The sequence below is a fragment of the Pseudopodoces humilis genome, chromosome 1 (genome assembly GCF_049639895.1).
Source record: "Pseudopodoces humilis isolate 2021_Gansu_Grassland_sample_001 chromosome 1, ASM4963989v1, whole genome shotgun sequence".
NCBI lineage: Eukaryota > Metazoa > Chordata > Aves > Passeriformes > Paridae > Pseudopodoces > Pseudopodoces humilis.
The window spans coordinates 65786290-65847237 of NC_142200.1; the positions used below are offsets into that span (position 1 = coordinate 65786290).

The 60948-nt window shown below is 38.7% G+C and overlaps 2 protein-coding genes across 6 annotated transcripts; one reads left to right on the forward strand and one right to left on the reverse strand.

The window, feature by feature from the left end:
- Positions 1-7944: 7944 nt before the first annotated feature.
- RMP24 (ribonuclease MRP subunit p24) lies at positions 7945-12908 on the forward strand. Of its 3 annotated transcripts, XM_014256794.2 has the most exons (5): positions 7945-8072; positions 8157-8179; positions 8951-9150; positions 12106-12314; positions 12694-12908. In XM_014256794.2, the coding sequence occupies exons 1-5, from the start codon at positions 7999-8001 to the stop codon at positions 12845-12847; spliced, it is 660 nt and encodes a 219-aa protein (XP_014112269.1). In that variant the 5' UTR covers positions 7945-7998; the 3' UTR covers positions 12848-12908. The 3 variants fall into 3 exon arrangements, with proteins under 3 accessions (XP_014112269.1, XP_087922724.1, XP_014112268.1); XM_088066598.1 differs by lacking the exon at positions 8157-8179 and having other exon boundaries at positions 7986-8072; XM_014256793.2 differs by lacking the exons at positions 7945-8072; positions 8157-8179 and adding an exon at positions 8186-8535.
- Positions 12909-15175: 2267 nt separating this feature from the next.
- Positions 15176-59030, reverse strand: RPRD1A (regulation of nuclear pre-mRNA domain containing 1A). Of its 3 annotated transcripts, none has more exons than XM_005527826.3 (7): positions 58731-59030; positions 49274-49403; positions 48497-48603; positions 48322-48416; positions 47271-47397; positions 46997-47172; positions 15176-19785 (listed from the first exon to the last, which is right to left on the reverse strand). In XM_005527826.3, exons 1-7 carry the CDS (start codon positions 58879-58881, stop codon positions 19636-19638), a joined length of 936 nt encoding a protein of 311 aa, XP_005527883.1. In that variant the 5' UTR covers positions 58882-59030; the 3' UTR covers positions 15176-19635. The 3 variants fall into 3 exon arrangements, with proteins under 3 accessions (XP_005527883.1, XP_014112277.1, XP_014112278.1); XM_014256802.2 differs by lacking the exon at positions 15176-19785 and adding an exon at positions 44051-44132 and having other exon boundaries at positions 58731-59029; XM_014256803.2 differs by lacking the exon at positions 15176-19785 and adding an exon at positions 44062-44120 and having other exon boundaries at positions 58731-59029.
- Positions 59031-60948: the final 1918 nt, after the last annotated feature.

A 60948-nucleotide genomic window follows, 5' to 3' on the forward strand; every position in this document is an offset into this window, starting at 1 on the left:
GATGACAGTGGAACAAACATCTCAATAGCTGCACAGAAAGGCCAATGCACAAATGTGCTATACTTAACATATGGAAGAAGTCTGAAGCCTTAAAAACCACTTAATGAGAAAGCTGTGGATATCAACAGCAGAAGGAAAAATCTAAAATGGGAGCCAGAAGCCTATATCCTACCATGCTAATTTATATTGTTAGAGAGGAAAGTACATGGCAATGTTAGCTATGCTGAGGATTTTGAAAAGTTGCATTTATTTTTGGTTTTCTTTCAAAAATGGTGTTTCAATGAATATGCATCATGCTGGGTTTGTGGCACTGGTAGTGTGTCGATCACCATGGTACCTGAGCACTCAAGCCAATGATTAACCAGTGGAGCAAATGAAACAGAAGCTGAGAGCCAAAAAGTACTGTGACAAGCTCTTCATAGACCTTATGGATGCCACAGCATCTCTGTCTAGACTTCTAGTCTTTCAGGCTTTCCTCTGCCTATCTTCCCTGCTCATAGGATAACCAGATCTTTTTTCCAAACAGTGCTAAGGGATACAGAGATCTCAGACTGGCTTAGGAGAAAGGGGGAGATAAAAAAACCCCAACCAACAAACCCAAAAAACCAATACACAAATATTTTCATCAGGAAAACATTGCTTAAGCACACAGTAAGGGAAAAATAAAATTATTTTCATTTCCATAAATTGATTATGAATTGACAAACTTAGTTATGTCTGCCCTGCTATCAACTTAATCCTTAAAATTATTGTTCTGAAGAAGAAAAACAAGACTTTGCTCACTAAGGAAATTACCTTTCAAGGGACTGATGCAGACCATACTTGAACACCACTAGCTTTATTTAATAGTAATGAAAATAATACATAAAAACATATGGCTATGTGCCTTCTTGAAAAAGATCAGAGATTGCATCAGCCCCTCTCCACACTGCAAATAAGCAACAAATTAACACAACTCTCGTGATGTTTGTTTAACATACGTGCATACAACTAGTGTGAGTTTTTGTGGGTTGGGACCCTTAAGCAGAAGCCTCTGGATTTCAGAAAAAGAAATCTGATGAATCATCTATCCCTAGCTGTTTTGTTTTCTGGTCAAAGTCTCTGAGGGGCACAGGAAAGTTGAGGGCCTTGCATGCAGGCCAACTTGACAAAGGCTAAATCCTTTCAGTACTGGGGAATTGTGCAGCTATAATACAACCCTCACTGAAGAAGTTTCCTGGTTTCCATCAGTAATCAAGAAAATGATGCTGCATTCTAATTAAATTGGTGTCACGTGGAGTTTTCCCTCTTTACTGTAGCTACTTCACACTTAGAAGGTAGTTACATCCAGTTTATCCTTCAAAAGAGGAGTAGGCTTTGGGGACAAGGCCCCATTACCAGCAATGAAAACCCAAGTGCTCACATCCTAGTGCAGTTACAATATGTTGCGTTACTACTGTGCCCCAGCAGCAGCGGCAGCAGTTTTGAAGCAGATACGAAGCACTGCACCACCCACCTATATTTGACTGTGAAACTCTGGATTAAAGCTCACTCTAAAGCATCGGCCTGATTCTGTTACCTCTCCCGTGTCCAAATTATATCCATCACTGTCATCGCTAAAGATTCAGATCCTCTGCGCACTTCATCGGCATTATAATCGAAGCTAATGAAAGACATGTTTGTTTAGCTGTTGTAAATGGCTTTGAAGATCTTGGTTTCAGCCAGGGTGATGAATTAAGGATCTCAGCTGGGCAAACAGTGTAATTTTGAATGAATTTAGCTAAAATGGATTACTGAGAAAGCAATATGGATTTTTCAAATTCATATTATTCCACATACTTAAGCAGTAAATATTTCACCCCTTCTTACCATCTGAGTCACCAGGCATAGAACTGGAAGAATCAGCAATGATACCAGCTTCTCATACATAAAACCAACTTAGGATATTATAAACAGGTGTGAAAAGCCACTTTACGACTGCAGCAGGGAGTACAGCCCTCAGAAAGTTTATCCCTCAGCTGACTACATTTCTGCCTGATATCAATTCTGCAAAGCAGCCTGTACATGGTAATTAAAGCATTTTATGACAAAACTCAGAAACCAACAACTGCAAAGAACTATTCCGTAGCAGAGTAATTTATTAGAAGTACCTGGCTTTTATTTTCCCTGGTACATTTTCAAATGAATTAAAATAATAACTTAAGGGGAAAAAAAAAATTATCTTTAAATAGTGGTGGATTTCTTTTTTCTCTCCCAGGTAATTTAGAGTCAGGAGGAATCTAAAATAACAGCATGATTGTTGAAAATTACAGGGTAAAGTTGGAAACCTCTAGAGGTCATCTAGTCCGGCCTCACTCATGCTCAAACCAGTGCCACCTTAGAACAGATAATTCCAAATTAAAAGGGAAAGGAAATAATTTAAAGGAAAAAGAAAAAAAAATGAAGCCTTTCTCTATTCCCTTTTGCACCAGAAGGAAAACTAATGCAAGGGAATATGTTCTTGAAACATATAGTTCTTTTGTGTTGTTTGTAAGTAAATATGACCAACCTGGCAAAATAGATTAAAGCTGCCACCTTTGTTTGACCTAGTTCCGTTTCTGCCTTGACGCAGGTAACATTTAGCATAATGTATGGCAAACTCTGACTCAATTGCCAGCTCTGCTCTGCCACACTGCTGGCCAGAAAAGGCTGGGAATGCTGCATGTTCAGCTCCACTGAAAAGGAAAACGGTCCATATCATTCATTAGCAGCCTGCTCCAAGCTAATTAAGGAACAGAGCCGACAGCTGCTGAAGAGGGTTCCACCCCATCTTTTCCCGGGAAAGCAAGGTCTCTGGGGCAGGGCCTGGACTCCACAGAAAAGAAGAATAGGGTGGGGGAACCTTACAAGATCTCAGTGAAACCCAGATGACTCATCAGAAAGTAAAACGTTTCTATTTTGGCAAGAGGCTGAAATAGCAGCCCTGGGTTGTGCTGCAGCAATAAATGACCCTAAGTGCCCGGGACAAACTCCTGTGCACACTGATATTCCTAACAGCAGGGGCTATTTCACATCTCATTAAGCAAAGGGGTTTACATGACAATTAACACATTAATTAGCAGCATCTTTTTCACAGGTGAAAATTTGGCTTGAGATTTCAGCATTTTTAGACAACTGTTCTGTGAGCGAAATTTAAGGAATAGTGTATTATGCCTCAAGGTGAGTAGGACTTACGGGTTGAACTGGCCTAGCAGTATGTTTGTGTACTGAAGGACACTGCAGCCTGGCGATGGCCAGTCCCATAACTTGCATGGAGGGAGGGCCTCCTTGTACAATCTGCACTCTGCCATTCAAAGCCCAGCCCTTGGCATGGGCAAGGGGCCAGGCTGGCCACTTCATGAGCTGACCATAAACAAGCCTAATGAACCACAAAGTCACACAGGGACAAAGCAAGGCCTGGACTTCAAGGAGCAGTAGCTCCCATTCCTTAGCCCTAGCTGCTGACCTGTGCGGCTCTGCACTACAAAAACCCCATTGACTGTATTTGTAGAGACATAACACCAAAAAGCAACCCTGATAATTTCACTGAAAATAGGTATCAGCTATAAGAGAATGTTTTCTGCCGTAGAGCTTCACATCTTAGATACAGAGTTAATAATGTCTACCGGAGGCCACTTTAAAGAAGAGTTGGCACTATTAAGCTGTGTGAATATTTCTCTCTGAGGTTTTTGTTCAGTACATCATCTTTAATTTCTATTATCTTTTGAGAGAATGGATTTACAAGCATACAGGAAGACGTAGAGTACTGGAAATTTGATGAAAGGAAGGAAAAATTGGAAACTGGAACTTGAAGTTTGCAAGATCAGGTGGATTCTGACAGTCATTGGGTCCATTCCATATCAGATGGATGTTGCCAACCCACAGGAAATAGTGGCATGCATTGTATATGTTATTTTTCACCTCCCTCAGGTACAAACTGCAAGGAAGCTGTGTTCTAAATGTATAAACTAACAAAAAACCACACTAATCTTTTATATGTTTTGGCACTCAAAGCATAGGTAAATCACTGTGTCATAGCCTAACCTATCATATCACTTACAAAATAAATCCAGGCTCAGGAGGAACACCAGACCACTTGTCCTTTAATTAGGTTTTAAAAGCTGATGGTTTCAGAATATGATTTATTTCTTTTATTTATCAGCCTGCCTTCTTTCAAATGGGTACTGTCTGACTGACCTCTAGGTACCCTTGCATTTGCTCTGTGATATCCCCAGAATGTCAATGCTTTGATTCTTCATCTTTCATTTCCCAAACATTTCTTATTGGTCACTTCTGGTAGCGGTGGCAGCTGAAGTGGAAGTTTATCCTCTGATAATCAGTACTGCTTTAATGGTTCCCAGCATCCTGAGGATATTTTCCAAGTGTTATGGTGACACCAGCTGAGATCTTGGCAATAGAAAAGTGTTTAACATGTTTATTTTCTAACTTAGTCTCTTGTGGGTTTTTTTGCTTTCCCAACCCTCTGCCACCCCCTTGATTTCTATGGCTTAACGCTTTTTGTTATTACTATATTCTTAGTTTTCCCTTCTCAATATCTTTCTGATTAAAAAGCCTTTGAAAAACCTGAGGGCATTCCCACTATGCATCCAAAAATCTCTTAATAAATTTCTCCAAGCCTCCAAGTCAGATTTGTCTAAAAACGGAGCAAAAATCCCCTCTAAAAGGAGGAACAATAGTCACATCTTTGCTATATATTTCTCTGTAAACTAGAGTCTAGGAACTATAGCATAGAAACCTTGTAAAACGATGAGCACGTTTCAAACAGTTCTAATACAAAATATGACACATAAAACAGATCACTGGTTTTAGCATGTCTCCAAAATAATATATGCTTGGAAATGCTTATCCTTGTAGCATCACTATCCTCTTTTTTTCCTGTGAGAAAACGAATCTTGCAGAAGCATGCCTGAAAAAGCAAAATTCTCATATAATTTCAATCACTCAGTTTGTTCATGACTTTTATACAGCTGACTGAACATTTATTATCTCACGTGAAATAGAAGCTGTGAGTTTGCTCACCTTTGTCACCTGCAGGATCTTTGAAATGCCTCCTCTTCTGTTTCTTCCAAAGAGTATGTTTCCGCATCTCCCAGTCATCCCCGAGTCCACTGAACATGCAGACATCAATAAGTTCTGGCTAAGTTATCCTACGTAACTCTGAAGAAAAAAGGAGAGACTTGCAGATGCTGCAGAAGGTCTTCTTTACTCTCTTGATAAATTTTGTTTTCTTGGTGGTCTGTCACAGTCAGGTCTCCGGTAGTAAACTGAACAACCTATCCTCCTGGCTCTTCTTTTCTTCTTTTTCTTTTCTGTAAACACATAATCAGGGCTTCAAATCCTTTAGGCATCACAAACTGTATTTCTCTATTGCCCTCTACTGACTGCTGGCTCACGCCGCCTTCCCGGAGAAGTGGCGAGCAACAGATCCGCGGTACGCGCTTCTCGCCGCCCTCCCCCGGATCGATAATGATACACGATGACCAAAAGTCAACACAAATCATTCTATTTTTTCCTTTGTTACAAAACACCAGGCAAGATTTACAGCCTATTGGCCAGCCGTGGTAGCTACAAAACGCTACACAACAGAATCAGGAAGCAGTTCGCAACATGGCTCTGCTAACGTGGGCTTTTTTTTTTTTTTTGGTGAACAAAAGCCAGGAAAAAGTAGAGACGAACGCGTTCTGCCTTGAAATGCGGATGAATTCATCGCACTGATGCCACAAATACTGTCTCGGGGATCTGAGAGCTGTCTGATTTTAAGAGTTTGTCCTGCCAGCACTGGATGCACAGAAATACTGCCTCTTGATGGGAGTTCTGCAGGAAGGGGCTGGTAGAGAGCCATGAATTTGAGGCCACGGATATTGGCCATTTCCCCTTTGTCTCTAGTGCTTTAGCACATTCAGCAGCACACCTAACATGGGAAAGCCTCGTGTGACAGGACCCGGGACGAGGCACATCACCCTGTGTGCGGATGGGACCGGGAGTGGCTGTTTGCCCTGCTTCTTGGACAAAGATGATCTATAAAGCAAAGAGAATCCAGCAAACTAAGATAAAAAAGGAATGGCCCAGTGTTGTCTCAGGAGCAGAAGTAAAAAAAAAAAAAAAAAAAGTGTATAAGCATTTCAGGCAGACTGGAAGAGACTGAGGGAGAAAAAAAGCAGGGATATAGAGTGTAAGAGTGAAGTTGGGGGGGGTGAATATAAATGAATCCTTTGCATTGTGTTAATCACTGCTTAATAAGTATAGCACATGCTGGTTAATCAGGTCACTCAGGCACTTGTTCTCACAAGAAAAAGTTAATCCACAGTGCTGGTGCAGATGCTCTGGCCCACCTGCACCACTCCAGGGGCAGGGAGGAGTCAGGTCCCAGCTCCAGGCAAAAGAAGAAATCCCTAGCACATTTCCCTTTATCTAGGCAGAAGCTGGGAAAGAACGTAGCTTTATCTTGCCTTGCCATTCTTCCTCCACAACCAACTTCCCTAGGGAACAAACATGCTTAAAAAATTATAAACACAGACCCATCCCTAAAAAAAAGTGTTGGAATTATTTTTGCTTACTTGTGTTCATAAAGTACTTTCATTTTCCCCCTCCAATATTAATAAATGGGAATTTCATTTGCCAAAAAATCTTTTGACTGAGAACACTGGTTGTGTTTTGAATAGATATTGTGACATCCCTGCTCTTCAACTCAAAAAATGTAGTTCACTCAAAAGTCAGGCTCAAGAAAGCCAGCAACATGGCAACAAAAATGCAGTATTGAAAGGTTAATTGAAAGAATTAGTTTCATTAAAAAAGAGTCAGCAGAGGCCCTAATTGTACCTATTATGAGCATTTCATTAACAAGTCCAGATTTATTGACTGTGCAGTAAAGCTCTCTTAAAGGAAGCCTTGAAATTCCTTTTTTCCCTTGCTTTTCTATCCCTAAAGCCCTTGGCTACTCCATGTCAGAAAAAAAGGAAATAATTATATTTATTCAAATTCCTTGATAAAATATTGAAGCCTGCTCAGCTGAATACCTCTCCTAAATGAACACCATTACCAATATATCACAGGATAAAAACGTCTAGCCAATGAACAGGGTCAAGGGAATTAATAAAACACACATCAAATGGTGAAATGCTGAGCGTTTCGTTTTGGGGCTTTTTTGGGGGGGCTGGGGGCTGCTGGATTTGGGGTTTTTGTTTGTTTTGTTTGGTTGGGTTTTTTTATTTGGGTTTTGGGAATTTTTTTTGTTTGTTTGGGGTTTTGGTGGTGGTTGTTTTGTTTTTTAATGGGAGTACATTTGCAGAGTGATAAAGCAAAGTCCACAGTCGCCAAAATCCACTGAAAAGACACCTCAAATAGAGAGGGTGAGAGATGAAGTTCAGCACTGCCGAGCATCAGGCAGATTTCTGGAGCTGCTGGTACAGATCTTTCATCTGACAGATGACCCTAACAGAGGGGTTTGGAATTGTTCTTTTTTCCACAGAATCATAATACTGTGATTAAAGGGACCTCTGCAAATCACCCAGTCCAGCCCCCACTACCAGGGTCCCGTGGAGCAGGTGACACAAGAATGCATCCAGGTGGGTTTGGAATATCAGCAGGGGAGATTCCATGACCTCTCAGGGCCAGCCTAAGTGCTCTGCCGCCCTCTAGGGAAAACAGCTCTTCCTCACGTTTTTTTTTCCCGCACGGCAGAAGTTTCCTTTCCTACGGGAAAACTTTTCACAGGGCCGGGGACAGAAGCGGCTCCCCGAAGCGGCAGTCGCTCTGCGAGCGGGCCCGGGGCGGGCTCGGCTCCCCAGCCCCAGGCCCGCAGGCGCGGCCCGCCGCCCTCCAGCGCCAGCCCCGGCCCTGCCCCTCGCCCGGAGCCCGCCCCAGCCCGGTACCCTGGTGCTGCGGCCGCGGTGCCGCCGGGGCGCAGCCAAGCGCTGCACATCGCCCGCCTTCCCTTCCCTTCCCTTCCTTTCCTTTCCGGCGGGGCGGGCGGCCGGCGCCATGGGACGGCGGCTGCTGCGGGCGGCGGCGGAGCGGCTGGCGGGGGCCTGCCCGGGCCAGGCGCGATTCCTGCTGTAAGGGATCGCGGCGGGGAGGGGACGGGCGGTGGGAGAGCCCGGCGGTGACGCGCCCTGACGCTTTCCCTCTCTCCCGCGCAGGTGGATGCTCCGCAACTCCCGAGGCGAGTGAGGGGCCCCGGGCTCAGGCGGTGGAGCCGGGGCCGGAGGAAGGGGCTCCGGAGCCCGGCGTGCTCCAGCCGAGGCTCCTGCCGTGGGAGAGCAGCGCGCGGAGGCTGCGGAAGGACAGGAGCGTGGGAATGAATGGCGGCTCGCCCTCTCCCTCCGTTTCCCCCGTGCCCCTGCACTGCCCCCGCAGGGCTGTGTTTCGGGGCTGCCGGCAGCAGTGGCGGGCTCGTCAGGAAGCAGGAAGCAGGCACCTCCCCCGAGGTGTTCCTCGGGGACTTAGGGAGAGGCGCCCGAGTCCGGCTCCGGCAGCAGGAGCTAATGAGGCAGATGGCAGGAGCGAGCCTCTTATTGGGTCTGAAATTTATCTCAAAGCGTTTCTTCTTTTTAGCCTGAGGTCGTGTCGTCTTCTCTCACTTAAAATGGGCAAAGAGCTTTACAAAGCTTTGGTGTCCCTGATCTCTTAGAAGATTTTGCTTACATGGAGCTCTTTGCAGAATTGTGAGCCTCCGTTGCTAAAGGTTTTTAGCAAGGAATTGCATTTTTCCAAGAAAATCTACACTTACATATTGTCTAAACTTGTGCGATGCATTAACTTGGTCTGAATTGTGCCCAGCTGAGCACATTCTGGTGCTCAGTTTCCTCTTGTGTTCTAGTGCTATCTTAAACACAAAAACATGTACTTAGGTAATGTTAAAATTGAAATATGCCATTTTAAAGTTTGCTTATAAAACATAGTTATTCATCCTTTTGCCTTTATTTATCTGTAGCTAGCGAACGTGGATTGGAAAGGATATGTCCTTACTGCTTCCAGTTCCTGGTTCCTGACAGCTACCGGGTGCGCCTCAAACCAAAGATGAAAGTGACTCCACAGATACAGAAAGTTCTAAAACGAGAGGCAAAGAATCATAAACTTAACATGAAACAGACAAAGCTTTTGAGAAAGTACAGGGAGTCAAGAAGCATTCTGGTAAGGATATTTACTTGAAACTGATAAGTACATGATATTTCCCTAAATTTCATGTTCCTATTTCAGTGGCCTGAAAGAGAAAGTACAAGAATCTTTCTCAAAAGAGGAGCCCACACATTTCTTTTTTGCAAGCATAAGACTCTTCCTTTCTTTTTGACATAATTTCTATGCATAAACGACATTTTTAAAATCTACCTTCCACAATAGCTAGATCATGAACATGAATTACAAGACCAGTAAGCTTTTCTCTCCAAAAAAATCTTTGTGACCCCACATGTTAAAGGAGCTACACAAACATCTCATTTACTGCCTTTGTTTATCAGTTGCTAAGCAAATACGCAAATATGTTTTGACACAAGCTTTACTTCATGTATTTCACTAGCCTCTCATGGCTACATCAGATTATTATTACTATCAGTATTAATAGAATTTTTATACATTTGTCTGAATGTTACTGTTTATAGGAAGTCTTTCAAAACTAAACCACAGGGGGAATTCCAACAAGATGATGTTTTTCTTGAGGCTTCAGCAATTTTTTCTTAAAGTACTCAGGAATATGACATTTAATAACTATTGGAAGAATAACAGTGTACATTTAATCTAGTATTGCCAAGGTATGTACCATTTTTAAAACAGATTATCTGAGTGGTTGTTAGTATAAATGAGACAGGACCCTATTGTGTCCAGGAGTTGCTGGCACACTTGGCATTTTCTTGGATGAGAGTCTTGTGGTTTCAGGAGTAAATTTTGTGAAACCAAAAACTATTAAAAGAGTCAATAAAAAAAATTTAAACTCTGAAAATATCACCAAGGTTCTTGGCTGTCAGAGCAAAATACGATGCTTCATAAAGGTGCTCTCCCCAAATTGTAGTTCACAGTTGAGCTTCAGAAAGGACATCTGAAAAGGTTCTTCCCGAGAGGGTGGTTGGGCACTGGAACAGGCTCCCCAGGGAAGGGATCACAGCACCAAGGCTGACAAGAGATCAACAAGCCTTGGGACAACACTCTCAGGCATATGGTGTGATTCTTGGCATGTCCTGTGCTGGGCCAGGAGCTGGAATTTGATGATGCTTGTGGGTCCGTTCCAACTCAAGATGTTCTGTGATTCTGCAAGCTGAAATCTTTGCTTCATTTTTCTGGGATCACAAATGTTGAGGGTACATTAGAGAACTGTCTCTTTAAGGAACTGGTGAACAGAGCTGTGTCCTATGAGATGATGATGGGCTTTTAGACTTACTGTGTAGCTGGGGAGTGTTTGTAGGGATACACTGTGCATTTATATGAGTAGTTTAAAATTCAGTTTAAATAGGTCTAGTTTAAACTCTGGGTTTGATCTTGGTATGTAATTACAGTTTGCTGTACTTGTTTTCCACTCAGTTTGAATTTGTCCTGTGGATTATGATTTAAGTGTTTCTTAAGTCTTCAAAATGCTGTCAGCAACTGGCAGCTTTCAAAATTAGCAATGTTGATCCCTGTAATCTAATACCTGAGACTTCCAGTGTGAAGTTTCTTTCCAGTTTCTAATACTGAAAATTCCAGTGTGGTTGGAAATTAAAGCAAGCAACAGTGTGACAGGTTGAACCAATGAGAACTTTTTTATCAAGTAGAACTTGATTTTAGATTTCTTGTGCCATAAAAAGGTATATAACATAGGGACTGTTACAGGGATTTATAGAAATTTTGGAGGTAACTGCTAATTTCAGGGAATGCAAATTAGCTGTGAAGTGCTATGATTAATCCAGTAATTCCTGCATTGTAAAGTGGTCACCTCCGTTTATATTCCACACAGTTTTAAGTCACCATAAGATGATGAATTTGTTTCACACCTGAATTTCATTTAGAAGAACTAAAAATACATCAGTACCTGAGCACTACAATAGTTAATGCTGTTTCTGTTGGGTTTTTTTTTTTAGTTTGTTAGGCTGACAAAATATAATGTCTAGAGAATGCCAAAACACAACTAAAAATGTTCCATTTCAGCATCCTTAAATGTAATTTTTACTAAACAGTCTGAATTTAAATTTACACCCTTGGAAATGAAGAATGATTTGGTGTAGATGTTTTCAAAACTGCTTAGACATTTCTGTGACAGTTTTTTGAGTATGTTATTTTTAACCAGAAGCCTCACATAACTGTTTTTCTCTCAGTCTAATTGGTGCCTCAGAAAGTTGTCTGGCTGTGTTACTCTCATATCTCTTAGTATGAGTAGTTGCCATGGCAGTAAGGGATATCAGGAATGCACGACAGTTTCTCTGACTGGGTGACATGATTGGTTCTGATGCACCTCTCAGCTTGGTGTGCTGCTCAAGTTCCCTGCAGCCTAGAGGTACACAGAGAGAAGATAAAATGCCCTTTGTTTAGAACATCCTCCTTATTATAGGAAGTACTTTTGCCCTAATACAAAGCCTTTTCTTTGTTCACTAAGACTTGCTGTTTTTAGTAAAATGTGTGACTGAGTTTGAGAGTTTGGTAGTTTAAATATTTTATCCCATCTCTGAAAAGTGTGCAATATAACTTCATTGGGGGTAGAATGTGCTAATGACTTTAGCCAAATACCTAATGTATAGGAGTACTTCAGTATACTTAAAAGTATCTTGTACACTCAAAATATGATTTGCCCAGTTCAGGTGCTGTTTCATCTGTTTTGACAGAGTTGTTCCCTGTATTTCACTGTACAACATTACATTCAGCAGTATGGGTCTCCTGAAATTAGTTTGTAGGGAATTGGAGTAATTTCTAGATAAACCCAAAGGGTGTGTTTGGCTTAATAAGCCCACATTAAAATACGAGTTATAAAGTATGTGTTACTTTTTAGTATCTCATTTTTAATTAAGCAAATACTTAATTTGTGTCATGGTATTTGGACAACAGTTTGGATAATTCTTCTAATGGCTTTATAATATAAAAGTGGAAAGACTGAAAGGCAGCTTGATATTTCCTTTCTTCTCTCCATAGCTGGTTACTTGCAAATCCTGCAACAAAACAATAAGACATTATGGTAAAAGCAGGGATTTTCTGGCAACCAAAACAAAAAATTGTGGCACTCCAGGTATCAAATCTAACCTGAAGACACCAGATACAAAAATTCAGTCTGCAAAGAAAATGACACCTGTAAGCTGTAGTAGGTTGGGATCTAAAGGGAACACTCCCTCATCACTTTCCAGGTACGTGTTTCTTTAAAGCAGCTCTTTGCCAAGTAGAGTGTATTACATCTTGTTTGATTTTAATAGTTTCAATAACTTAGTGTATTTCTCAGTTAGTATGGTTGAGGAGATCAATTTTAACTTTCCAACCTTTAAAATCAAAGATTCTCATAAAAAGCCACTGTGTGCAAAGAATGCCCAGTTACATTTGTGTCATTAATGCAAAATGTCTGTCCTAAAATTTGCATGACAAACACTTCTGACTGCTCACTTGCATGTAAAAATACACTATTTCTCTTGGATATTTTTCACTCAAATTATATATGTGTGCTTTCAGAGTTACTTTATGTTAATTCTGATTTCTCCCCTTTTCAAGAAATTTGAATCTTTTGTTTTTCAGGGCACATGAATCTGGACAGGCAGCAACCAACTCTGCTTCGAAGACTCCCCGCAACTCCAAATTTCACTTTTCTAAGCTAAAACGGATGCTTGACCTAGAAGAAAAAGAGAAAAGCCAGAAGGCAGATTTCAAAACCTTCTTGACTTTACTTTAGTTATATATTATTTCAAAGTAATAAAGATTACAGCAATAAACGTTGCTCCAGTTTTAGTAAATCACCAAAGTGATTTCTTTAAAACTCAAGCTGACATCCTGTACATTGTGAAAGCACAGACCATATATTTTAGAAGGGACCTCTGTTTGTAAGGGGAGTGATTGTTTGCCAGAGGGAGATGAGAAGATAGCCAATTTAATATGCTTGGGAATCTTAAACATGTTTTGCAGTTTCTAATGCCCCAAGAATTAAAAGCCAGGATTTATCCTTTGAGGAAGCTGATGATGGTCCCACCAGGACCATTTGATTGTCAAGATTAAAGATTTTCAATTTATGTTTGGCACAGAGCTGAGAGAGGATAGTATAAAGTCACTGTTCAGGACTGAGGTCCCACAGAATCTGCAGTGATAGACCTGCTCATGGTGCTTCACATTTCCCCCCTGAGAAATAGCGCCTATTAGTTAAAAGTATTTATTTTCTTGGATTTAAAGGTCTGTATTTTTCTTTTGCTAGTCAAATGAATAGTTTAAGTGCCTTCAGACTCAGTGAATACTGCTTAAGAAATAGGACCAGCAAATAACTTTGTGAGCTGGGAACAGTCCAGGCCAGGGGAGAATAGTTTGTTGTAAACTGTACCGAAGAGTCTCAGAGATTGGCATGTAACCTTTTTGTATCTCCTGTACACTTGCACAATAACTGAAGGGTTCACTGCTCTTTGTATCTTATGTATGTGTAGGATAAAATGAACTGCCATTCTTTAATCAAAATACAAACCTTGGAGTGTTGCCTTTTCCAGTGTAGAACTTGGCATTAATTCACCGGTTGCTGTACTTAAAATCCAGTCTCTGGAAAAATACTTCGTTTGATGGAAAATGTGCATTGCACAAAAGTATTTGAAAATACAAATTTCACAATAAAAAGTCAACACATTAGGTACTGCTGTGCTTCCCATGAGACAAGTGTGAGACCAGCACAGGCATCTGCTGTGTTTCAAGGTGCCAACATTAATGTGTTTGTTAGATCAAAGCACGTTTCCCCATTGTCCCTGTTCACAGTGCTTCTTGCACAACTTGCGGTCTTAAGAGTGCATTCCTTTTGGATAAAACTACAAGCAGGGGATAAAAGACATGAAGGGGAGAACACAACCAGTGTGCAGAGAAAGCTAATGGAAGATCTATCCACAGCATCACAGGAGAGAGCTTGTCTAAACTACGCAATTCCAAAAATGTTTTGTGCGTGGTAGGCACTGAGCTACAGGCATTCTGCAAACCAAGCGTGTTACCTTTGCAGCATACTGTTAACAGAGATAGAGCCTTGTCATGCTCCAAATAACATTTTTTTCTTTGGAATTACCCGAGTTGTCAGACATGTCCAGATGTGGTGTTTAAGGGGGTTGTTACTGTGAGCTATTAGACTTTATTCTAGGAACACAGGGAAAAAAGTCATTCAGTACATGCCTTTTCTTGCTTTACAAGTGTGCTTCAATATGCTGGGTAGAAATAATCTCCAAAGCTTTTATATTATTCCTAAGCCTTTAAGAGAGTCTTTTTTCTGTTAACTGGACTTGCACAGAATTGGTGTAGTGAAAGGCAGACACACATGTATAAAAATATATCTATACATAATATATATAGGCATATACATACATACCCACACATCAGACTTACATGCAGACATATATTACACACATATATGTATGTCATGCACTCCTCCCTTCAGGACACATTACCTTCATGTACTTGATGGAACACTGAAGGCTGTTGGCTGTGAGAGACTTGCTGAGCTCCCCTCCAAGCCACTGCCAGGCCACATTACTGGCTTGTGTTTGAAGAGCTGGAAGAACCATTTGAGAGAGGAAAAATGCCTTCACTGATTTCAGAGAGGGCAGAACTTCAGCCAGACTTTGTAAAGCAAGAGCAAGAAGGTCTCCGTTAAGCATACAGCCCTGCAGAGGCATTTGATGAGAGAGTGAGAGTTATTTCGCAGCTCACACAAATTCTATACCATGGGCCATGGTATGCTTATCGCTGGCAGTACTTGTGTCATACCACATTGAAAACGTTACAAAAGTGTGTCTTAAAATAACCAGCTCAACTAAATTGACAGTTCTAGAGACAGGACCTCAGACCCTTTAATGCACTGCGTCCTCACTGAAAACTCACACAAAAGACAGGGAGTAATAAACCTGAAATTAGTATCAAACCTTTCCTCAGCATCATCACTGAGATGAGATCTTGGCTGACTCCTGAGTAGAGGGAGCAGTTTACATTAAAGCCATTTCCCACCGTGAGACTGACAAGGCAAGCAATGAACAATAATTTTCAAAGATGTTTTTACAATGTTTTATTAAATATGAAAGAGCGTACATACAGGTGTTACTCTGAGGACATAAATTACACAAGGATTACAGGTTCTGTCAGAAAAGCACAATAATGAAACATCTTTACATTTCAAACTTTTCTTGTTAACTTTTAACAAGTCTATTTCTGTTGCAAACAAGTAATGAGTGCTATTGAACTTTTGCAAATTCCCACAAAAACATCATGCTTAGTAGGATACTTTAACTATTGTAAATATGAAATCAGAATTAGATTCCTAAATAACACGATGGAAGAGATTTACTACTTAATCAAGATAAATGACACACTGAAATAGGAGCCGAGACAAAATTGGTCATTCATTAGAAAAAAATTCCACTTCAGACACTATGTTTGAGTCTGCTTTCTTTACTTGCAGGAAAAATCACTGTGATTAAATGTAATGAGCAGAACTGACCTAAATATTTGTAAATGTAACCATCAAATTTTAGACGTGCTGATTTTCCACTGAAAAAACCCCACACCCACAGATCTATTTCCTTACGTTTCAAAAGGCTCTTCTGCAGAGGGCCAACCAAGCCTATGTATGATTTCCACATCCTCCATGGTCATCTGCACTGCTGGCTACTGCATCCTACATAAGTGTTTAGGGTCATCATTAAAGCACCAGACTGAGTTACCACTGACTTGAGAGCAGCACTAGCCTGTGCAAGTCCTAACACAATGGTTTTTTAAACCTCAGGTAAACAGGAATGTAATTTCATCATAATGAAAGCTCTTAATTTGACACTTGGAAGACTACTCGGATAATATACGTAATAAGCATGTGGTTTGGGTTGTTTTGCTAGGGATTAACAGAGGCGTTTTAATATATTAATACAAACATTAACAGAGTGAATCAGACGAGCTAATATTACTGCAGGCTGCAGTCTAATTTCCAAAAGAAGTCATGAAACATAATTTCTAAGAATAGTCAGTTTCGTAACTAAGGACTTCACATTTATTTTTAAAACCACAAAAGTGGGGTAGTATTCCTGATATCTTTCAAAACATTCTGCAAATAACACAGCTTGAGCCTGCAAATGCTAGAATATACAAGCAGTCCCAGTGACCTCCAAGGTAAGCATTCTCATATAGCAAAGTGCTGGAGGAATCTCTTTGCTTTTTTTCAGAGAATGCTTAATAAAAGTGCAATATAGTGAAGCAAGTAATCTACTTATTATGCCTTTATTATCAGATGAAAAATATTCAGATATTTTATAATTGTGCCTTTTGTAGGGCAGGCATTCTGGTTTGCCTAGAGCCAGACGATGTTAGAAGAGGTAGGCAGGGTATGCCCACACATTTTCCTTCTCAGGATCGCAAAACCCCAAAGCAGTTCTCTGGCACAATCCCACCTACAGATAAAACATTGTGCTGCCCAGCCTCACAGTTATTTCTGTTTTGACGGAAGCTGCCATGTTGTTTGCTCCACCTTTCCACCCCAGCATGTTCTCCCATTTGCCTCCTCAGCACCCTACCTTTCCCCACCCAGCCTCTTTTCTTCCTGAGATATCAGAAGTACGTACATTAAGCTTTGGAACCTGAGAATTTGGAGGTATTTTTTGACACTACAGGGCTGCATCTGTACTGTACCATGCTTCTCCTGCTACTATTACAATTACAATATAATCTCCTAACTACTTGATACCTGATGCCATTCCCATGTAAATAAAAAAAAAAAAGCTCAGCGTACCATTCAGCCATTAACATATGACACTTGCTCTAAGAGTGATCTTTGCCTTTCACAAGTCCTCTTTTCCAAACTAATGTTGAGGGATCATTTCCAAAACTCCAGCTATGAAAAACTCCTTGAAGTAAATAATTTCACAGTAAAGTAAATATATCCAGAAAATAACACTCTCTCAAAATTAAAACTTATATACATCAAGAAAAAGTTGAGGTTTTTTCCTCATTCTTTTATCAGTTCTACATTACCTGATAGATAAGCAGTGTTATCAGTAGGAGTTATGAATAGGAAAAACAAATCCAGTGAAGTAAGTGTCATGTCTTTTTTAAAACCTTTGAGAGATCAAGAAGATTCAGCAGTCAACTTTATTATTATAACTAATTTCAATTCAGGCAGCAAAAGACTGTTTAAGCCTAATTCCCTATGATTCTGAGTATCCAAGATAGATCTTTCAGTGCAGTCTAATAAGCCTTGTCACTGCACTTATAATCACCTCTGGGCACAAATTAAATTTTCTATGGATGGAAATTAACCATGAACTCACTATTTATGCTTCTTGTTTTAGGATTTGTTTTAGAATTCTTAACAGATTAAGACGGTTTAATATTTACCACAAATTTGGTGCTATTCTTTAGCAAAACTGAGCTTTTAATGCAACTGCAATGCACATACATGTGTGTAAGAATTTATGTGATGAGCTTAACGTACTAGAACAGAAATATTTAAAACATTAAAATTGTATCAGAACATTTTCTTATCAAGAATCTACACTGAAAAGATGTCAATAAGTGTTATTTAATTTTGCATACTACACTTAAACTAAAGAAACAAAATCCTCTGGATTCAATATAGTCAGCTTTTTTTTTCCTATGGAATGGAAAATTGACTCTCAAAACTTTGAAATTTTTGGACATCTAGTGAGCTCTGATAACTATTTTGAGCACTCCTATTTGTCAGCCAGAATTTTTTAGGAAATCAGTATTCTACATTGCATGCCATGGACTGCTATGTCAACAGCTCATATTTCTATCTTTTCAGGATTCTTCCCTACTTAACCGAGGTCCAATTCATGGCAACTTCCATGAGAAAAGGCATCTGGACTGATATGCTTAAGTCCAAGTGTATCTATTTTAAAGAGAATGATTATTCTCCATTCACATCCTACAAGCATTCTAGTGATTACCCCTGTAGAAGCCAAAAAGAAGTGACAAGATAACTACCTTGAACAATTTCACTCCAGGACTATTTTGAATTGTTGTGTGTTTTGAAAAGAAAGAACAGCTTTTTGTAAAAAAATTTGCTTTCATGTGAGGTGTATTAAACTTGTAAACTTAACTGGTACAAAGCAATGCCTGACAAGTGCAAAACCATGAACAAAATGCAATCATTAAATACTCCTATGATATATCCGACTCAAAACACTTGCAGTCCAGGTTTTTAAGGTCATCAAAATGCCAAAGGTACAGGTAGGTATTTTTAAAATCTCCCAATGATTACATGGCTCGTTCCAATTGATTGAAAAGCTGGAACTTTCTGGCAATGTGCTAAATGCCTGTCTGTATCTAAGTTTTTAAATAAACTTAAAAGCTGATGCATAGTATGGAAACAAGGATTCTTCACAAATTCAGCTGTTCCTAGACAAATACCACATTTATGCCATGCAAAAGAGTTTTTTAACTGGGCAATAGTTTTCTGCTGTTTGACTTATACACAGGCCTGAACAGTCTCCTCCCATTGTGTGAGCAAAAGACAATTGAGATTTAGAAATATTTGCTGGAGCAGGTGAAGGTGGGGAGATGGTAGCCCATGCTGGCCTCCAGGGTTTCTCAGTGGAAGAGGATGTACAGTACAGCTGTATCACCATCTTGTTGCATGTACAGATGGTACATTGTCAAATTTTAATAAAGGGCACTTAGCAATTGAGACAGTTTAGAGAATGACCTTTCAATTTAATTAAAACTATAAAATTGCCTCACATTTCTGGGATTAACCTTTTTAGATGGAAACAGATGTTTCAGAAAGGGATTAGATTACAAATGAATGGTCCCTTGATTTAGAAACTAAGCAGCTGTAAAAAGCTACAATTTCAAAACATAATTAAACTGGTCGATTTTACAGTTTCTACATGCTGCCTTCTAAATGATACAAAAATATTGCGGTATTTTGAGTCATTTGAAGACCTGCTCAGTGTAACGTGATTAATATTTTCCAATAGAAAATTGGTTGGTAGTGTTTACTTCAAAAAAACCCACATTGTTTTGGGAGTGGGTAATTTAAATGTAATGGACAGTAAGATCACTTTTAACTTTGCATTAAATTGCATTTGCCTTCTTGCAAACATAAGCCTCTGGTTTCCACATTTCACTCCCTCACTAGCAACGGAAATGTCTCAAGTTAGAATTATGTTTTGATTATATGTTGATCTACATTAAATACAGGGTACATAAGAAAAATCTTAGCATGTTTCTTACAGGGCACCCAACTAAAATCTTTACAAAAGATAATAATTCATTCTTCCATGTAACAGACACAGATGCCACTTTTATAAATGTACCCTTAAGGTCACTCGCCAATAAAATAGTAAACAAATCAACTTTTTAAACCATTTTTTATAAATTATTAAAGTATTTTTACTGACACTCTGCAACAATATACAAAAATAATACTACAAGAGTACCGATTGGTCTGGCCTACCCCTCATTTCACAGAAAAGCAGAGGTTGTGGGGTGGTTGTTTGCTAATCAATCATCGCTGTAGATGTCTCCTGCAAACGGTAAGTGTACGTGGCTGCCCGTGACGTTGGGAAGTCGAGAGAGATCAGGCAGGTTCTGGATGCGTGACCTGAGTTCTTTCCGTACTTGGGACACTCTGGCTAACTTGCGTTTGTACTCCTGTAATGCAAAAGAATTCAATATGAGTTTTTTTTGCTATTACCATCTCTACTTCTTACTGCACCTGTGATTTTCCAAACTAAGTATTCCTTCAGCAAGTTAGGTAAACAGCCTTTAACAGGTGAGAACACAGAGATCTGGGTATTTAGGAGGCAGAGGTATCAGCTCTAGTATTTTCCCAGCAATGGATTTCAAAGCATAGTCATGGGATTATTTTGCTTTGAATTCTAAGAGCATAAATGCTAAACAAGGAAGACAATCCCAGCTAACACAACCACAGGTTTTTCTCCATATAACCAGGAGAACGGGATTATTCTTAAAACTTAATTTAGGATAGTTGTTACACATATTCTACTATCAATAACAGAGGATGGAAGGATAAACTTACTGATGTCAAAGTTACTTTCATCTCATACTGGTGGAATAATAAAAAGCAACCAAATACCCCCTAACTTGGCCTAGTAGGCCCCACCTATCTGACCAATGATAAGTATTTTCTATTAACTTTTTTAGTAAGAAACAAATTTCCTTAATACATTTATGGATTTAACCCTGGGTTTTCATAAACTTTTTGAATTGGGGACTTAGGATTTCATATTGTGTTGGAATGCAGGTCAAACGATTCACAATTGATATATTTAATGATGATGAGGAACTTTTCACTTGAAACAACATTATATAAATAAAGTTTAACACTGTAAATCAATGCACTAAAATATAGTCAGTGGTCACCTCTTAAGAACACGAGACATAATGGAGAAGAATACCAGCTTTTATAAAATGAAAACAGTCATTCCAAAATATAAGAAAATTAATGTATAATTCACAGGGATATTTGAATTGCGAATAGCTGAAAACTATGGAAAGCAGAAGAAACTAAGCACTAGCAGACAAAGCAGTACTTCATAAAAAAATACTGCAAATTACAGCACATCAAATACAGATGTTTTCTAGTGTGGCTACAGGTTTTGCTGCAGCCTGGGACTGGCTGGAAGTAACAACACATAGGTAATCTACAACTTGGATAATCAGCCCATGGATAACCGAGATCTCATGACTATAACCACTTTTAAATAACAGTGGGGGTAAATTCTACATGATCCTGCAATAGTGACAAATATAAACACTTGATAGTTCCAGCAAATATGAAAACACTGTGCAAATGTCTATAAAAGATAACAAATCAGAGTTTCTTTACAAGCTCTAAATGTAATTTTAAGTATGTTACTATAGTAACATAATGTTAACAACATGGAATAATAAGGAAGAACAAGATAACTACCTAAGGAAGAACAATGAAAAAACCTTTTGGTAGTAGAACCCAATACAGCAGAAAAAAGGTAGTAAAGACTGTTAGGTAACTGGGACGTGATCAAGATTATTAAACAAGGTCCAACACAACATTAAAAAAGTTTGCAACTACTAAGGCAGCAGCATGACCTTCTTACCAAGGGCAGTGAGAGAACCATGAGATACCTTAAATTCTTAAGAGAGAACAGTAATGGGAAGCAAAAAAAAAATTATCAAATCTTTACAAAGAAGAAAGAAGAAGTGTCCATGAATTAGGACCATCAATTCCTTGGTATCCTTTATATTTTAGAATCAAATATTACATGGAGATCTTTATGAGATACTAAACACCGTGAAAATATTATAAATGTCCAGTCAGTTGAACTGTAAATACATGGCAACAGTACACAGGGTAAAGAAGCATTTATTTTAGGATACAGGTGGCCAAAGAAGTCTTACAACTGCGAGTCCCTTGCTCCTGTGAAAAACATCACTTGCTCACACTTGTCCAAAATGTTATCTTTGGTGCAAGTGAAGGAATGTGGAAATGGCTGTATCCTGACATTGTATCCCTACAAGTAATGCCCAAAAGCCCCAAACACTTCACTGTTTCATACCTGATTTTACAGCAGCATCCACAGGCCTCACTGAGCAGACTCTGTGCAAGACACACAGTCTTTTGCCAGCACGTAAAAGGCCAATCATAGGCATTCTCACAATGCATTTCAGTCCAGGATGCAGAGGCTCCTGATGATGATTATTATTGTAGGGAATAGATTTTAATGCTAAAGGACAAGATCAGCTTCAGGTGCCACTGTTTACTAATAAACAACCAATTTGGTACTACACAGAATACTAGTCAACTAGATTCTCTATTTTCAGAAGCAGGATGCCTGGAGATTTGATCACTGGGCAACAAGAATTTTGAGGAAGCTAGGTGATCTGGCCTCCACCATGAAAGATGTACTGCTGCACAGAGGATGAGCAGAACTGTAAGCAGAATCAATACACTCAAGAGGCCTAAAAATCATAAAATATATTAAATATAAAATCCCTCCTGTGGGTAATTCTTGTAAAGAGCTGAATCCTGTCCAAGTTTATTCTCTATCAATGAGGAACGTAAAGCAACAATATCCCTTCACAAATCTGAAGCCTGAAGCTAGGCAAATAGACACAGTCACTTAGCAACAGACTCAGCAGCTATATTCTTGCTAGACTTTACTCCAAAACCTGAAATGTGCCTTATATTAGACTGTCAGTTGCTTGACTCCCTTAAAGTTCCCTTGAGCTGATAATAAATAATTTCCATAACAACATTGCATTTCTGACATCCAGCATTTTCCATATAAATTTTGCCTGGGACTTGCTGCCTAGTGACTATCAGCTTGATCAATACTACTAACAGTAGGCTCCTTTTCCTCACTAAGGAAAATGATCTCATAAATTCTGTCTCTCACATAACACAGTCATCTTCCTCTCACCAACATCTCTGGGATAATGCACTCCTGGGAATCAAAATTTGTTCCTTAAGCCTTCTCAGAAATACGAAACTCTGAGAAAATTTGCTTGAAGTTTTTATTGCAAAACTAGTTTAAAAAAAAAAAGAAGTAAGGTTTTATAGTTGATGATATTATTGATACAGTATAAGGTAGAGAATGAAATTTTAATCCAGTTTTGGTAATCCAAAGCATATGTGAGATCTGAAACTGCAGGTTAGATGTTCACAGCAATCCTCCCCCACAAGCAGAAAAATTACTCACCTATCCAGAGCACCTAATTTCCCATGACACTCCTGAAACTATTCTAGAAATGACTGGAGATGTCCAGTTTTTATGACTGGTGAGTAAATCCAAAAGAGGACTATTTTCAAGGACAGTGACTCAGCCGTTCAGAGGTATTTTCAAGGCAGCTGTTGTTCACAGTTTGATTCTATTTAAAACCACTAGTCTCTTCTGAAAAGTTTGCTTGTGTATTTTTAAGGCTGTTATTACAGTCCTGGCATGACATAAGTAGTCTTAGACTGCTGGAATACAAGTATTAAGTACTCATTATCAAGAACACTCACTGTATGTACAGCCTTTACTGTTTTATCATAATAGCATGCACATGTACCTACAACCTTTTTACTCAGTGTGTATGCTGAGCCTGACAATGAAAGCAGAGAAGTTTGGAACTGGGATATCGAGGTGTTATTTCTTGTATTGTTGCTCCATTAGAAATGCTGGATATTATACACCAAGTAACAATTTAATCCTATTTTGGACATTATTAACTGTGGAAATCTTCATGGATAATTTCAATTTGATTGTCACTGTGTTGATTTTAAGATAAATTTCAAATTACCCCTGTATAAATGAGGCAAGAGTTGAGATATTTTCTTCAGAGTCAAGGACAGGCAAAAGTATGATGCTTTCTTTTGTTACACTGAGCTTATTTTGCACTTCTTCCTACCTATAGAGAACCTTAGTATTGGGATATATGGGCAACCTGATGATTTGAATTAAAGTCTCTTCAATTTTTCCAGTGGCTTAAGCTAACACTACTTTCAGGCAGTATTTATTTGTATTTCCAGTCATAAAAGCAGGTTTATGAGTTAATTAGAACTTATTTTGCTCATTAGAGTCCCACTAATTACTACAATTTCCATTATTTGACAGATGGATATTTTGTGAAAGCAATGCTAACAACATATAGATTCAGAATCTAGATTAATAGCAATTCTCTATCAAAAAGTACCAGGCAAAAAAGCCAAATAATTTTTGATTAGACATTACAGACATCATAAATAATAAAAACGTGGACAGGTCAAAAAAGCTGTGCACTGCAGAGAATATAGTCCCTTCCAAATAAAACAGATCTTTACACAGAAGTTCTGCAATAGGAACGTGGTACAGATGAAAAACTTCATGGATATGCTTTCCCTTTACAATATATTTATGACTTTAAACCTTCATCTGATTACTGAGACTATGGAATGCACCAAAATACTGTGTGGTAGAACAGATATATAGCAAAGCAAGAATAAAAGGTTTGGAGGAAAGAGCAGTATTTAATCTGCACCCTCATTAGCTACAGAAAGATAAGTTGGAAATGAATATTTCAATACAGGAAAACAAAACCCAAACATTTAAATAGATTTTACGGTATTGAGGGTATGTGTGTATATCAGCATCCATAGCCTGTACGTACACAGCATTTAAAACTGAGATCTCTGGCCTTCTATATCCATTCCAAGCTTCAATTTCAGGTGATGTCAGAGCTGCGTTACAGAGCACAGGCTTCTCCTGTATTATGTTCAACAGTGCAGAAACTACTAGAACTCTTCAAAGGTTCAATGAAAGCAATTGTGATAGCCTGATATCTAGATGCTGAAATTCAGAATCACAATATTTATACTCCCTACCTTGCTAGACTCTACCTCACCCAGTCTGGGTATTTTTCTGAAAGGAAGACTGACAACTAGACTTATGGGACTCAGGTAAGCCTCAATATCACCATCACCTTGGAAAACAGATGAGCAGGGCTGAATTTTGTGCTGTCTTTAAAAATCTGGCATGGCTCATATTTGTCAGCAGTATGACTAAAAGCTCAACCTATTTACCAGTGTTTACCCTGAAATAACTTAAGGAGTCTGAACCAACATCTATAAGCTTCATACATAAGGTAGAAGAACTAAGGACAGTTATGATAAGCATAAGAAAGAACTGACTTGGCTAACCTTCCATTGAACATTGCCTGCTTCCTAGAAAAGGTATTTCTGGAAGCAAGCTTCAATTTTTAAATATGTTAATATCTAACTGTTTTGCATTTGGTCTTGCCAATGAACTTTTTGAACTAAGTAAACAGCACTGAAGCAATGAGCAACTACACGGTCACTGCTTTGTTTATCCCATTTTGTTCTATACACCACCCCATGCACTACTTACTGTACACATTATTCTGTGCATAGATTTACTAATATTCTCAGAGGTTTTCTAATGGCAAGTTTCACCGTTACAAAACACAATTTATTCTTCAGAAACCTTCTGTGAGCTGACAGATGAAAATTAAATGCATCCTCTAATTCTGGGTATCCCATTTTTCTTAGTACTTACAATTTCCAAGAAATTAACACCTCAAAGAATTTTCTAAGTTAAAGTGTTAAAGTGAGAGACTCCTCAGCCTGTGTGCAAATGAAGCAACAGGAAGCAATGAACTCAGAAGTTTGAAAACCACAAACTAAATTAGTGACCATCTGGGGAAAGCTTGATTATATGACTTTGTTTACCATCAACCGTTATGTTGTGGTACAGACTGGAATACACTTCAGACCTTCAAATCACAAATTCCTTTTAGCAGATAGAAACAAAGCATTTTATCTGGACATTTCCCATCTGAAGTGTGACTATCAGAAATGCCAAGTCCTTCTCAGTGGCCACAAATTATTCTTCCTATTTCTTGAAAATGCAATTTTTGTCCAGCGCTTTCCAGCCTAAAACAGTATCTCAAATCTCATTCACTGCAGCCTTGACTCCTTGTCTCCATCTCCATTCCTGGAACACTGCTCCTAGAAATAACCTTTGTCCAGGAAGGTTGTTCAATGACTCTCAGACTTCTATCACAGCTGCATTCAGACACAATACAAACACAACTGTTTTTTGCCTACCTCTTCCCATTTCTAGCTTTTCTGATTCTGATCTAAATTGCTCCCTCTCCAATCCTGGTCTCCCTTTATCATTTTCTCTATAATTCTGGTTCCAATTACACCTGTTTCTCCCCAGTCCTATACTTGGCCTGCTCCTATTCTTCACCTATGTAATATCTATATAAGATCTATTACCTCATATCATTTTTTGCTTCCACTGTCTTAGTCCAATTGAATTCCAGTTCATTTCAGTCCTACATGGTATTACACCCTACTGGCTGGTCACTCCCTTCTCAGCCAGCTGATCTCCAATTCCATTCTTTACTGCAACGTCTAGTCTCAAATCCCTTCTTAATCTCCACAGACTCTGGTGCCAAGTTCCATATGAACTTATCCAAGTTTTGCATTCAAACCCATCAGCTCCCATCTCCCCATTATTTATACTCATGGGAGCCATGGACAACCCACCCACAGAAGAAGTTCTTTGTTCTCACAGAGAACAAGTGGCCAAGCAGCACATGGACAACCTAGAGAACAACTGTACATGGTTTTAATTGCAGAAGTCTTCTTCAGCCCACACTGGAAAACTCTCTGGCAGAGATCTTCACAGAAGTTAGTAATGTTTTAAGTAATCTCTGATGAGCATATTAAAAGTAATTTTTTTTTCCAACAGCTTGTAATTTCATTAAATTCAGGTTCACTTTCATTAATGTATCAAAATGCATGCTCTCCCCCATTTCATAATAATTTGAGAGAACACATAAATTAGTTAATCTTAAAGCTAATTTTTCAGATTACTTTATTATAAACTTGTCTTTAACCTTTCTGTTGAAGATTGTGCTGCCAAAAAGTTGCTCAAAGTTTGGAAATATAGAAGAAAACAAAACAGGATTTGTAAGCCTTCAGGGAGGTGGTGGAGTCACCATCCCTGAAGGCATTCAAGAGGCACCTGGACCTGGTAGTGAGTGATGTGGTTTTGGGGTTACAGTGGTAGCGCTGGATGGACAGTTGGGCAGGATTGGCTTGAAGGTCTCTTCCAATCTTTATGATTCTATGAGTAAACTTAATTAGCAGGGATATTACTAGGCTGGCTTAGTTTATATTTATCTCCCCTCAATCATAAAAGGTCCAGGGTGATGAATATTAATTTATAAAATAAATTACTATATAAAAACATTGATTTAATTGGACAATCTCTGTGGGACTATGATTTAATTTAAAGTATTTCAGGATAGCAGATATGAACAGCAACTGAAATTAAAGATGCCTGCCTGAGGTTACACTTGGTCTACTTGTGTTTTATTATCTGATACAGCATTTATTTAGCTATTATAATAAACTCAAAGCTACACACTTCCAAGAGATGCTTAAATTATACTGAATTCTTTTTTCAAACACTGTTTCAAACACTGGCTGACAGAATGAAGCATTGGAGAACTTTTGATGATAAGTAATCAAGTACTTCAGAACAATTCTGAGCAATTTTGCTCAAATACTCAAGTAGCTACTCTGCACAGGCACAGAAGGGATAAAGCAGAAGTTTTGAAAATAAGAAAATAAAATTAAATGGCTGGAGGTTTATAGATAACTTCTTGAAGTTTCACCTATTCATAGAAGATCTACATGAAATACAAATTAAAGGGTATCAGTGTTTAATTTTAGAAGAATTTTAAATGAGTGAAGAATTTTGTTGGTCTATTAGAAAAGCATGCCTTTAGCAATGCATTTAAGAACAGCTGTGTAAAGTCTTCAGGCTCAAATATTTACTGTACCTAACATATGAACTGTAAAAATTCAGATGTGTCAGATGCACGTTCCCCAGTTCATGCATCCCTTGCCTTTAGGTCATTACAACAGTCTCGGTCATTACAACAGTCTCAGTTCCAACTTCAGATTTCACATGTGGAACTCTCTCAACCTAATGCTGTGTTGAAACACAAAAACATGGATTGTGTAGTTCATTATTTAGCAGACACGTCATCTTAAAGTATGAAACTGCTGTAAAGCTAAGACTACATGTATTTATTTTGAAGATGAAAGGGAATCTGAGAATGAAAGTTAACACTGAAGGTCACTAGGTAGGGATTTATCTGTTGCTTGTCAGGTTACAACTCTCAGATCTTTGTCAGAGACAGATCTACATAATGTAGAAGCATAAAACCTAGTTTTATTGTAGCAAGGTTAAGCACTAGTAGCAGTCCAATCCATAGAGCTTAAAGCCGGATAACATATACAGCTGTTGCAGCTGCAGTATAGAACCACTCAGTGCTAACCTGTGGGCAAGAAAGAAAAAGAGAAAGCATTCTAGTGATCTGCAACTGTGTGTTAGCTTTACTTAGGGTAATTAAATAAAGGCAATGCAAATACAGGACCCCAAATTTCAGCTACAGGTGAGCCCATACTGGTGACCTTGTTCATTTAAATCATCAATGTACGGTCTATCTGTGCAAAACTGGTTTTGGACATTTTGAAGAAGTTCTTCCAACTACTTTTTCTTTTTAATGATTCATATCTGTCTTTTCCAAGTTCATAAATTATTCCTATCCAACCCAAACAAAGAGCTGTGAAAGATGGTCACCTTAAAATTTCAGAACAGTCTTACTTGAACAACATGTGTTTTTAAAATATTTTTAAAGGATAGTTCTCAAAAGAAGTAAAGAATGCCATGGGCCATCCAATATGTGTACATTCTAATGAATTTTATCAGCTAGACAGTTTCACATTACACTTGTCAACTTATTCTCACAGCTTCATTAAGTAGGTTGAACCATCCATTTTAGATGGATGGATTCTCAAGAGGAGCATTAAGTTACAGCTCAAAAAATAAGCATTCCCAAACCTGATGTGCTTAATGGCAGTTGAATATGCTCAGTGTCGATTGATAACTGAAACTATAGTTTGCACAACTAATGAGAGTAATTGTGTAAGACAAATTGTTGATCTGCTGCATGGTGATTTTTATGTTTTTCTCTCATTTTGTGTGAAATAGGTAATTCAGATGCTGTGTTCAGCAGTGGGGATGGGAGCGTAAGAAAGGTAAAGCTGGAAAAAAGAACTACACAGCAGCAGTAGATATTCTGATTTAATTGCCCCTCATACACCCTGTGGGAGTATCCCCAGTGAAAACTCTACTATGCATGAAGCAAGCAAACTGCACCTCTTCTATGATCAACAAGAATCATAATCTAAATTCTCAAAAAACACACATAGATACAAGTCCTATCATTAAAAAAACTATAGAAAAAAGGGCTTTTAAAGAAAGTGCTTGCCCACAAGCTTTAGTATTAAAATACTATGACTAGAAAAATCTGCCTTAGCAAAGTGATACCAATAGAGAGCACAGAACAATTCCAAGAAAAATTCACAATGAAAAAGTCCCCTACCAATTAACCAAATCCAGGCAGTAAATATGGCACACTCATGTGTTTTTACATTATTTACCAAATTCCAAATTGCTCAAATAGCTGGTTTTATTTTATAATAAAAATGTGTAAAAAGAGGTTTTCAGGGAAGAAATTATGAGCAACCAGAAGGAAAAAAAAAATTCTAGAGAGTGCAGAACACAGAACAAGTAAACAACATTAAAAAGGACATGGAATGACATAGTGTTTTCTGTAACTCCTCCTTCCCATTATGAATTGTATTGTTCCCAAAAGCCTACTGATTGCACTAACCCTACTAATGCACATCTTTCTGTGAGGTACTGATAAAAAACATGTATCAGAGGTTAGCAATCACAAAATTACAGAATATGATGAGTTGGGAGGGAATGACAGGGATCACCGAGTCCAACTCCTGCCCCTGTCCAGGACCATCCCCCAGAGTCACACCATTGTGCCTGAGAGCACTGTCCAAACACTTCTTGAACTTGCCAGGCTTAGTGCTACATCATCATTTCATTCTAAAATATCTTAGCTTTCTAAAGGATCTTTCATCCATTCAAGCCACCTATAGTTCACTAAAATGATCTTTAAAATCATTATCCTGGTTTATATAGAACTCTAGGAGTATCTGAGGGGTTTTCCATATTGTATGTTTGCATATTCCTATCCAGTTGTGCATGAAATTACCTTGGAAGATCAGGTCATGATGCAAACATAGTAAGTTGAATGTTGTTACAGTAATTTACTACTAAGATATTTGCAAACAAAATCATGAGTAATTCAGTAGACTTGTTACTGGTGGGAAAAAGGCAAATGATGCAAGTAATTCCTTTGTACTTCACGTTTACACAGTGTCAAAAGAAATAGAATGATACAAAGTAGTAGATCACTTAAATTCCCTTTTTTTGCCACGTCTTTCTTGTATATCAAAATGCAAGTCACTTAGGTATATTTCCATGAAGTTCATTATCCTGGGTTACTTGTATAACACACACTCCAATCTTATTCACACTAAATCTCCTCTCACCAACTTGACACTGCTTTAAACTTGCACCAAGGGTTCTAGAGAAAACCTCAGGCTCTACTTCCAGTTGTACAGCCTAAAATAAGAACCTGTACAACCTCTCTTCTAAAAAGTTGGTTTTCCTGACAAAGTCTTAGAAAAGCAGGGTTTTAAAATATTTGCTGTCCAAATTGCAAAGTAATTACATCTGTCTCATTTCACTGGTGAGCTGCTTCAAATTCTCTCAGAAAACAAGACAAGACGACAAGTAGTAATGGAAACAGCACTCTTGCTGCAGAAAAGGGCTTACCATGGTGGCAAACTGAATTGAATACAAATCCAGTATACATGGCTAGTATAGCAACTTAAAAACTTTTCCATTAATTTTCTACCCCTACTTTTTCTTAAAACCTTTAAGGCATATCTCTCCATAGACTCGTGTTTCCAGATCTCTTGTAAATATGAAGTTTGAAAGAAAAATAAAAATAAAGTACACCCATCACCTGATGACAAGGAAAACAAAACCAACAGGTCTGAACCTGCAGCTGACATTCAGGCAAGAGCTGGACTGACTGGCTGGCACAACAAAACCCACCTGTCAGAACCTGTTTAAGATTTCTGTTGCGCTGGACATGATCTGCGGCAGGCTAGAGTGCGTGTTTATGAAGAACTATACAAATGCCATCTGGGTATATGCTTCCAGCCTGCCCACGAGGTAGAGGGATTGAGTATGAGACCTGGGTGTGCCACTTTTCTGTCACTCTGCAGTACAATGTCATGGAAAATGGCAACGTTTCCCTATACAGGGTGGGAAACATGACAAAATTATTTACTATTTGGCCATGACTTACAATAAAATGTAAACACTTGCACACAAATATACCATATTAAAAAGCAACCATACAAGTCAGCATGCATTTCAAGCTTTTAATTTTTTTTCTAAAGGGCTTGCCTTGTAAAGTAAAAGATAGTTTCTCTACTGACACCCCTCAAACCCAGGCCAGCCAGGCATCACAGAAGGGGTCAACAGACCAAATGAGTTCCTCAGTGATTCCCAGCCATATCTAGCTGGTCTTTGATGGTGTAATAGCACAGCATGAGGAGCCCCTGCTGAGAGGGCAGGTACCTGCTGAAGGAGCAGAAAGGACACATCTCTCCTTCACTTCCACAGCTAAAAAAAACAAAACCCAGAATCATCTTCTTGCCACTGTTCAGGGAATGTGACTTGCTCATAGCTACCTTATCAAAAAGAGTCAAGACCACAGGATCAAATAAAAACAGCAAAAGAACTCTCCCACAGTCATTAATGTGTAGGTGGAAAGTTGCAACTGTGTAGGGCATATTTCCTTATGTTTCCAAATGAACTGAAGTTTGAAGGAGAAAGTTCATTGTGCAACATGGCAAAAGCTGTCTGATATTACATAAAAGCATGCTAGGTACCCCAGTGCTGGAAGAAAAAGCACTGTTAATTACACATGCCCCATGAAAAAGTGAGTAATATGCTTTAACAAGTACATCTGTATGCAGCAGCATAAGAGAAAGCCTGTCTGCCATTAAACATTTTGAGGGACATGAAGAACGTGTCTCCTGAGGAATTATTTCAGTGAGCTCTAGATCCCACAGCATTTGCAGAATTGCACAGTATTCCTCCCTCCCACTGCACCACTAAGAGGACATCTGCTGACCCTCACAACCGTTTGTCTCTGCATGTAGGTTTTCCAACAGTAGCTTTGTTTTTATTGGAGCTGTAATGAAATTCAGTATTTTCCAGCAATCTCCTCCCACTGAAACTTGGGCACTGGCTCACATGCAGAAAATAAATATTCTCTAAATCTTAAATCATGTAATAGATGTATGACTTCTTAAATTAGAAAATATATATTTAAATGGTAATCCTTTATCAGTTACATTGAAAGATACAAATCTGGAGTACTCACTTTGTACTCACTATTTTATAACTGAACATTGTAAAACCTACATTATGAACCCCAGTCTTTATTACTCTTGGTCTTTTTAAGAGTAGTTTCTGTAAACTCTCTTGCTCTTTTAGTTATATACCTAACTGCATGTTGGCTATTCAGACTCCAGAAGACAATGAATACTTTCAAGTAAATCCAAACCTAAAGTTCAAGTGAAGTGACCAAGATTATTCAACAGCCCACATATGGATTTACCCTCAGAAGCCTACAGATTATTGCTTACTATTTAACAGAAAACACAAGGTTGAAACCTACAGCTGCCATTGAGCATGTACAATTTTTCTGATCATGCTGCCTAAGAACATTAATTTTCCACTGACTACCGCAGCTGATATTGAGCATGGCTTCGAGGATTTGGGGCTAGGATATTTGCTGAGTTGTATATGCGCACAGAGCATGGAGGACACTAATGGAATAAGTGAGATGCTCCTAGTCAGCAGTGACAGGAATCTTCTCTATCTTAAACTGTTAAGAGTTGAAAAAAAGTTATGCTAATTTTGTGGTTTACATATGGATCAACATAATAATTTCAAACTGGCTTAAAAGCACTTGCATGATCCAATAGTAATAACACTCATTATCCAAATAATAAAGCAGCATCCTTTTGGGACTCAAGGACTAAGCACAACTCTACTGTTGTGGGTTGTGGAGTGTGGGTTGGGAAAACAAGGAAGATCTTGGGTGTTCCAGAAAACTAGATTCTTCTCTTTGCATAAAGCAGAAGACACTAATCAGCCAGAAGGTAAGGCTTCAAGGTGCTCTCTTCTGGAATTGCTGAGAACATGGGTACAAAGCAGCTGCAGAAGGCTGCCCATTACATTTTCAATGGCATTAGGATGACTTCCCCATACAGGCACTGCAGCAAGGGAATGCATTAGCAATCCATATAAATTATAGGTGAGAAGCTAGCAAGGAAACTAAAGGATGTTTTAAACACTACTGTCTGAAGGATAGCCTAGTCATGTTAAATTTCTTGCTGCTGTGTCCTAAGACAGCACTATCGTACAAGAAGAAATCCAGAAAACCAGGAATTACTGGTTCTTAACAATGTGTTGTCTGAAAAAGTTCAGGCAAGCTCTCAAAACCAAACCTGTGTGTAGTGACTGTACTTTCTGCTTTGGGTTTGCACCTGCATCACTGCTTTATTCCACAATCTTTCAGCCTGAGGATAAATGTATGATTTCTTCCACAGATAAGAGTATTATAAATAGGGACTTTCCAGTCTTACATTTTCAGATAAGCTAAGTGTAGCAGTCGTGTTATCACCAAGAAAACAAACAACAGGTATACACACAGAACTGAATTCTCACTACAGAAGTTGCATCTAGTATCATCCTATGCCAAATGACATTTTTCTCTACTGGAAATGGCGCTCTATATTCACTACATGACGTGTGACAGCAAACACAAGAAATGCCTGGCTTTCCAATGGCATGCTAAATTGTTTAAACTGTCAGTGTATAAAATACTAATTACAGTGGAACAGCTCCTAGATTTAAGTCATGTAAAACTAAAGACTGTTTAATGTACCACCATTTTAAAAAACAAGAGCAGCAAAAAAAATTGCAACAACAGAAATTCACCACAACAGAAGTTCTGTCAGTGGAAGACAGAAAATGAGGAAAAAGAAAACCATGATCTACTGGCATCTCTTAACAATGGTTATTATGGAATCACAGATAAGTAAGACTAAACAGGTATGTCTGTGGAAGCTATGTGGTATCAGTTTAACAAAACCTCTGATTTTATCTGGATGACAAATACTCCAAAATAAACTTCATGATGGCACAGCTCACCAAATCTATCAAATATGCTGGCCATATAAGCTACAGCTACCACCTTTTACCTGTGGTTCACTACAGCTGAAGGATGTCAATTATCCCCACCAGAAAACAGGTGACTTAGTATGGGAAATTTTATGTTTCTAGAACACATCAAGAATTTAAACATGGCTTCACTTTTATACTCTGAGATCTTGACCAATGAGGAGCTCCAGCTCTCACAGCTGAGTCTGGATGTATAGGACAGCAAAGACAAGGTGGAGAGATACAAGGAAAAAGGAGATTCTCTATTAAATGCAGTGTTCTCAGTGGTCTCCTTAGATGGTTTGGTGACCATGGTTTGAGAAGAATGCAGAATAAATGATAGTGCACAAAAGAAGAAATAAAGTGATGAGTCATAACTGGCAAATAGGGATGTGATGCAGAAAATTACTGATTTCATATTTACTGCCTTTGAAGAATCATTCCTCCTACTCTGGTAGCTACTAGCAACCTAGAAATAAATTACAACAAAACTTTGTATATTTGAAATATTGCCAAGTGTAACACTCAGGGGAGTTACACCGCCTGCTGTCTCCTGCCTTCTACCTTCTTCAGGATCAAAGGGCTCACATTTACTGAGAACATGACAGTTCTGAGGCTTGTCTTTAAAGAAGTTATAAGGAGTTCAGTGTTCCACATAAAATCTGAGAACTGTTTAAAGGCATAAATAACTGAGGTAAAAACAAACAATGACATCTCTCTACCTCCTCTGCTGTCCAATGAAGTACTTGGGCTGGAGTAAAATGAACTTTTGATACTGACTGAAGAAAAACAAAGGAAGAAATACATAATTAGGAATGGAAAGTGGTCATGACAACCTAACATTTGAGGAAATAAGCATCTACTTAACCTGTAGGACCACAGTCAGATGTAAATCTTGATTCTCCAGGCCTCTTCACATTTTATTGCTAATTTCGACGTGTTGTTCAAGTTCTATTTCCAGAACTGACCTTAAAATAAAGGTCTTTAGAAAGGCAGAACTCAGAGATCAATGCTTATCTCCAACTTTCAATTCTGTTCTTCAAATCTGGCTGTCTTTCACTGTACTAAGTAGCCACTACACAATTTCTACTCTAAATTCTGCTTGCAGCCAAGCTTTAAAACTGTTGCATGTGCTGACTACAAAACCAATTCTCCACACCTTTATGGATGCAACATAAATATCTGGTTTGGATACATGGGGATGAGGAAAAAAAACTCCACCAAAATACAGAGGGAAATGCCTAACTTTTGGGAAGATCAAAAGTTAAATTTTACAGTGATTTCTATCTATTTGTTAACATCAGCCTACACTTAAATCAGAGACTCAGAAAATAGTTTTAAATACTTCAGGATTTGTGCTAAATCACAAAATACTGATTAATATCCCAGCCCTTTGGTTCACAGCTACAACAATGTCTACAGTTATTTCAGAAAGCATCTGGCATTTCTCCTACTTCTCAGCTTCCTCTCTCAGCCCTATTTAAAAATTATGTGTATGTTATGGAATACAAACAACTACGGAGAGAGTGTATCTCTACTGCACTGAGAAATAAGCCTGATTCAGGGAGAGAAGGCCTGGGCTAGATCATGTTAACAGTACTTTATCTCATTAGAGTCCTTAATTCCTCCACGAACAAAATTATAAGAGACTTGTCTCTGCCTAAAACTTCGCAATATATTCCTCTCCTACCTATGGCCCTCAAAAACCCCTCCTCACTGCACTGACTTAAAGTGCATCCTTTTCAGTTTGGTCATGTAGACGTGCGGAAAGTAACCAAAATTCATTTTTGACACTAACAAAATGTTTCAATTGTTTTCATTTAAATATGTACTACCTTGCTTCAAATTATGAACATCTTATTCAATTTCAAAAAGTTGTAACAGCATATTTTTCTTCTTTATGTGAAGGAGGGTATACTCTATTAGCCAATATGGTTAGGTGCATAAGGTTGGGGGGTTTTATAACCAATTTGAATTCATGATATATTTCTGAATCACCAACCTAGTCAGAATATAAGAACCTGCTGTGATGCCAATTTCACAGATGAAGAAAATTAAATAAAGATGCTTTTGTGAAAAAAAAAAAAAAATATTGAATCAGGCAAGAAAATAAAACAGCTAGTGGTATTGGAGAAAGCACCTCAAATACTGGCTCCTTACATTACTTACTCTCAGAGAAATCTCGTTCCAATGTTATTATTACACACATTATTTTACACCCACAGTAGTGCCAAATGTCCTAACTCCATCCCAATTAGTCCAATTCTCCATCCCACAGCAGCTCCCAGGCATTGTGTGCCCTCCAACTATCCCCTTTCCAACCCAATATTCCTTGATGTCTTCTACATCACCATCACCTATTGTTGTGGCAAAGAGCAGTGAAGTTATGGCTGGTTCCATGTTCCCATAGGCTGACTAGGATACACTGAGGGGAGAAAAGCTACTGATGCATTCCTCTGGGCCTCTCTCCTCTTTACATATTCACAGAAGTAATTCTATCAAACTTGTAAGAGCGAAATAATTAGGATTGTTTCCCTGGCAAAGGGAAGAACTGATATGACTGGCAGCATAACTGCAAGAGTCAAGTCTCCCAGGAAATTGGACAATACCTTATGTAACAGCAATTCACTCTCTCCTCTACTGCCAAATTCTGTCAGCAGCAACTGAGAAATATCACAAAAATGTTTTGCCCTCTCTAATAAAGTCAACTTTATGCACTTTTTTTTGTCAGAGATACATTTTCATACTATATAAATAAAATGAAATTCCAAGACAACATAGAGTTCATTCACAGGATTTGTACATCATCCTGAGTTGTTTCCCTGCTTTCTGCTTCCCCTTATTTTCATCCATTTTAGTCCACACCATTCCAAACCATCTGCATATTAGACTTATACAATATTCTTTACTTTTGGCAGAACTGAAAAATATCACAACCACTCCAGTCGAATGCAAAAGTAAATGTACTCTGGCTATTCCTTTAGTTTAGAATAAAGTTTTAAGGCAAGTGTAAGAACCACTTTACACTTATCAGGCGGTAGTGAGTATCCTCTGACAACTTCCATTTATTCCTGGCTAAGAAACATTTGAAGCAAGCACAAAAGCTGTGGGATACATTGTTTCCTCACTGCTGCTATAAGAGCATCAACTGCTCTTACATCACACCCCCCCAGAATAACTTCTGATGACAGCTCCGAAAGACAGTCAAAGAGAGATGGTGTTTCAGCACTGTCCTCAGCCTCAAGTCACACTTTCCAAGTTGTTCTCCACACTCTGTGGACACATGTACCATACCCCAATCAGTGACAGAAATCCAGGTATGAAGAAACCCAGCTTCTTACCACATTTTCAAATAAGGTGCTAGGGGAAAAAAAAGGAAAAAACCAAAACAAACAACCCCCTCAAAGCCACAAACAAGCAACCCCCCCCCCCAAAAAAAAAACAAAAACAAAAAACCCACAGAACAAAGGAAAAACCTCAAAACAAACCAATGGGCATGGGTCTAAACATACATGTGATCATAAAACCTCAGCTTCTAATCAATGCAAGAATAAACACATCTGAAAGGCAGCTGTACCATTGTCTGAAAGTCCTAGAGTTCTCCCCCTCTTTTGATTCACACCTCATCATGTGTTTCAGTATGGAGCCAAGCCTTCCAGACTGGATTCTCTAAGAAAAAAGATCATTAATCTTGGGAGATTAATTTTCCGAATCGGGCCAGTACTAACTAAACTACAGTTGCTACTAGCTGAAAGGAAACATGACCCGAAGTTCTGTATTTCATCAATAAGCTTTAACAGAAAGATAGTGAGTTTTTAAGAACTGGGTTTTTCAGCACAGTCCAGCTAAGAGTTATTCTACCTAACAGTTTTCATCTTTTCTCAGCTGTGGCTCTTGACCTACTGCACCATGAAGTGGTCTACTACTCTCCAAGCTTCTTAGGAATGAGGATTAGCTGATTTTATTTTAAAAGCCTGGATATTTTGAAGTAAATTCCCCAGGTTTACTATATGATGACATTAGGGTAATTGTGGTGGTTTGGTGATTTTGATTTGTAAAATTCAGTTTCACTGTGAGTCCTACTGAAGAGTATTTCTGCTTTCTACATTTAGCCTTAGCTGAAGAGATGGAAGCTGTCTGAAACAATCACAATAAACCCTGTCACTAGTTTAGGAGCACCATTACAGAAGATCATAATGAATTTAAACTAGGAAAACAGAACAGCTCTGGTTCCTGATTAAAGCAGTTCAACTGCTAACTCCATTTTGAATAATGAGCTCAATTTTGACAACAGAATTACTAAAATTAAAAATTAAAAATTATCCTGATCTGTCGTGAAAGATTCATATGTATTCTTGAATGTTCTTATTTCCAGTGGTATTTTACCCATAACTGATGGGCTTAGTAGTAGACTAATTGAAATTAAAGCTCTGAACTTAAAGAAAAAGATCAATAAAACCCAAAACAAAATCCAAAAAGCAACAGTAAAAAACAAAACAAACCAAACAAATAAACAAACAACAAAACAAAAAAAGCCCCACAAACCAAAAAACCCAAACAAAAAAACACATGGAAAAGTGCAGTGTTCTTACACACTACAACATGTCGATTCAAACCAGAAATATTTCACCCCTACTAATGCTTTTTAAAATGCAAACTGGTTTTTGTCATAAAAATGGCACCTATACTTACTAATCACTTTGCACACATTAACATTTCTTATTTTCCCCTATGCCAACACTAAATAGAACATAAAATGTCATACATTTCATTAACAGGCTCTGACAGTATTTGCTGCCTCAGGCCACTACATAAGATGATGAATTATTTTCCTATATAGATGTGAGAACAGGGGTAAATATGAGCACTCTGCCCAAGATCTAGAGTAACTGGATGTGTATTTTCTTTAAATGCAATCTCAAAGCTATTGCTGTCTACCTGAAAACTGTTTCCTTGCTGTGCACATTCAAATTCTCCAAAAGGTATCAGCTCTGTTCACAACAGCATGAGTGCCACTATCTTCTACATTGGATTTTACACAAATTTCTTCTAACAGTGGAGTGGTTTTGAGTGAAAACATCAGAAGTCTGCTGTAGAATAAAATCTGTTTTGTGTTGCTTCAGCAAGGCTCAGAGAAAAAGCAGGCTGGTTCTAACCATATCTTTTCTTTCTTCTGTCAGAGATTTCTACAAGCAGTTCTCATCAGCCATTCCAATTAACCAAGCAAACCACTATCAAAATGCAGTCAAAGACTGTAACTACTGTTATAGGTCATATTAAAGTGCAACTTGAGCATGGCACTTACTTTTAACTTCATATAGAAGCTCATTAGACAAAAAATCCCTTGTTCATAATAAAGTTTCTAGATCTTAGTGATAGCAGAAAAAAGAAAATAAATTAAAAATTTAAAACTGTAAAAATAAACCTAACATCACAGGCTTTAACGTGGACACTATTTACAGAGAACTCTAAGGAGCACAGCATTTGAGTCAACTGCAATGATCTTCATATTCACATGGGCTTATTTTCCTATTAAATGAAACTACCAGAGCACATTAGCTAAAGCAACGTATTTTGATTCAGATTTGTTATACAAGTCATTTCAAATTGTGGAGCAGAGCTTTCCAACACCTTCCCTCCCTCTCCCTTTTCATCCATAATATTAAGGATTTTTTGAAACTAGATTATGAATGTTAACTTAGTAACTCCCATACAGAAAGGTTAATGTTTAGTCTGCTTAGAATGACTACCTACCATTCAGTGCAGTCTTATCTTCTTATTTAGAGCTTAAATCTACTTCAGTAAGTAATTCCAAAAGCTTCTAACTGTGAGAGGAATACAAGCAGGGTTTACAGTTCTGCTTTGTATTCAAAATACAGATTTTAAAACACCACAAACTTTAAATTTGCTAGGTCCAGTGACACAAACGTCATATTTTTAACAAAAAAAAGTAAAAAATAACAGTATTACTGTTGGAAATGAAGGCTTGCAGAAAAGGTAGTTTGAACTGCTACTACTGACATAAATAGGAACTACAGTATCAGTATTTCCTACATAAATTTCTTATATCCAGGTTTTCTTTTTATTCCAGCAAACTCCTGATCAAAGCAAAGGAAGTATCTACTGCACGATGCACTATAGAAAAGTCACTTACTAATCTACAGCTATCCTTCAGGAAACGCAAGTTAGAGCACTGATTATTCCCTTTCTAACTCCCCATCATCTCAGGTGTTTGCATAAGGTTTTACATACCTGCAAAACTTCTTCTTCTGAGGATGACACAAATAGATCCATTCATTTTGGTTAACAGTATGAAGTTTGTGGCTGGCAATAGCCAGGAACTTTCTGGCTAGAAGTCTCACAAACAGCAAGTCCTACCTAGTCAAGTCCAGTATCTTCTCTCAGTATTTTTATAATGAGGAATTCAAAACACACCTCAAGGCTATTAAGTACCCGGTATCTTGCGGTATCTCATACATATATATCTTTCTCCCCGCTTTTAATAAAAACTAACAGGTAAGTTGCAGAGTGAAAGCTAAAAAAACTCACCCTTCACAAATAAGGGTTAAATGGAAAAAAAAAAATTTAACAGCTGTAACATTTTTATTAACTTGTTTCAAAACCAGAGTATCTTGGATGACCATGCTTTAAAATGTGATGAAATTAAGCAAAAGGGTATTTTTATTTTACAAAGATGAGTAAAGTACAACCTACAACCTGTTCAATCTGATAGAAAAGCCAAGATTTATATTCAAATATCTGATAAGCCAGTTTAAAAGGTGGAAGCCTTCAAGTCTTTCTGCTCTGAATGTCAACGTTGAGCTGTGAAGTCTAATCTTTCAGGTATAAACTGAGTAACTATATTATGCACTGACCATTTGACTTTGCTATGTTGTGTTTGACATAAGGGCTACTGTTCTCCACTCTAGTCTTAAAAATTACTTCTACAAAACTCTACAAGTTTATCTCCCGTCACTGAAGAAAGTACTTATCGAAAAAAGAAAACCACACCTAAAAGGTCAGCAACCTGTTAAAACAGTTAGTAAAAACTTAGCAAGCCTACTTCCACTGCAGATAAGAGACACAACCTATGTCTTATTTTAAACATTCCATCACCTTAACGTCTAACTAAATAAACCTTCAAGAGAAATTAAGGAGAAATTACTATTTCAGTGACCACTTAATTCTCCCCAGTCACCTTTGGGTAGATAATCCAAACTACTGGTACTATGGAAATTTAGTTTTGGCTTTTACTAAACACAACCCCAATGCTGGTATTCAGTAAAAGATTTGCACTGTACAATTCTAATAAAGCACGTACACTAAACAAAGCCTCTCAAATGGCCATTCAAATGGTCAACCTACAAGCAACGTATTTCAACCAATTTACACAGATTTCTAAGCATAGTGGCCTGTTACTGAATTACACTTCATTTCATACAAGGCAGGATGGGGAAACCTAGAACACAAAGAACGGACCCATTAGAGATCTTTACCCTACATTTCCTTCCTGATGGTGAGGAAGGAAATTCCTTCCTACATACATTTCTCTCAAAAGCAGTGCAAGTTACTTGGAACTGGGCCACTGATTTTAGCAAAGATTCTCCCCACTTTATTATAAAAGAAAAAGTGATCCACAGTCATGCTCCCCTCAGCCCAAAAATATCTGCCTTGACTCAAAAGATTTATTTCAGTAAAAGTCATATTCCCTGAACTGGAAGCACTACCAAGTCAGCTTCAATTTTTGAAGCTGCAATCTTGAACAAAAATGAATACAATGGTTCATCATGTCAAGAGATCATACAATATGGTCTGTTTGTACCACTATTAGGTACCGCTATTTCTGTTACCAAGCATGTATCAGAAGATCTTAAATACTCGAAAACAGTCCTACAGGGTTTGGATGAACCTGACTAACCACTTCCTGATATATTCCAGTTAGCTGTTCTGTAACCACTGCACTCACTGTTTGCTCAGCTCCAACTCCAGAATAACTTGAATTACTGTACTACTGTCACATTTATGGAGCTGTAGATCACCTTCAATGTTGCTCCATAACAAACTTCACTCAATAACAAAAGGCACTGTAGGGCTCTTCCTACAAATCAATCTTCAACCAGAACTCAGTAAAATAATTTAGGTGCTCAGCTGCAACGTTATGAAGAAATAAATAGCAATTATCTAAAGTGAACTTAAAAAATACAAAGCATAATGGAATATATTACCCTAAGTACTCTGTCACTAAGCAAAAAAAGCTGACACACTAACATACTAAGGAAGAATAAGTGGTTTAAAAAGAGAAAAGAAAAAAAAAAAGCCAACAAGGAAAGCATTACACCCTGTGATAACATGAAGGCCATGGTGAATGGCAACAGTAGACAATTGGTATTTGGTATATACCAGATGGGTATTGCAAAACAAAACTTAAGGATAAGAGGTCTGTTATACCACTGCCAGCCCAAACTGTTTGCTTAGTATTTTTGTCTACATTTGAAACCATTAAGTGTCAACTGAGCAGGAGAAAAAAAATGTCTTTCAAATACAGAACTAAAGTCAAGGCTGACTAACTGCTTGCTGTTTATCTGTAAAATTCAAAGTCAAAATGAAAACCTTTAGAAAGACAAGTCAAACTATATGGAGCCATAAAAGCTCAATCATAAAATAAATGTGCATTGAACTTACTGCATTCTCTCAACATGCTAAGAAACCACAATTAAAACCAGATGTGTGAGAGTGTAAGAATATGAATATGGCTTATAGAGCTGTAGAAAATCAGAAATGCAAGATAGCACCATTAAGTGTTTTAATTACATGTAAACTGCTAAATCAGAACAGGCTTCCCAGAGTAGCCCTTCTCTCATAAAATTTTTGATCTAGTCACAAGATGTTCCCAAATTTAAAGTGGTAAACTGATAGGAAGAGTGTGCAAGAAACTGCATACTCACTATACGCTAAATGTAGCAATACTACATCTTTCAATAAGGTCAAAATGAAAGTGAGATGGTGTCTTGTGATCCCCTACTCATACCTGTTCATGAGTCACTTAAGATTTCCAACTATCAATCCCTTTACTTGAAATTTAGTAAGAGACCAATCAGTCTATAATCCAGGAGTCTGTGGGAGGGAGAGGCAAATGCAAAGAAACATGAGAACAGTAAATCTTGTTCATGTCACTTCATACACAGCAGGATGGGAAGAGTTAGAACATAAAGAATAGCCCATTAGAGATCTTCTTTTGTTCATGTCATTTTTAAGGCCATATTAGTTCTAGAATAACAGGACGGTTTTATCAAAACGACATGAGCCATCTCGGTATCAATTTATGTACATCCAATTGTTCCTGTATAACATAAAAATCTCATTTTATACTTCAGTGACACCAAGAGACTAAACAATATTTTTGTTCAAAAACTAGGGGATGGGCAGGGAGATAGGTGGGAGATAAAACACAGAAGGAAAGAGGGGGAAAAGTCAATCAAAGTAGTAGAAAACAGGAATGGTATTAGTCATCAAAGGCTTCAGAAAAAATGTGTTCCAGAAAAATATTTCTGCAAAAACTTCCATTTTCTCTAATAGACAGAATCCTATCTAGCTAGAAATCCTAGCTGGAGCCAGAGTACACTGAACCTTAAATATTTATACTATTTTAAAACTACCAAAAGTGAAGGGAAAAGACTCCTTAGCACGATCTTAAATTAGAGAGGGGTTCTCAAGAGGCCTAAGTGCAATTATAAAGCACACCTTCTCTGTTACCTAATGAAGTGAAAGTTTTTTTTATTGTGATTGTGAAGAAGAAGTCCTACATTCATCACTTCTCATTTCCGATCATGTAAACCCAACAGTGTAAGTTAAAAAGCAAAAGTCTGAAAAAGTCTTGTTTTCACAACTTTCTCCTTTTGGAAATGGCAGCTTCGATGCAAGCAACCCCCGAACTTCTGCACTGGGAATTCTGAATTATTTCACTGAAAGAATGTGAGAGTCTTAGGAACAACCATGTGAAAATTTTAGTCTTCAAGAACAAGAAATGATACTGGATAAATACTTATCCATCTCAGGCATAAACTCAGTAATGCTTGTGAGAATATAGATGAAAATAGCAGAGGTTTGGGTATGAGTAGTTACAGTATTCCTCCTCTTCAAGCTTTCAAAAACAACAGACAATACAAGATTTTGATTCTTAAATTTATTTTTAGCAGGATGTGTTTACTAATGGATGGTGACATCATTAGAAGATGCGTCCATGTCCACCACCTGCAACAGAAGCTAGACAGATGTTAAAGAAAACAATTTAAGATTTAAAGATGACACTACTTACCCCTAACATACTTAGGAAAGCCACTGATCAAGCAGTACAGTTAGCTTTTGATGCAGACATGACATTATTTACCTGTTACCAAAACTTCCTGTCAAGATTCAGCACATACATTACCTTGCTTTTGAGGGGGAATCATGCACTTCTGTTTCAGAAATAACTATTAGAGAGATTCCTATTCTTAAAAAATTACTCATGGAAAGATTGGTTATTCAAAATTACTTACCTGTAAATTATCTTTAGAAGATAAAAGATCTGAAAATTTAGGTCTAAAGCTTCTATCTAATGCTGCAAGCTACTGACAATTCTTTGGGAATTCCAATTCAAATTGTTAAACAAGGTTAACAGCAGGTAACATTTCTAGATTCAACTAAGAATATATCCACTTGCTCCTTAGTATACCTCTTTGGTATGGTAAGGAATCAGTAAGGTAGGATCTCAACATTATACTCACAGATTTGTGATACTAACTCAGGAAGAAATAAAGACTTTCTGTTACAACTGAGAGACCATGTTATACTCGGGAAAGTGTGAACAGCCAGAAGTCCAACACAAGAAACAAGGTTGTATGGAACAAAATAATTTCACCACAAATGAAACTTGAACAGCAAAACCTAGGGGCAGACAGTTCAGGGAAACACATTCTCAAAGAATTAAGTGACAGGCCCTCTCCCAGTGCTATTTCAAATGAGAAGCCAAGAAGCAAGGTTCAATTTGAGCCATGGAATTTCCCAAATCTGTAAAAAAGGAGAGTCCTTGCTTCATCTCCATTTCTTAATCACCAAAATAAATCCTACATGTGCTAAGTCAACAATCCATACAGACAATATCACCAAGACATCCTAATCTTACATTTCAAAACTTCAGAATGTTTATCAGCCTCTACTTTGGAAACCAAAAAGCACTAGTGGGTAGTGAGCATGAAGTCACTTTACTCAGCACTAGTTTAGAAACTTCATTTTAAAGTCCTTGTTGTTTTGAAACCTCTTGGCTCATAGGCCTTTATTAGTAACTGGGTTGGTACCATCCTGGCTCGTAATTCTGTATTAGGAAATCATATTTATGCTACACTTATCAGTCTAAAAACATTCTTACAGTGTACCTGTTTAAAAACAGACTGCTACAGATACTGAGGACTGTCTCCTACTTTTTAAAGAAAGAGCTCAAACTAGTCCAAAAATGAAACTGCTCTATATTAGAATTAAATTCTTCAGCAGTCTAAACAATTCAGCCAATAAACCATGTGAAGGACCATAACAGCCCAGTAATATTCAATTGCTTTCTCTCAGAATTATGAATTCTCTTATCTAGCAACATTGGGAAATTACACTAGTTTATATTAGCTGAAAATACCAACAAGGGTGGAATCTCTTCACAGCTGTGCTACCATTTTTAATTTCTTTTAAACTGAGCTCTCTTGTTTTACATAAGTGTAAATTTGTCTGAAGGACTACGTTCCTCTCTTTTGAGCAACTCGCTATCCTGGTAGGCTACTATAACTAAACAGAGTGTAATTGCTGGTAACGAGCTACATAAACAACTCAGTGCCTCTAGACAACCAGCTCTTCACTGAAACTGCGGGAACTTGTCTTTCAAACCCTTTACACAGGCAGAGGGAAGGTAGGGCATGTGATGAAAAGCTTAATGCTTCCTGTTCTTTAATCTTCCAGGTTCCATAATACAGTTGGATCAGCTGCTACTGAAATCAGCACTACTGTGCATACCATCTATCTTACATGAAGTTGGTTGATATTCTTCCCACAGGATAAACACAGTAAGGTTGATAGGAAGAACCTTCATCAATTGCTTTTCTGTGAGGCATAGAGGAAAGGAAGTAAGTCAGGAAATAAGAGTAGGCTAGGAATGATACAACTGATCTGAACGATGACTTCCAATACATTGTGAACAGCATTTTCCGGAACAAAAGCACAACAAAATCTGAATCCAAGTTATGAAGTTATAAAAGGGTAAAGAAACCACGAGGGAAAGAAAATATTCTTGACAGGCATATATGATGAAACCTGAAGAGTAATTACTTCTGGGACCACATATACATATGCTGCAGTTACAGGGCACCATGATTGTTCAGACATCTCCCCTTGCAAAATGATGCAGCCTCAATTCCATTATTGTAATACCCAAGTTAGCACTGGGAAGCAATTGACATGGAATTATGGACATATTCTAAATATGTGGGATGCTCAATAGGAGGCTTTACAGTTGTACATGGGAAAGGAAAACAGATGACTGGTAACAGCAAAGAACAGAATAACTTAAGGGGTCATTTGCTACTAATATGCTGCTCACCCTGCATCCTTCTTTTGTTATGATCTGTCTGGTCCTGATGGTTCTAGTGCTGATAACCAGCTGTGTTAGAGGCCATAGAAGCTACAACTACATTTTACTGTGTTTAATGGATGCTTGAGTCAGGTTAAAAAGTTGTGCTGAAACCTAGAATTAAATTCTTATCCTTTAGCAAATACATAACTAAGACTGACAACAATGAATGAAAAGATCATGGAAAGAAAATGACACTATGAAGAATTAAATTTGTAACACTGGGGATAAGACTTTTTATCTGCGCTACTAAAACTAAGTCTGTAGATATAATCAAGACTGAACAGCTAAAAAAGCAGAAAGAGCTGTTTTAGTAGGTTTAGAACACTAGAATCAGTGTGTTAATAATGTGCTGGAAGCAAAGACATAACAGCGGCACTAAAATATTTATCTTTGGAGAGAACATGTTTAGGCTAACTAAAACCATTTGTAAGAACAAGCTTTAGTGAAGAAGGGACTAAAACAAAACATTACGCACTTCCAGTTTATGTTCTTTCTCTGCAAGGAATTCTTTTTGACATCGGAGAAAGTCTGATAACATTCGAGTTAGCTGTTTTCTATCATCTATTTCAGCTGCCAACCTGCCATTGTAATCCGCCAGCAACATACATGCATCATCTACCATTTTGGAAAGTTGCTCTCCAGATTCCTTATCTAAAAAGTAAGCAGAGAAAAACAAGTAAAGTGTGATTTCAATACATACCATTACATTCTTAGAAGAGCATTTCAGTTACCAGGCCCCCAACCCTCACCTGTTATTCTGTCTAACAGGGACACATCCTGGACCTCTATAGGCAAGGAAGCTATTCTCTGGTGAACTGCTGCATCCCCAGAGGCAGCGTTTTCTAGTTCTTGTAATGCTCTAATGAGATCTGTGGTCTGAAAAAAGCATGCAAGATTGAGAACTAGTTTAAATAAACAAATCCTAGAACAATTCAAAAGTATTTTACAACAAGCTAATAGTATTGATTTAATGGCAATTTTAACAGCATTTACAGTATCGCCTTTGGAATCAAAATAAAACAAAACCAAACTTTAATTCTCAGCACAACACTGCAGAGTTTCTAGTTTTAAAGGTCACGTCTCTTCAATAGCTTTTTCATTTAAATTCTTGTTATAAGAATACTTATAAACTTTTCTTCTTGACAGTAGAGATTATTTTACAGTATCTTTCATTTTATTATCCATTTTTTTTTTTAATTACTTTTCCTGTTGTTTTGCTTCACTATTACAAAAGACTGTGTCAGTGCACTTCTGGAAGTAGGGCGGATGTTCACAGAAGCACAGATATCTGCTACAGAGAAACATACTGAACTATGATGACTTGAGGACGGTCATTCTTTGATATAACTAAACTACTTTTGAGACAGGCCAATACCACAACTAAACCCCACAAGAATTAGAAAAGCTGTAACAGTGCAAGGTAGACAAGAATTTCCACAGCCATCATGACTGAAACTTTGGGAACTATTTAATTGATAACTCCGTAACAATCTTACTCTAATACATGTGTTACTCACTCTACCCTGGACACTGAATGAGAACTCAATACATTGTAGAAACTACTGCTGAAATCCTGACATGAACAAAGCTGGACATTCTGCTCAGACATTTAGGTTTAGTGTCAAATACATAAAGTTACAGCATACCCTGCCGAAAAACTATGAAAAGTTTCAGGGGTAGCCACCCTTGCCCAGAAACAGTCCTTCATGGAAAAACAGAGACCATTCAAAAACAAAGAGTAACTGAAAAATTCTATATGAAACCATATGTAAACAGAGAATTTTATGAATATGCTTTTACCTGAGGAGGATCAGTGGGAGAACTTCGAGGTGAACAGTTATTTTCATCAACTTTGATCTGTTCATATGTGCGCTTCCTCACCTTTCTGTCTCCATCTAAATAAAAACAAACAGCAGTCAGGGGAGTATTATTTCAAACAGGAGACTGAACCTTCATATACTCACAAAATACTTACACAAAGCTTGCCTAAGTTGTTCTAATACATCATTTTCATAAACAGACCTTTCTTCCCAGATAGACAGCACTCGGCCAAGGTGTTTCTTACAACTCTCATCAGACTCACTGTTACAAGGAAAAAAAGGAAATATCAGCACTGTTGTATAATTATATTTCACAGAAAGACCTTCACAGTTCTTAGCAATATTCGAGCATTAGAAGTCAAATAATCTCAGAAAATAACAAATTCACATTTTAAAGAAAGTAAAGACCAGTTCAATGTGTCCTAGCAAGCAGATAAAAAAAAAAAAAAAGGCCAATACCCAACTCTGTTTTTTTTTTCCAACCCATAAATCTGCAAACACTATGAATCGATTTATGTTGCTTCAACAGCTTTGCATCATTGTGAAAATAATCCTGTATCAAGACTAGCTTCCTCATGCAATGAGATTTGAGGCTGCTGGGGAAAAACAAATCATGCAACACCCAGTAATGAAAAATGCCTAACTGTTGTAGCACATAAACACAGAGAGCAAGCAAGTCTTAGTTTCAGGAACAGCTAACAGCCTCCCAAGGCAAAAAGGGACTGAATGCTGACAAATTTACTATCAAATTTCATCCAACAGTAGTAAGACTATCCAAAATCAAAAGAACACTGAGTAAGTTAAACTAACAAGATTTCAAGTACAGAAATAGCACATGAAGACTAGCTGGGCCAGAAGATATCAACTGATGACTTCTCTAAATGCACCTCAAATGCAGTACGAAGGACATTGCACATACAAATTCACTGTACCTTGAAACATGCTTAAAAGCCTCCACTATTACTGGGGCAAAGTCCTTTGTAAATTCTGGTCCTTTCCTTTTGCTGTTCTGTATGACATCATTGGCCAAGTACAGGAATGTCAGCTTCCTATTTGGTTTTGCTAATAAAAAGAAAAATAAATAATAATTAGAAATCTTTCAACTAATACCTATAAATCCAGGTTCATACTGAATATAAACAACCCCCCCACGCACACACCCTCAAATCAAGTGTGTTTTTCCCATTTTCATTACTGCTTACACCATTTCACATTTTCAATATTTTCATGTAAGAAGAATTTCACCCAATGGGTTTTCTCTCCCTTCTGCTCTCTTTGTTCAAGTTCTTCTTCTTGCATAGTATGACAACTTCGATTTAGAGCTGTCTCAAAAACAAACAGAAAAAATCCCCAGATATTCCAAAATGTTCTTCATCCCCTAACTATTTTCAGGTGTTTTCCTGAGCCTTTTATGATTCCTGTTTGGTGGCCTTTGTGGATTTCTTCCAAGTACTTCCACTTTCTTTTAAGCCTGCTTAAATTTCCTACACTCATGAAGTCTTCTGATGAGGCACTTCATAGATTCACAATCATTCATGTGAAGAACCTCCTCCTCCTTTCCAGTTTGAATTTCACTCAGTCTTACCTAACCACTCCTCATTCTCACATTTAAATAAACTGAACAGTCATGTGCCAGCAGCTGTAATAGCAGAAAAACACTTTCAAAAACCAGTTTCATGCTCCTGTATGTATCTCCTCTCCAAGCATCTTAAACATCTTATCCCACCTCTCTTAATGTGCAATAGACAACAAGCTTCCAATTTACGAATTGCTTCTCAGAATCTATTCCTTGCTTTCTAAGGGCTCCTACCTGGGTATTTTCATTTACACTTCATCTAATCTTCGTAAGTCTACAAGTTTCTTGGAGCTGAAACTCTTATTGTAGCATTTCTACCCTTGGTTAACACCAGAATACCATTATCATCACATAACTTCAATACGTACATGCTCATTTTAAAAAAAGGTTTTTCTTGAAAGACAAATTTTTTCCACTCTCTCAAGGAAAGCAGCACTGTGGTAATGACAATCTGGGATTTCTTATAATTTGCATAAGCATGATTTGATTTTATTACTTTCTACTCCATCCTCTAAAAAATGCAGAATTACCACCCTCACATATAAAGAGAAAATTCAATGTTAATATGCTTTCACTCTAGGGAAAAGCTTTTGAGAATAAATTTTGCACTACAGAAAGACTCCTCTGAAGGATTTCTCCTTGAAGTACTGAATTCTTTCCAGTCTCTTGAACAGACATATCTAACAAGTTAGGAGTTCTGGACTGACTGGGGAAAAAAACCTTCAGTTAAATATAGAAATGCACTTCTCTTACAATTAAGGCAAACTAAAGAGTAGGAAACAAAAAAAAATAGCTTGGAAGTGCTGGACACAAGGTGGACTCTATCAAGACTCTGCTCCAAAAAGTGAAGTCACTACATGCAAGCACCCAGAAAATGAATGTATTTCAGTTAAAATCTGGCAAAACTATAATGTAGGTTTTATAAACTTGTGCTGCTCAATTTCTATATTAAAACCTGACTAATGATAAAATAACACATCTCCTACCTATGCTTCATGTAAATCAGAGTTCTGACACCTAGCAAGTTTTGAATTATTCAAAGAGAGAATGTCAGAAAACACATGTTGTCTCACAGGCATAATCTAAAAGTAACTAGTGTTTACCGAAGATGGCCCTGCCCCCTCTCTCAGTTCTTAAATAAGCCCAGAATTAGGACTCAAAAAATAATGAAGCAGGCTGTTCCCCATCCTATATCCTCTGGAACTGCATGCAGGATAGGCTCTTGTCCATCCATTTCACCAGAAAAAAAAACCTCATGTTTTAATCTTCAGTGATGTAACCCATTTTTGAGAGACCCCAACCCCAACTTCCTTCTTTCTAATAAACAACCAAATCAGTTGAGCTGGCAAAGACATTAGATGGATACACAGTGATGTGAACTCAGGTAATGCTGACTCTCACGAAGACTAGACTTTATCTATTCACTACAGTAAAAGATTGATGTATCATATTTGGCAAAAGCATCCTTAACCTCAGAAAGTCACTTTCAGGTTTATTTCCCCAAGTATTACCTTTGCAGCTTCCTGCTATAATTCAACATAAACAAAGCTGTGAAGAATAAACAAAAATCCTAAACCCACTGTTAAGCTATCTGTGCCTTTGGTTGAAAATTCAACTGATGTCCTACCCTTATTATTCACAAGGAAAATTGTGAAGTAAAATTTAATTCCTCTTGCTGTAAGAATGTGCCACACGGAAGTCCAAAGGTAAAAATTATGCCTAGTCTTAAGAAGTGCTCCCTTTCCCTTCACAAATCTTCAAGACTTACTTACTGGTCTACTGGCACTCTGCCTTACACATGAGACTGAAGTGCAATGTAACCTCTGGCAACTGAGGCTGACACCTGAGCTGAAAACATTCTATTGCTAGCACAACTATAAATTACCTAGTGATGTCTGCAACACAAATTAAATTCAGGACCAAATAAATCTGTTCTGGAGAAAGAGCTATGTTTAAATCATCTCTCTTCAGTAGCAGTAACGCTAACTTTGCAGCCCTGGGTATTGATAAACCTCAGAACATCAAAATGGGTCAAACAGACAATTTTTGAAGGTCCTCAACATATGGCAAGGCTAATAGTAAAAGCATTCTTACTGTTAAAAGAAAATGAAGGGAAAGAACCTGTAAAAACCTAGGCTGAAGAAGGATCTGAAATGCACACACTGCCAGAATGTACAGTGTTAGAAGTAGCCAACCCACAGCATCTCTGGTACACCAACAGTACCGTCAGCAAACACAAAACTGCCAAAAACTCATCTGTGTTGGATCAAGTAATCTTTTCAGAAGCTCTGTGCAGTGTTCATGTAATTCCTCTGTTTGCTGCAGCTAGAGTCAGCATTTAGCCACCAAAGCAGCTCCCTGAAGCACTGGATTCTGAAATACTTTAAGATGTTAACAGTGCTGACTGGCGTAAGAGCCATATTAGGCATATTACTCTTAAAGCATCTACAGTGAGACTACATGGGATTGGCACCTTGTAAATGAAACTATGTCTGTCGCAAAAATGTATCTGACATGTTTAAATGCCAATGAATATTCTTCAGATAATAATGATATTTCACCAACAATTAGCATACTGAGATATCTGCAGTGGAGACAACATTATCAAGATTTAGTTTTTGGCAACCCATCCTTCTCAGGAATGCATTCTTGTTAAGTCTTGCCTGGGTACGCCTGGTTCTCTAACAGTTCAGTATCGATGCCTTGATATTATATGTTTTAACCCGTAAGACCTGGAGAACTCTTAACACTGACAAGCCACCACTTTAGTGCAAGAAACCAGTATTTTACCCTGAAAGGCAATAAACCAGTCATTTTCACCGAGGTTAGCCCTGGCAATCAAAGTCAGCATAATCCCCTGTATTTGTCTTCTCCAGATTTACCTCCTGCATTTGAAATTGAGTTCCCATGAAGATTGCTAGAAACATGCCCATTAGTTTCATGCTGTTTTACACCTAGAGCCAAGAGATATTTGCTGTCTTAGATATACTGGAAGAAACTACAGAAAAACACACAAGCATAAGAGATTTTACTACAAGTGTATAGAGTGACTGAGCCACCTGAAAATGTTACAGCAGGTTGTGACCTTCTACAGGTCAGCTCTACTCTGTAAACTGACCTTGAAAGAAAATATCACCTAACAAAAGGGTTTGAGACAATAAGCATCAATATGTTAAAATCCCACAACAGTTATCAGCCCTAAACATTTCATTAGCATACTTAAATTCTCTAGTATGGATTCAAATAAAGACTTGGCTAAACTGCTTTTGAATTACTTTAGTCTACACACATGCAGGAGAGTTTATGAGTGCCAGCACTTCTCCCAAAATCTCTGGGACACTTTCTCATAGCATGCTTCACACCTTTGCAAGAGGAACTCATGACATCTCTGTAAATACCTGACAAGCTTTCAAGCTTTTTATTACAAGACCAAACATTGTTAAGTCAAGCAGCACTAAAACTTGAGTGCAAGATCACTGATCCTTCACACTGCAGAGGGATAACCTGGGTTTTTATGCAAGCTGATTAAGCAGAGAATCTTTGGTAATATGACTCTAAAAAGCCACTTGAGAGGCCACCACCAGAAAAGACAATTCAAAGATAACATAATCCATAAAAGACATGCTGTAAACAAGCACTTAACATTCATTAACCTTCTGCTAAGAAAAGGCTAAATTAAAAGTCCAACCTTGCACCTGGTGAATTCACCTGGTGAATTTTACCAAGGTTTGGTAATTGCTGTGTTTTCTTTTGGAAGAGGGAAATGGGATTGCCCACTGAATATGTCTAAAGTTTGAGGGTCCAAACTGAGTTTGTAGACTAGTAACAAAGGGAACACAGCACAGCTACTGCTGGGAATAAGGCCATCAGTACAGTATCAAATTACCACGGGAATGCCAGAAAGCTGGTCACAGACCAAGGAAACCATTCCAACATAATTACTCTGCAAAAGCTTCCCGCTGCATTTAGTGCATCCTGAATTACCTGGATATATGAAACAAACCAATTCCTTTCATTGCCTCACCTGGCTGGTAAAACGTCAAGATGGATATGAATCGACAGCACCAACAGTTTCAGGATCGGAAAAAGACCCCACACTTAAGGATTCAGAACCAGAGTGGTGAAAGACAGGCAGGTACAGGTGACAAACAGTTTGGATTACACAACCCAAATGTAACTGTTTTAAATGAAAGGCTCTTATACTGCTGCTCTGCTGCTCCTAACTCCAGATCATTTTGTAATCATGTAACACACCAAGTAAGTTTCCCTAACTAGACACAACGACACCCATTCACCCAAAGTTGTGCCTGTTTGCTGCTCTCCAAACCTTTTGGTGTGTATGAGAAGATTCATGTGGGCATAACCAGTGAAATCCAAAAGCCATAATTTTGCTTCTCTTAAATAAACCAAAATTATTTATTCTTTCACATTTTCCAATGACACTATACCACTACTAAGTAAAATACTCTTACAACCACCAGAAAAGAAAGATTCCTTCTCCTGGCAAAAAGACTACACTACATGGTACATAATTGCATTTTTCCCATCTGCAAGGCAATATATTGCAACCACTTTGGGCTGTAATTGTGCTCCAAAGCAGCAAAGTATTAGAGCAATTCAGATGTAGTACAATCTTCAAATCTGCTTACAGTGTTGCTAGGTCTTCTCAATTTCCTTACTAAAATCCTCTATCTTCCAAATTTCAGCAGCTGCCACAACAGCCAGTAGCTCCAGAAAAACATATTGCATCAGTGCCAAAAGCTATACTGGATGAGGACCCAAGCACCAGTGTATGTCACACTAGCAGAAGCTGTAGACAAACCACAAAGACGCAAAAAAAGCAGCTTCTTATACCAGTGAATGATTTCAACACCAAAAAAAAAATCAAAACAAAAAAAGCATAATAAACTGGAACAGCAGGTGAACTGGCAGAGTCAAGCATTACAAATATATCTCCCTATAGCAGCCCAGACATAGCTACACAACTGTGGCTGTCATAAAAGCAATACACAATGGCTCTATTGACCTATGTAAGATGTGCAGGGAATACAATGATCATGACATGGGTGGAGTGACAGATGACAGCCTAAACAAGCGGTCACATGATTAAGAAGGACGGGGGGATATCACCATCAGCTTCTGTTATTGACTTATCATTGAGATGCCATGTTGGTCTCTGAGGAAGCAAATACTTGAATCTGAAATTAAGTTTAAAGATACAACACAGTGGTCTGTGCAGAGCCAAGACTTGGACATGATGATCCTTGTGGGTCCCTTCCAACTCAGAATATTCTGTGCCTACCAAAATATCACTAAGAAATAAATACTTAACAAGTGACAGAGCTGCACCTGGAAAAGTTAACAGAAAATGAGATGACAGGAAGAGATTATTATGGACAACTAACTGGAACTCAAAATAACAAGTCCCATATTACAAACTTTTAGCAATTTTGGGTGTTTTCCTTTGAAAAAGAACACATTTTAACCAAGTACAGCAAATTGCACATTGAGCCTACTGAACAGGCAGTTACTGTTCACCCTTGAAGGCAGATGCTTTGAATTAGAGAACCGAAATTTTTCATTTCAAAAAATGAACAATCAAGTAGCAAACATCTACAGCTGCAGAGCATCCTGAAACCAGGGAGCAAGACACGCACGTAAGAGAACATACCTGACTTGCAAATAACAAAAAATAATTCTCAATGGACTCCATCTCAGAAGAACCTACTCAAATGTGTTCCTTCCTAAGGGGTATCCCAGCAGCCACTTGGTGACTGCAGGCTTACACAATGAATTTGTATCTGTTATGTCACTACTAATTTTAAAAAGAAACCCGGTAAGGCAAAAAAACCCTTCATGGACACACAAAATTGCACAGGTTTTAATGGGACCACCAGTTGCCTTTTTAAAATTACTGAGATAATCATAAGTTAATTAATTAATACTTAACTACTGAATAAGCTTATGACTACTGAGTAATTAACCATTTAACTTTGAGAGTTACATTTAATACCTCTGAAATCTAGCTGAAGCAGGATCATTTTCCTCAGTACACACTCTTCAAGAAAACCTGTACATGAAGGTGTACTGAACTGATGATCCATAGGGATGCCAGAATATGGGACCTGACCACTGCCAATTAATCCAAGTAAACAGAAAGACACTAATATTTTACACTATGTAAATTATATGCAGATTTGAAAAGCTGTCTTTTCATCTCTACTCCAATGTGGTATAAAGAAAAAGATTATTTTACAAGTAGAAGAGTCAGAACTAAGCATTAAGAAAAGAAAGAGCTCTGATCTTAGGAGACTTGTCTTAATGAATACCTAGAGATGTTCAGAAAGGATCATGCAAGCTCATCTGACTCAAGTCAGATCTTTTACCAAAACTGAAAGCATCCAGAAAAACACATAGTATCATTGTACTGTGTTCAACCCAACTAGTTACACAACGATCCTGAAAGGCAGTAAGATCTGGAGATGGGGATGACAATAAAAAAGGGGATACAATCAAAGGAAATAAAATCTAGAAAGGGAAGGTTCAGTTTTCAGTTCTAGGCCTCTACTGGCCAGAAATAGCAGCTGACAATGTCAATAATTTTGACGTCCATATTCCCCAAATAGAGGTAATTTTCCTCTCAGGTAGAAGAGAAATCATGTGGCTTGGATGACAGGCAAGTCAGGAGTCTTAAATTTACTCTAGTTATGGCCTCATTGCCCGTATCTACTTTGTGGTGTTGCTTTACCACAGGACAGCAGTTTTCCTCTCATCTTTCCCATGCTGTCTGCCTACATCACTACTTCCACCTTCAGGGATTAGGCACCATCTTACAAATCGGTGCAACAATTAGCCAGAAATTAGCATCAGGTAAATGCAAGCTAACATTTATGAAGCTTGGACATTATAAGAGATGGAAAATCAAAAATTATCCCCTGAATACTAACTGTGGCAGTTTGCAATGAAGCTTCCTATTTTCCAATATGAAACACTTCATGTAGGCCTAAAAGCCCAGAAGGGTCAGGACCTTGAAAGCAACTAAGCTACCCCTAGCACAGGTAGAGTTTCACGTGCTTTCCACAGACCTTTCAAAGTTGGCATCCGAAGAGAGGTCACAGCAAAATCTTACTCTGAAGTGGCAAAAGCAGGACAATAACTTCAACAAACAAAACAAACCCAATTATGGCAGATATTCTCACCAAAAGCTCAACGTAAGGTTATTACCCTTGCCTCTCAATGCCACTTTCAGACACACAGCACAGGTTTCAAAGATTTCATTTCTCCAGTTAGCCAACCAGCACAACAGGAAAATTAAAGTTAAGGACTAAACGTTAATACCATGGATTATTATGAACTAGTATTGTAGTATTGGGCATGTTAATTAAGATGAGCAACCAAAACTCTGTGTCTATTTCAATTAGTTTAAGATTCCTTCCTGATATCATTCAAAACCCCTAACACTCCTGTTGTTTGATTAGAAGGCCCAGAAATGTGAAATGTTTCAGATAGAGGTGGAAGATCTATTACTTTGCTCCTGGAACAAAAAAAAGCAAGGCTGCAACTAACACAAAGTGAGAGAGAATCTGTTTACTTCCTCAGATGGAATATGCCACCAAGTCAGTCTTTCTTCAATCAATACAAAAAAAAAAAAAAAATTCAACTCATGCCTCAAAGTCACAAAGATAACAAATCCCAGAAAAATAATATTTTAAACAAAACCACAGCAGCCGTATTACACAAAACTCACTGGGTTCCCTACACTTTCGTAAGTCCTGTAATGGCTTAGTGCTGGTCTTCCCCTCAGTCCGAAAGACTAAGCCTTCTATTTTTCCCATTAAAGGTCCTCATATTAGTGAGGCTTCAAAGGATGCTACTGGAAAACAGCATCATTTCATAGACCAAAGCAGAGTTCTAGCAGGGGAGTTTTCTTTTTCTTAAGTGAACCAACTTAAGATCAGGCTATTATCCAGTCAGGTCAAATAAACCTTCATATGTCATTTCTCCCTTTCACTCCCTGAACCACTGCTAATAGCTGCAAGTTCTTTCCTGTTAAAAGGAGAGCCACATTAGCATTTAAGTCTGCACACTGAACGCAGCTAAAGAAACTCACGTTTTTATTATGGTAACATTGGTATTAGCCATCTGGCAAGACCAGGAAGTAAAAACCACATTGCACACATTACACTGTTTTTCCCTCAGCGTATTCCCATCTTCATCTGCCCTTTAAGAACAGTTTCTGGCAAGAAAACCTGAGTGGACAAGGAATTCAGGCAGCATTACAGCTAACCATCACTACAGAAAAATACATTATTTTCTATACTACATATGAAAAATAATACCTAAAAAGGCTCTGTCTTGAAATAGCTACAATTAATGTTAACAACAAAAAGCCCTAAACCCCTGGCTCGCCGGATTCCTTCCGGTTTCCCACTTTCCTGTCTCCTTTAAAAAATGAGATAAAACACAAGGGGCAGCCTCCTCAGAGACATCTCATTATGGGGAGAAAAGAAAGGAAAAGAGAGGAGCGAGCGCAGTGCAAGAAAAAAGAGGGAGAAGAACGTGCCAGCCCACGGCCATCGAGAAACGGAGACCCGACGTTTAACGCCGGCCCCAACAGTTCCGCTCTCCCCAGGCGCTCAGGCCTATCCTCCCTCTCTCCCCGCCTGCTTCCCCGGCTCCGCAGGCCCAGCATCCCCGCCGCCACCCTCCCTCCCCTGGGCAGCCGCACTCCGCAGCGGGGGCTGCCTCCGCCTCCTCCCAGGACCCGCCGCCCCGGGGCGCCTCCGGCGGGCCCTGCCCGGCCCCGGGCTCACCTTTGCGCAGCTCCCGCTCCCATACGCTGACGATGAGCGCCGAGTGCTTGCGGTGGTGGATGAGCCACAGGCTCAGGGTCTGCACGCTCTGCTGCGAGTTGCTCAGCTCCGACAGCTTCCGCTCCAGCGCCGCCTCCGAGAAAGCCGACATCGCTGCGCCGAGTTGGGCCCCGACGCTCCGTCCCGTCCCGGCCGGGCCGCGCTCAGTCCCCGCCTCCCGGCCCCAATGAGGGAGGAGCCGACGGGCAACTCCCAGCCCTTCCCGCTCCGGCGGCAGCGCCCGGCGCCAACAAAATGGCGGCGGCCGAGGCCCGTGGGGAGTCGCGCGGCCCCGCCCCCTTCCCCCTGCTCTCACTTCCGGCCGAGCGCGAGCCGCGGGGCGGGCGCTGGGGCGGGATCTCTCGGGAACGGGATCAGTCCGTCAGCAGCGTGTACTGGGAAATAACATAAAAACTCACGTTCCAGTAAGAGCCCCTCACAGGGCAGCCCAGGCCTAAGGGGTTCTTTCACCCAGCAGGTCAAGAATTAAAGAATCGTTGTGGTTGGAAGGGATCTCTGGAGATCATCCAGTCCAACCCCCCTGCCGAGGCAACACGTTAGACGAATGTGTCCAGGTAGGTTTGGAATGTCTCCGGGAAGGGAGACTCTATAATCCCCTTGGACAGCCTGTTCCAGTGCTCTGCCTCCCTCAATGTAAAGCAGTTCCTCCTGAGGTTGGGGTGAAACTTGTGTTTTAGTTTATGGTCATTGGTCCTTGTCCTGTCACTAGGTGCCACTGAAACGAGTTTGACACCATCCTCTTGGTACCTGCTTTTGAGATATTTGTATGTATTCATGAGATCCCCTCTCAGTCTTCTCGTGTCCAGACTAAACATTCCCCAGCTCCCTCAGTCTCACCTCACTGAAGAGATGCTCCAGACCCCAAATCATCTTTGTGGCTTCCACTGGACCCTCCCCAGCTCTTCATCTTCCTGGTGGCTGAGGAGCCCAGAACTGGACACAGCACTCCAGATGTCACCTCACTAGGGCCAAGTAGAGGGGCAGGATCACCTCCCTCCACCTGCTGGCAATGCTCTTCCTAATGCCCTTCACCCCAGGACACCATTTGCCCTCTGGTTCCAGCTTATGGTCAACCCACCAAGACTCCCAGGTCCTTCCCAGCAGAGCTGCTCTCCAGTGCTGGTACTTGGGCTTATTCCTCCCCAGGCACTTACTGTGACACTGGGTGTATGGTATTTCATATTTGTAAGTAGACACATACTCCACAAAAGTGTCTGGCCTCCTTTCTAAAAGGTGTCTCTTTTATTTTTAATTTTTGGCATTAACAATATCATGTGACAGAATTCCACAGTTCACTGACAAGATTATGTGCAAAATGTTTCCTCTTTGTTGTTTCAAACCTGTTCCCTTAAAGCTTTATTGCGTTCTTGCTACTTCTGCTAATTTGGAAATAGTGAATAAAAATTTTTGTCTACTTATCTTAATATTCTTTCCCAGATTTACTATTTTATCATCTTCAGTCATTTTTCAAGGATTCTCCGAACAGGGAAGGTACTCCGTGCTACTTAACATAAGTGGCATTCCTAATCTTGATGTGAGCATTTCTAGCATTCCCTGCTGTCCGTCAGAAAAACACTTGACATTATTTCTTACTTCAAATGTTAAAGTTTAAATGTTAAAAATTGTCAGCCAACTGGCTGACAATTTCAGAGAGCTATCTCCCTTAACTCCTACAGGTCTATCCTGAGTCCTGTTTCTGTAGCTAATAATTATGACTGCAGCTGTCAGTATTTTAAAATTTTCTATAAAATTGCATGTGTATTTATTAGAAAAAATATGCATATTCGTTATTCTAAGGACATCCTGACAATGGCTAATTATCGATCCTTAAAATGGAGCATTCCTATAACCTTTTATACACCCAGTTTGACCTCATCAAAGGGCAGAATGCTACTTATGAATAAAAATATTTGTTGAGTATTTTAAAGAATCACAGAATGGGTCAGGCTGAAGGGACCACAGTGGGTCATCTTATCCAACCTCCCTGCTCAAACAGGGTCGTCCCAGAAACATGGCATAGGGTTGTGTTTGGACAGTTCTTGAGTGTCCCCAGTGAGGGAGAGAGACCCCACAGCCTCTCAGGGCAGTCTGTTCCAGTGCCTGGTCACCTGCACAGGAAAGAAGTTCTTCCTCATATCCAGGTGGAACTTCCTGGGCA

Bases quoted from the DNA above. Each gene is read 5' to 3' on its own strand.
- RMP24 (XM_014256793.2), top strand. From the start codon at position 8,319: ATGGCGGCTCGCCCTCTCCCTCCGTTTCCCCCGTGCCCCTGCACTGCC. The intron at 8,536-8,950 runs GTCTGAAATTTA...ATTTATCTGTAG, and splicing joins AGGAGCGAGCCTCTTATTGG to CTAGCGAACGTGGATTGGAA. The intron at 9,151-12,105 runs GTAAGGATATTT...TTCTCTCCATAG, and splicing joins GGGAGTCAAGAAGCATTCTG to CTGGTTACTTGCAAATCCTG.
- RPRD1A (XM_005527826.3), bottom strand. From the start codon at position 58,881: ATGTCGGCTTTCTCGGAGGCGGCGCTGGAGCGGAAGCTGTCGGAGCTG. The intron at 47,173-47,270 runs GTGAGGGTTGGG...CTTACTTTTTAG, and splicing joins CCTGTTAGACAGAATAACAG to ATAAGGAATCTGGAGAGCAA. The intron at 19,786-46,996 runs GTGCGTAATGTT...TTTGCATTACAG, and splicing joins AGAAAGAACATAAACTGGAA to GAGTACAAACGCAAGTTAGC.